Source organism: Pinus tabuliformis, chromosome 2_1 (genome assembly GCF_031772625.1).
Source record: "Pinus tabuliformis cultivar Carrire ecotype Pingquan chromosome 2_1, CPIR1, whole genome shotgun sequence".
Taxonomy (NCBI): domain Eukaryota; kingdom Viridiplantae; phylum Streptophyta; class Pinopsida; order Pinales; family Pinaceae; genus Pinus; species Pinus tabuliformis.
The window spans coordinates 357,742,065-357,814,153 of record NC_142299.1 but is presented as its reverse complement, the minus strand read 5'-3'; the positions used below and the strand labels follow the sequence as shown (position 1 = coordinate 357,814,153).

The window sequence follows — 72,089 nt, the reverse complement described above, 5'->3', positions numbered from 1 at the left end:
CATCAATTTGGGGATGGAAGGCTATGGACTTAGTGAGTTTGGTGTCCAGCATCGACTAGAGACTGGACCAAAATGTATTGAGTAACTTGCTATCTCGATTTGAGATGATAGACTGTGGGATCCCAAAGTGTACCCACACTCGTTCAAAGAAGAGTTTAGCAGTGGCTTCTGTTGTGATATTCTGCTTGCAGACCGCCATAATGGCCATCTTTGAGAACTTGTCGACGACCACAAAAGCACGGTCATTTCCATGCTTAGTCAAAGGAAGGCCCAACATGTAATCCATGGAGATGGATTCCCAAGGTCGACTAGGGGTAGGTAGCAAAGTATAGAGGCCTTGCTTCTTAATGGTCAGTTTGGCAATGGCATAGGCAGTGCAGGATCTGATGTAATTCTCGACATCCTATCGAAGATTCAGTGAATAAAAATAATTATGCAGTACTACCACCATTTTCTTGACCCTGAAATGCCTAGCAGCCCGACTGTAGTGTGCTTCCCAAATCATCTTGACATGTTCGCTTGAAGGAAACAAAGGTGACCCAGGTGGCATAACAGGGATCCTAGAGGTGAAAATCTGGAACATTCTGGCCCTCCAAGATTGTCTGGTATGTGTGGCCAAATTTTGGGTCACTTTTGTAGAGAAGTGGCCAATCAGAAGTCTCGTGCCCACAAGAGTTGAGCACGGTGGTTAACGCCATGATCGGTGGTCGACTGAGGCAATCTACAACATTATTGGTTTTGCCCTTTTTATACTTGATTTTCAAATGGAACTGTTGCAGGTATGTGGACCACTTCTGATGGCGATCATTCTGCAACTTCCCTTGTGTCTGTATGAACTGCAGGGGCCAGTGGTCTGTGTGGATGACCGTTTCCTTCCCCAAAATGTAATGCTTCCATTTTCGGTAGGCCTACAGAATGGAATGCATCTCTTTGTCATAAGTGGGATACTTTCGGACTGTGTCTGAAAGTGTCTCACTATGATATGCCACTGAATGCCCGTGATGAGTAAGGACTACCCCAATAGCATAGTCAAAGGCATCTATCTCGATCTCAAATGGTTGTTGCAATTCTGGTAATGCGAGCACTGGTGTCGAGCAGAGGCGATGTTTCAACTATGTGGATGCCTTCTATTGAGATTTAGACCAAAAGAATTTTGCTTTCGCTCCTCCCTTGGTGACTTGACTCAAGGGCCATTTGATATGAGAAAATCCCAACACGAACCTATGGTAGAAGTTGGCAAGACCCAGCAAGTTACAGAGCTTTGTCAGAGTGGTTGGAGATGGCCAATCCCGAATGACTTGGATCTTGGCTAGATCCACATGCACCCCCTGTTCATCAATAATGTATCCCAGATACTGAACTTTGGTCATGCCACAAGTGCATTTCTCAAAATTGGCACATAACTTGTGTTGTCGCAGTGTTTGGAGAACCTATCGGATGTGGTGGAGGTGCTCTTCCCAACTCTGGCTGAAGATCATGTTGTCATCCAGGTAACTACAAATGAGTTCGTGAATGGCTGCAAGATGTCATCCATTAGCCTCATGAAGGTTGCAGGAGCATTCATCAACCCGAAAGGCATAACCAACTATTCGAAAATTCCCTCCTTGGTTTTGAAGGCAATCTTCTACCCATCGGAGGGTTCGATTGGTACCTGGTGATATCCTGACTTCACATCGATCTTGATGAAATATTTTTCCCCCTTTAGTTGGTCTAGAAGGTCATCAATCCGTGGGATCGGGTACCCATTATGGACAGTGATCTTGTTCAGCGCCCGATAGTCAATACAAAGTCTCCAAGTCCCATCCTTCTTCTGCACCAACACGATCAGGCTCCCACAGGGTGATGAACTTGGTCAAATGTGACCTTTCTGCAGCAACTCCTGAATCTACCTCTTGATTTCTTAGTTCTCCATAATGGAGCGCCGATAGAGTGTTCCATTGGGCAGTGGCACACCCGGGGTCAGATCGATGGAGTGCTTGACCTGACAGTGCAGAGGAATCCCTGCGGTGGAGGTGAAGATGTCCTCGTGCTCCTCCACAACCTTGTCCAACTGTATTTGTGGTGTGGAGGGGCCTTGTCTGGAGGTCGTGACCACCATCTTCTTCTTTCCTTGAGGGAATATCATCAGGAAAATAAAATTCCTGGTTTTGGAAATGAGCTTACCACATTATTTTGCAGTAACCAAAGAGATGGCAATAGGCGGTGCTACCTCCGATATCCTGTATAACTTATTTCCCAAAGTAACAATAACAGCACGAGGCCTTGACTCATATACAGCATGTCACTTCCACAAGTATGGTTGGCCTAATAATACCTCACAAACATCAAGGGGAGCAACGTCACACAATACCTCAACCGTGAAGGGCTTGATGTTGTATGGAAGGCGACACTGTTGGCTCACGTGAAGATCCCGTCATTGGTGAAGCCACCCGATGGTGTACGTTGTGGATGTGTTGTGGTCGGTAAGCCTAGCCACTTCAAGACCTCTACTGAAATGAGGTTCTTTGGGCTCCCGTTGTCAACAATGAACTGTAACAAGGAGCCTTTTACCCACATCTGGGAGTGGAAGAGGCGCTCCTCCTCCTTTGGATCTTCGGGTTCCTCCTTCTAGATCTTCGTTGTGGAAATGATAGCATTGGGCTCCGCATCGATAATCTGCTTCCCTTTGTCATTCCCCTTATCGGGTTCTGACTCAGAGTCTGAACATGCATCTGATTCCGAAAATTTTAGCTCGGCCACCAATGATTGCTTGGCCCGACACTCACTTGTGTTGTGAGTGGAGCTCTTGTGGAACTCACACCACTTTCCCGTGTCCTTCTTCGGCTTTGTGGTGTTGTCCTTTGCTTTCGGCTTTGGTGGGTTGTCCTAGGCCACCCCACCTTGGCTTTGTCCTTTGTTCAGTGGTTTGGGGGTGCCTTTCCCTTGCTTCAGATTTGAAAATCCAAATTCTTGCTTCTTCTGTTTAAACTTTTGCGCGATCTTGACAACATATCGATACGCCGTGCTAAGCGAGGAGATGTCCAGGAACTCCATATCGTCCTGGATGTACCTATGTAGGCAGCCGTTGTATTTGAGTACCAAATGCAACTCAAAATCCTTGATACCCAACTTTGTGCGAAGGGTATGAAAAATATTGGTAAACTCTGGCATGTCTTGGTCCTTTCCCTGCCGCAGCACGGTCCACTTTATGTATTTATCCCCATAGCTTTTGACAGGGTAGTACTCCTCCTTGATGGCATTCTGGAATGAATTTCAAGTGGGTGCGGTTGAAAAAAGTGAGGTCATACTTTCATCCTTCTGCTCTCAGTAGGTTTCCCACCAATCCTTCACGTGGGGGCCGACTTTGAGAAGAGCGAAAGTAATCTTTTCCTAGCCGGAAAAATCATGAACAGAAAAATACCCTTCCAGCAGATTTAACCATTTATCTACAACGCCTGCATCTATCTGACCCTCAAATATGGGAATGTCAAAGTTAAATTGTACCTTAAAGGGTGTGGTGCTTCCATAGTAGTTGTTGGAAGTAGATGTCGCCCCTGGGTAGCCGCTGAAGGATCTGGGCAAAGTTGTCCATCATTGCGTTCCTTTGTCGCTCGAGGGCTTCTTCAAGCAAGATTTTGATTGGATCTCCTGCCCCCTCATCTTTCTTTTCATCCGCCATGGTAGGCCGTCAGGATTTGTGAGGCTGGTCTTGCAAAGGTTCGGCCAGTTCAAGCCCTAACTCCTTATATCCCGACCTCGTTGGGGACATGCAAATAAAAACAGAGAAAGAGCAAACCCCTTTGATACCACTGATTCATATTTAAATAGGAATGCAAAAAATTACAGAGATGCAACAGAAATAATACTTAATTTCATTAATGAAAACATTGAAATATGCTTACAAACAGAAATGGAAATGAACTAGCTCGGGCGATGGTAGCTTATCTCTGAGGAGAGATGGCTGCTACATGCCTCTGAATTTCTGAATTGTCTTACAATGAGGCTCGAAGGTCTATTTATTGTTGAGAAACAATGGAAAACCCTAAACATCCAAAACCCTAACCCTAGGAGATGAAGCGCCAAACTATGGGCCTCGTTTTGGGTAAATTAGTACATCAACTTCCTGAGGTCGTAACTTTGGCATACGATCTCTGTTTGACACACACAATACCCCGTTAGAAAGATCTATCTGAGGACTACAACTTTTCAATAAAACCAATAGTACATGGATCCATGTTGCTCCCAGTTTTCCCAAAAAATGTCGTTCAGGGCCTCAAAACGGCTCCAGAAGTTCAGGACCCGAAAACTACCAAAAATGGTAAATTGTGCTACAAAGAAGGAAACTGAAAAACTGAAAGAAACAATGGTGGGGGTTGAAGTGGAATTAGCAGGTGGCCACTAATATCCACCTAGACCGCACAGAAAATTAGGGTGTTGGACAAAGCATTCCTTAGATCTATACAACATTTGATAACAAACAAACAGATCACTAAACCTCCATTATCGAGATGGAAGGTAAGCTATGTGATCGAGTTGTTTCCATTTTGATTGACCCTAGATCTAATTATAGTTATGTTAATCTTGACCTAGTGGATAAGTGTGGTTTCAGAAAAGAAGTGCATGCAGAGTCTTGGTTGGTGCAGTTGGCTACAGGTACTAAGAAAATAGTTCATTTGATCTAGGTGGATATTGGTGGTCACCCGCCTATTCCACTTGGACCCCCAACACTGCCTCTTTTAGTTTTTCAGTTTCCTTAATTGTAGCATAGTTTACTATTTTTGGCAATTTTTTGGGTACTTGACTTCTGGAGTCGTTTTGAGGCCCTAAACGACGTTTTTAGGGAAAACGGAGAGATCAAAAACATCCCAAACTAGGTTAATTATTTATTTTAGATCTTCAAAACGAGGTATTATGATAGCCAAACGAAGATCGTATGCCAAAGTTACGACCCCGAGAAGTTGATGTACCAATTTACCCAAACTCGGCCAACAATTTTGGCGCTTCATCTCCTAGGGTTAGGTTTTTGGATGTGCTAGGGTTTTCCATTGTTTCTCAATAATAGATAGCCCTTTGAGCCTCATTGTAACACAATTCAGACGAATGTAGACACCATATCTCTTCTCAAAGATAAGCTACCATCGCCCGAGGCATCTTATTTCCATTATGTTTGTAAGCATAGTTCAATATTTTTCTATTAATGAAATAAAGTGTTTTTCGTTGCATCTCTGTATTTATGATCATATCTGTAAGTTTTTGCGTTCCTATTTAAGTTTGGATCAGTGGTATCAGAGCGGTCTGCTCTTTCTCTGATTTTCTTTGCATGTCCTCAACGAGGTCAGGGCATAAGGAGTTAGGGCTTGATCTACTTAAACCGTTGCAAGATTAGCCTCATAAAACCCGACAACTTCCCATGGCGGAAGAAAAGAAAGATGAGGGGACAGGAGATCCTTTCAAAATGTTGTTCGAGGAAGCCCTCGAGTGACAAAGGGACGTGATGATGGATAACTTTGCCCAAATCCTTCGACGGCTACCCACAGGCAATGCATCTTCATCCAACAGCCACTCTGGAGGCGCCATTCCTTTTAAGGTACAAGTTAACTTCAATATTCCTATATTTGAAGGCCTGATAGATGCAAACGTCGTAAATAAATGGTTAAATATGTTGGAAGGATATTTTTCAGTTCATGACTCTTCCAATCGGGAAAAGATTACTTTTGCACTTCTCAAAGCCGCCCCACATGTCAAGGAATGGTGGGAAATCTACTGTGAACAAAAGGACGAGAGTGAACCCTTGTTATTTTCAGTCGCACCCACTTGGCATTCTTTCCGAGATGCCATCAAGGAACAATATTATCATGTCGGGAGTTATGAAGATAAATACATAAAGTGGACCATGCTATGGCAGGGAAGGGACCAAGATGTGTCGGAGTTCACAAATATTTTCCATACCCTTCGCACGAAGTTGGGCATCAAGGATACTGAGCGACATTTGGTGCTTAAGTACTGCGGCTATCTACACTAGTACATCCAAGACGAGATGAAGTTCCTGGACATTTCCTCTCTCGACGACGTACCGATACGTGGTCAAGATTGAGCAGAAGTTTAAATAGAAGAAGCGGGACTTTGGACCTTACAATCCAAAGCAAGGAAAAGGTGCCCCCAAACTAGAGAACAAAGGACCAAGCCAAGGCGGGGCTACCCAAGACAACCCGCCGAAGCCGCAAGCAAAGAACAACACCACGAAGACAAAGGACACAGGAAAATAGTGTGAGTTCCATAAGAGCTCCACTCACAATACAAGTGAGTGTCGGGCCAAGCAGTCATTGGTCGCTGAGCTGAAGGCTTATGAATCAGACGCATGTTCTGACTCTGAATCAAAACCTAATAAGGGAATTGACAAAGGGAAGCAGATCATTGATGCGTAGCCTAGTGCCACCATGGCCACCACCAAGGTCCATAAGATTGAGCTTGAAGATCCAAATGAGGGGGAATGCCTCTTCCACTCACAGATGTGGGTGAAGGGTTCTCCGCTGCAGTTCATTGTCAATAGCAGGAGCCAAAAGAACCTCATTTCAATAGAGGTCATGAAGTGGATGGGCCTAAAGACTACAAAACATCCACAGTCGTACACCATTGGGTCGCTTCACCAAGGACGATATCTTTGTGTCAGCCAACAGTGTCGCCTTCCCTACAACATCAAGCCCTTCACGGATGAGGTATTGTGTGATTTTGCTCCTCTTAATTAATTAATTAATTAATTTTTATTTATTTATTTTTATTTATTTTTATTTTTTTATTTTTATGTATTGTTAGGACTGTTAGCCCTGAGGTGCAGTGTTGCTATTTTAACATAAATGTCCCCTGCTTTAGCTCTGATGTTCCACGTCTCCTCTTGCTCCACTTTGGCCATAAGTTGGACTTCAAAAATTATACACTTGCACTCATAAATATCGGCGGGTCACTCTTGGTTCATCTCCTTTCTGATGCGCTCTCCATTCTCCGATCCCTACCATCTATCTTCCCACTGATCTGACGGTCCACACTTCATCCGACTAACGTTATGTGCTCACCCACTCTGACCAATCATCACCGTTAGATCATTTCCGCCAGATCTAACGACTATCGTGCATATCACTCGGGAAACAAGAGAGAGGGATACCTGCCCAATAAAGCGGTTTCCTCTCTCTCCTTCGCTGCTACGTGGCACGCGATGGATGGAATCTGGCGGGCTCCGACCTTTACCAATGACTGCCCGATATAAACCATTTCCGCTTGAATAAAACCGTTCCCAAGCATTATACTTCGAGCACCTCCTCCGCCCGATAGCCGTTCGATCTACCCATCTGAGATATGACGACTTGGACTTATTCCGCTCCCGCCACGACTTGAAGCCTCCGACGATTGATCTCCTCTGTCCATTCCTCCCGATCCAACAGTCCCCGTACCTCACTTCCCACCAGTAACCCGGGGAGGAAATTTGTTGGCTTTGTCAGTGTTTTTGACAATCGTGCAGTTGAACTGAAATAACAGAATGCATGGTCGAAAGGGGAAAAAACAATAGCACGATGCAGCCAAACCAACAAAAAGGATCATGGAACATCGTTGGCATGAGTGAACCACCCGACAGCGCAGTGAAATTACCAGAATTTGATTACCATGTTTGTTAGAAACAGAGCTCTCTGAGCTCATGTTTGTCTAATTATGGCATCAAGTAGTTAGAAGACAGAGGGGATAGATTAAGACATCTCGAGCCTCAGAGAGTTCAAGAGTATTGTAAAAAGCCTATAAATGGCTGAAAGTTTGAAGTAGTAGGGGTTCAACTTTTGGAGACTATGGATACTTTGTTCCTCCCAGCGTCTCATCTTCATTCCAATGATACAAGCTTCTTTTGCTATTACATGTTCAATCGCCATCTTCTCCTCTGTTCTAAGCTTGCACTTGAATAGGTTATTCGTGTTTTCTTTTGTGTCTAATGCTAGATAACTATCATCTTATCTCTGCGTTGATAAATTAGATTTGCAAGCTTCATTTACTTTTTGTAGCTAGCCATTCATATGTGTTTATGTATGTATCTGCTGGTACAATCAGGATTCTCCATCTATTCATTGAATCTATAAACTATTGAGCATTAGTGGTCGAAAGCCTTGTCAAACTGAGGGTGTTCATGCATGTCTTGAGTGAAAATAGAGTTGAAACAATCATCTGACTTGATCCAAACCCCAATCCATTCCAATAGTTCAGAGAACGATATTGAAGATTTATATGTTACCAGGCATCTCCGAGCTACAACCTAGGAGAGTTTCCTGGAGTGCTAACAAGGACAACCATACTTATGGAAGCGACATGATGTATATGAGTCTAGACCTCGCTTTGTGATTATTACCTTGGCCAACAAGTTGTACAGGATACCAGAGGTAGCCCCTCCTAACGTCGTCTCTTTGATCACTGCAAAGCAATGAAGTAAGACCATTTGCTAGACCAGGAAGTTTGTTTTCCTTATGATTCACCCTAGGGCAAGAAGAAGGTTGTGGCCACAGCTTACAGGCAAGGCTCCTCTGCACAACAACAATAGATGGACAAGGTTGTGGAGGAGTACATGGATATTTTCGCCTCACCTATAGTGGTACCTTTGCACTGTTAGGTCAAGTACTCCATCAATCTGACTCTGGGCGCGTCACTGCCCAATGGGCTGATCTATTGGTGCTTTGTTGTGGAGAACGATGAGATCAACAGGCAGATTTAGGAACTATTGCAGAAAGGGAACATCAAGCCAAGCTCATCACCCTGTGGGAGCCCAATTATATTGGTACAGAAGCAGGATGGGACCTGGAGGCTTTGTATTGACTACCGGGCGTTGAACAAGATCACTGTGTGGAATAGGTACCCAATCCCGTGGATTGATGACTATCTTGACCAAATCAAGGGGGGGGGGAATATTTCAACAAGATTGACTTGAAGTCAGGTTATCACCAGGTGCCTATTGAACCCTCTGATGTGTGGAAGACTGCCTTCAAAACCAAGGAGGGCCTTTTCGAATGGTTGGTCATGTCGTTCAGATTGGCGAATGCCCCTGCAACCTTCATGAGACTGATGGACGACATCTTGCGCCCTTCACGAATGCATTCGTGGTGGGGTATTTAGATGGCATCTTAATTTTCAGCCAAAGTTGCGATGAGAACCTCCACAATATTCGACGGGTCCTTCAAACCTTGCGACAACACAAGTTGTGTGCTAACTCGGAGAAATGCACCTTTGACCTACTCAGGTTCAATATCTGGGGTACATAATTGATGAGCAGGGTGTACATGTGGATCCATCCAAGATACAAGTCATTCGGGATTGGCTAGCCCCAACTAATCTAACAAAGCTCCGTGGTTTTTTGGGTCTTGCCAACTTCTACAGTAGGTTCGTGTTGGGGTTCTCTCATATCACTTGGCCTTTAAGTCAAGTCACCAAGGGAGGAGCAAAAGCAAAGTTTTTTGGTCTGAAACCCAATAGCAAGCGTTCTTTGAATTGAAGAATCCCCTATGTTCTGCACTAGTGCTCACATTACCAGACCTGCAAAAACCATTTGAGATTGAGACAGATGCCTCCGACTATGCTGTTGGTGCAGTTCTTACTCAACATGGGCATCCATTGTCTTACCATAGTGAGACACTTTCAAACACTGTCCGAAAGTACCCCACTTATGACAAAGAAATTTATTCCATTGTGCAGGCCTGTCGTCAATGGAAGCATTACATTGTGGAGAAGGAAACGGTCATCCACATAGACCACTAACCTCTACAGTTCATACAGACACAAGGGAAGTCACAGAACGATCACCATCATAAATGGTCCACCTACCTACAAAAGTTCCATTTGAACATTAAGTATAAGAAGGGCAGCACCAATAATGTCGTTGATTGCCTCAGCTGACCATCGGTTATGGCGTTGATCATTGTGCTCGACTCTTGTGGGCATGAGACATAGGGGTGGCTGCATCTTTACAAGAGCGATCCAGAATTCAGCAATGCATACCAGACACTCCTAGAAGGGAAGCGAGTTCCAAATTTTCACCTTCAGGATGCACTATTATGCTACTTGAGACACATCTGTGTTCCTTCAAGCGAGCATGCCAAGATGATTTGGGAAGCGCATTACAGTTGGGTCGCTGGACATTTCGGAGTAGAGAAAATAGTGGCAGTATTGCAGAAGTATTTTTATTGGTCGAAACTTCGTCAGGATGTTGGGCAGTACAATAGATCCTACACCGCCTATGCCATTGCCAAACCAACCATCAAGAAGAAAGGCCTGTATACTCCTATACCTGCTCCTTAGTTAGCCTTGGGAATCTGTCTCCATCGATTACATGTCGGGCCTTCCTTCTATTAAGCACAACAACAATTACATTTTCATAGTCGTCAACAGATTCTCTAAGATGGTCATCATGGCGACCTGCAAGAAGAGTATCACAGCAGAGGCCACTGCTAAGCTCTTCTTTGAGCGAGTGTGGGTACACTTTGGGATCCCACAGTCCATTGTCTTAGATCGGGACAGCAGATTCCTGAGTGCATTTTGGTCAAGTCTATCGTCGATGCTGGATACAAAACTTACTAAGTCCACGGCTTTCCATCCCTAAACTGATGGCCAAACAGAGGTTGTCAACAGGATGATCGTACACATTCTACTCATGTACAACTTGAAGCATCCATGCACATGGGATGAAAACCTCCCCTATGTCCAACACAGCTATAACAGATCTCTCCACAACTCAACGGGCCATAGCCCCTTTCAGGTAGGGTTGGGATTTCATCCATTATGTCCTATTGATGTAGCCATACCATTTGTAGCGACTCAGGTAGATTTGACTCATGTCCAATCCGAAGCCGACAGGGCTAACAGCTTCATTGAGCGCATTCAATACATCCAGCAGGTCCATGATATATTGGACAGAGGCAATGCTAAGTACAAGCAACTCCGTTATCAACATCGGGTGCTGCATAAGTTCCTGGTGGGTGACAAAGTTTGGCTACATTTGCAAAAGGAGCACCTCGTTGGACCCCACCACAAGCTTTTCCCGCTTCGATATGGGCTATACACCATCACCAAGGATTTTGGGGACAATGCCTTCTAGCTTAGCATTCCACCATTCCTTGGTATGCACCTAGTGTTCATTGTAGACCGCCTCCGGTCATACTTTCCACCATTGCTAGACACATCCGACATTGTAGAACAGCTCACACCAACAGAGCTAAACCCAAACTGCATGGAACAGGCCACCAATGATCGGATCATGGACACAAAGATCAAGAACACTCGCCAGTAGAAGATCCAACTATATCGGGTTGTCAAAGATGGCCAACTCCTTCACTAAGGCATGTGGCTCACCAGGGACAAAGTTCAATAGAAGTTTCCCCACTCATGGAGGCACTCAACGCAATGGGGACCATTGCTTCCTAAGGGGCGAGGAATGATCCATGTGGATATTGGTGGCAACCCACCTATTCCACTTGGACCCCCAACACTGCCTCTTTTAGTTTTTCGGTTTCCTTAATTGTAGCACAATTTACTATTTTTGGATCCTGAACTTCCGGAGCCGTTTTGAGGCCCTAAACGACGTTTTTAGGGAAAATGGAGAGACTAAAAGCTTTCCAAAGTAGCTTGCTCTTTAAATTTTAGCCTTCTCTTTAAGATCTTCGAAAGGAGATATTATGATAGCCAAATGGAGATCGTATGCCAAAGTTACGACCCCAGGAAATTGATGTACCAATTTACCCAAATAGGGCCAATAGTTTTGGCGCTTCATCTCCTAGGGTTAGGTTTTTGGATGTTTAGGGTTTTCCATTGTTTCTAAATAATAAATAGGCCTTTGAGCCTCATTGTAACACAATTCAGAGGAATGTAGCCGCCACATCTCTTCTTAGAGATAAGCTACCATCACCCAAGCTATCTTATTTCCATTATGTTTGTAAGCATAGTCTAGTATTTTTCTATTAATGAAATGAAGTGTTTTTCTGCTGCATCTCTGTATTTATGATTATATCCGTAAGTTGTTGCATTCATGTTTAAGTTCGGATCATCATCATTGGGTAAGAGATTTTTGAAGAAGCCTACATTAGTGAGAATGGTTACAACTATATAAGTAAAGCACAAGTGTAGGAAAGGGTGTGTATTGTTTACAGTGCATGTTTCGAGTGATAAAGGTAAGGATGTTGAGGATGCATAAGTCTTGAAGAGGTACCTGGTTTTGCAACAGTTCATGATGTATTTCCAGTAGAGATTTTAGAGTTGCCTCCTCATGGGAAAGTGGATTTATCTATTAAGTTGGTACCAGGAGCAATACCAGCATCAAAGGCACCTTAAAGGATGAGCACTCCAAATATAGTAGAATTAAAGTTGCAGTTGAAAGAAATGCTTGACAAGGGATACATTAGGCCAAGTGTATTTCCTTCGGGTGCACCGATGTTGTTTGTGAATAAGAAGGATGGTACTCTTAGGTTATGTATTGATTATAGGAAGTTGAACAAGGTAACATCAAGAACAAGTATTCGTTATCGATGATCGATGATTTATTTGATCAGTTGAAGGGCACAATAGTGTTCTTGAAGATTGATTTGAGATAAATATATCATCAGGTACGCATCAAAGAAGATGACATTTACAAGACTACTTTCTGGACCATGTATGGACATTATGAGTTTGTTGTGGTTCCTATTGGTTTGACTAATGCTCCAACTACTTTCATGTGTTTGATGAATAATGTGTTGCATCCTTATCTGGACAATTTTGTAATAGTACTCATTGATGATATATTTATATATTCTAAGAATGAGGAAGAGCATGGAGAACACCTAGCAACAGTGTTGAGATTGCTAAGAGAGCATCAGTTGTATGCCAAGCTTAGTAAGTACAGTTTCTTTAAGACACAAGTTCATTACTTAGGACATGTTGTCTGCAAGGAAGGTATAACAGTGGACTCAAAAAAGATTAGAACTATCATGGAATGGGAAGATCCTAGGAATGTGGATGAGTTCAGATCATTCATGAGGTTAGCGAGTTATAATATGAAGCTCATCGGGAACTTCTCACAGATTTCCTATCCTATTACATCTTTGTAGAGGAAAGAAAAAAAGTTTGAATGGACAGAGGAATGTGTAGCTAGTTTTGAGCAATTGAAGCATTTACTACGAAAGCTCCAATTCTAAAGATTGTCGATCCAGATAAAGAGTTCATGGTGTGTACAAATGCTTGCAAGAGAGGACTTGGTGGAGTCATCATGCAAGAGGGATAGGTTGTATGTTACAAGTCAAGGAAACTAAATGAGCACGAACATAATTACGTGTCTCTTAATCTTGAGTTAGCAATGATCATTCACGCATTGAAGATGTGGAGGAATCATCTTATTGGCATGAAGTTTGTTTTGATGAGTGATCACAGTGGTATGGGATATTTGTTTGACCAACCTAATCTCAATTCTAGGTAAGCTAGACGGTTGGCCATTCTCATTAAGTTTGACTTAGAGATCAAGTACATCAAGGGAAAGGAGAACAATGTTGCAAATGTTCTCAATAGAAGAGTGCAGGTGAATCACATAACAATTAGGAGTTCATATGGGACATATTTACATGATCATATCTTACAAGCAGAACAACAAGATTACAGGTACCAACAACTTAAAGCACATGTTACAGCAGCAGAGTACAGGTAATCAAGATGTGGATTATCATCTAATGACAGATGGTTTGGTGAGATTTAGGGACAAGAACAACAAGATTGCAGGTACCAACAACTTAAAGCACATGTTACAGCAGCAGGGTACAGGTAATCACGATGTGGATTATCATATAATGACAGACGGTTTGGTGAGATTTAGGGACGAAATCTATGGGTCAGATAATAATGAACTCAACAAGCTTATCTTGAGGGAATTTCATGTTAAGCCATATTCAAGTCACCGAGATATCAAAAGCCTCTGAGAACTATGAAGAATTTTACTACTCGCTAAATCTAAAGAAAGAGGTAGTTGAGTTCGTCGCAAGATGTTTGGATTGTCAATAGGTAAAAACAAAGTGTAAGAATCCAAGTGGTCTATTGCAGCCAATTCTGATTCCATAGTGGAAATGGGAGGTCATTTCCATGGATTTCAATACAGGTTTTCTAAGGACATCTAGATAACATGATTCCATCATGGTTGTGGTTGAAAGGTTGACCAAGGTAGCTCACTTCATTCCAATGAAGTCTACTAATTTAGATAGCGGGGTAGCACAGGTCTTCATCTGGGATATAGAGAGATTGAATGGTGTTCTTAAGAGGATTGTATTCGACATAGATGCCAAGTTCACTTCCAGGTTTTGAAAGGAGTTGTTTGTAGGTTTGGGGACAAAGTTGGCTTTCAGTACAACCTATCATCCGTAGATATATGAACAAACAAAGAGGGTCAACAAGATTATAGAGGACATGTTGAGGATGTATGTTATGCACCAGTAGAGGAGGTGGGAGGAGCATCTTCCACTAGTTGAGTTTGCGTATAACAATGGCTATCAGGAATATTTGGAGATGAGTCTGTTTGAGGCACTTTATAGATGGAGTTGTAATACTCCCATTAGTTGGAGTGATCCAGTGAACATGGTATTTATTGAACCAGACATGTTCGAAGGGATGGAATAAGAAATACAAGGAATCTAAAAGCAGTACAAGACATGCAAAAGAGTTATGTAAATAAAAACAAGTTGTTTAAGGAGTTTCACGTTGGGAGCATGTGTACTTGCGCATCAAGCCCAAGAAGAGTTCCTTGAGGATTGGGTCATGTGCCAAGATGACACCTCGGTATTGCGAGCCTTTCGAGATCCTTAAGAGGATTGGACCAATGACCTATAGACTTAAACTGCCACCAAAAATGAAATTCCATGATATTTTCCATGTTTCATTACTTAAAATACATGTGAAGGATGTTGATTGAATGGTTTGTATTGTAGGTGAAGCCAAAAGGAAAATTCCAGCCAGAACCTCAGTGCATATTACAACAAAAGCAACTCATGCTTCGGAACCAAGAAATCGAGCAAGTTAAAGTGCAGTGGAAGCACTTTGGGCCCGATGAAGCTACATGAGAGATGGCAGATCATATGTGAGCTTTGCATCCTTCATTATTTCTCAGTTGAGGCAAAGGAGTTTTAGGTATATGTACATATTTATGTATAGTTGTTATTGTAAATACCACAATGAGTTGTGTTATAAAGCTCCAATAAGAAATATGGTTGTCATGTTCGTCATGTTGGTTTTTCTTTTCAGCAAGTTGTTCATTGTAAATTTTGCATCGAGCTTGTAAAGCTCCATGGGTAGTATGCTTTGGTTTTCAGTGGTTTTGCTGGTCATAGGTGTCATAGAACACCTAGGACGATATTCCCTTAAGGGAGATGGGTTTGTAACAACTCTGGGTTAAAAGTTCATGTAATAAAATTAATAAAGGCAAAACAAGACTAAGGTCATGGGACACATATTCTAAGCTGAATCTTGGGCAAAACATCCTAGTGGGTATCACTTTCAGTTTAATTATGGCTAAGGAAATTGGTAAAGGCAAAGATGCATTACTTGACATTTATTTATGAAAATAAAGGAAGCTAAGAGAAAAGGGAGATGAAAGGTCACAAATTTGCATGAGAGGCAAATTGAAGGAGAAATAGAGGAAAATGAAGAAAATAAAGGCCTCAATAATAGAAGGGCTTCTAAGGATTAGTTCAAAACTTTTTGTCAGTTTTAGCTTGCATCAAGTTAGAAAAGAGAGAGAAGAGCACCAAGAGGAGAAAGAAAGAAAGCAAGCAAGTAAGGAAAGAAAAGGAAGGACAAGCAAGGAAAGTTGGAGCAAGCAACTTCATCAGGAGGATTTGCAGGTAATAGGTTGCATATGTGACTTCCTAGCTGGTTTGTGAATGCATGGTACATGCATTTGTGTATTTGGTTCATTTGTTGTCATTGACATGAATTTTGCTAGGTGTGACAATGGTTTCAGCGTTGCTATTTCTAGATAACCATGGTGTGATGGGATTCTTTTCTAGTTGAGCTTTGGATTGTCGAAAGGTTTTGGAACAAAGTGAGGTGGTCTTAGGAAAATTCCCAAGGGTTAGAGGTGGAGGTGGTTTAATCTTCGTGAGTCCCTCAACAGGCAGTTGGAAACAGGCAAATTCCTCAAGGTATTGGTGAAGAAACTCTGAGGCATCCAAGCTTGTTTTTGACTTTGTGATCTCTTGATTGGTTTTGGCGAGATCATGGTAGCCTGAGGGTGGAGGTGGTTTAATCTATAGGAAGCCCTAGTTGTTTATGTCTTGAGATCCCACATTCATGCTTGGAATATGGCACGTGGGTGATTAGCTGAAAGACAAATTTGGTTCAACCCAATCTATGGTCGGGTGGTACATGGAAGTCCCTAAATTGGTTGGCTTTTGCATAATATAATAAGAGTTATTTTCTTACTGTAATTAATGAGCACTCATACTTGTTGTCATGTTGATTTGATGGTTGTTATGTCATGGTTAATAATATGGTTATATGCTGGTTATAAGCATGGATTTGCAAATGTACTCTAGCGATGTTTTGTTTAGGATTTGATAAGTATTTGATGGTTAATGAATGCATGGGCTAACAAATGTTGTTGCAGCTATTATGAGAGGACACTAGACCTTCTTGGTGATTCTCATATAAGTTCAGACTCCTATGATTAGATATGCATTCATGACCTGTAGTTTACAAGTTCACCATATCTTTAACGAAATGATTGTCATGTTTAGGTTTGGTTAAGTCAAGTTTTTTATTCAAGTTTGTATGTTTAGAATTTTCATTAAGTTACTTATCATTCTTGGAAGTCTTAGGAAGTTATGGGCAGTGGCCTGGAGGCTAGCTTGGAATTGTAGCTCAGATATTGGGACTACAGGCATTGAACTAAGGGTTTTGGGTCACAACTGCACTCAAGCATGCTTGTGCATGTGGTTGGAGGGTCACAACCGCACTCATGCAGGCTTATGCATGTGGTTAGGCTGTTATGTCACTGAAAAAGTATTTTAACTCAGGGTTTGGTCACCTAGGGTGGTTATTTGGCCCCTGAGTGTAGCTTTGTAGGATGTAATTTTGTGGTCAGTAAGAGTTGTTGGCCCCACTTCCATAACTAAATCTTGGAGGTTGTGTCATGTCATAGTAACTCTTCGTCTCAAATTTACCCTGGTAGACTAGTGAAATTGGGTAAATGTGGGAGGGGGCATTGCATGGGAAGTATTATATTTTGGGGATTTCTTGCTTCAATCTTTTCTACTTCTTGTTAAGGAGGGGAGGGCCGTTGTTTTCTTTTTAAAACATTTGAATATGAAGGAGAAGAGAATGAGAGATTGACTTCCTTCTCTTCCTCCAAACTGGCCTCTTTCTCCTTTTTATCTGAAGGAGGGATTTTGTCGATATCCTTTGAAGTCTCTTCCTCGATGACTAAATTGATCCTATTTGAAGGCACTTGATCCAGATCTGACCGATATTCTTCATTTACATCTTTGAACTTTGAGGACTTTGATGAGATTCATACTTGCTATAATGAGGCCCTTTAGATGGATGATTCTTATGCTTTCCTGAAACTAGTTTGAATGCTCCTTGCTCATCATTACTTTGAGAAGATTGCAGAGGGATAGGTGGAGATTGAGATGATGGAGCTTTTGGACAATTTTTTGCGAAGTGCCCATACTCATGGAAAAAATTACGTTTAAAAGGAACCTTCTCATAATATGGAACCTAAAGATGGGCCCTTGAAGTAAAGTTAAATTTCCTTAGGGATTCCTTTTGCAAAATTCATTTCAACACAAATTCTAGCATAGGAGAAGTGTAACACCGTCCTCCCACACTTACCTAAGTTAACCAGTCCACTGGGGTAAATATGCGATGAAGAGTTACTATGATATGACTCAACCTCCTAGTACAACTAAGGAAGTGGAATCGTCCAACCAAAACTTTACTCACCTCCCTCAGGTGCTACAGGAACCCCAGGAGCTAACCAACCACTATAGGTACCCAACCCCTGAGCTAACTTGCTTTTTCATTGACCTGGGTTCTCAGTCGCTCCCATGACAAGGCAAGCCAATGACTATAACCCTCTAGTCACTCCCACATGCCTGCTTCCCAGCTTCTGTAAACTAATTTACTCAGTTCTATGTCAGTGACCTTGAGATCTGAGCCAATTTTTTAGGGCTAGGACCCATAACTTAATGAAACTCTAAAAAATGATAAATAACACAAAGACAAAGCCTTTAATTCAAATCTTGATTAAGGAATTAACCTGACCCATCTTATCCATGACAAACATTTCGTCAAACACATCGTGAACACGTAATCTATAGGTCATAATTACATATCCAAACATAGGGGTCTCATACTTATCTGAGAATCACCAAGAAGGTCTGATGCCCTCTCACAATAGTTGCATTATCATCTATTAGGTCATACATTCATTAGCCATTCATTTACTAATCAAAACATGTTGAGATCCACAACTAAAGTTTGTCATAAAATCATGCTTATAACCAACATATAACTAGAATAATACCAATGATAAAATAACCATCAAGTCATTTAATAACAAGTATAAATACTCATGAAAGTACAAGAGGAAAATAAATCTTATTAACATATGCAAATCTAACCAAGTCATTGACTTCCATGTACCACCCGACCATAGATTGGGTTGAACCAAATATTTCTTTTAGCCAATCACCCCCGTGCCATATTCCAAGCATGAATGTGGGACTCACAACAAAAACAATCAGGGCTTCATCAGGATTTACTGTGTATCCTGCCATCATCGGTCAAGGGATTTCTAGGACCAAAACCCTCATGTTTCAACCAGGCTTTATCGTATATCCCACCATTACCGGTCAAGGGATTCCTAGGCCCAAACACTAGACATACACTATCAGGGTTTACCACAATCCCACCAAAACTGGTCAAGGGATCACTAGGCCCTAAACAAGCATGGATGCCTCCAGATTTATTCACCAATAACTTGAGGAATTTTCCCGTCTCCACCCTCAGGCTTTAACGTGTATCCTGCCATTATTGGTCAAGGGATTCCTTTCCCTTGGGAATTTTCCTAAGACCACCTCACATAGTTCCAAAACCATCCGACAATCCAACTAAACCAAATGAAAGAACCCGATCACACCATAGCTATTCGGAAATGGCGAGACCAGGTTGAAACCATTGTCACACCCGACAAAACCCATGCTAATGACATCAAGAGAACCAAATACACACATGCATGTACTATGCATGCCAAAACTAGTAAGGAAACCATACATGCAACTCGATACCTGCAAAGTAATCCTGTTGTAGCCGCTTGATCCAACTCTTTCTTGCTTGATCCTTGCTTCCCTTTGCTTCCTTTTCGTTCCTTTACCTTCATTTATCCAATGCTAGAGTTCTCCAAGAATGCTCTAAGTGTGCAAGAGTATGAGAGAGAGAGAGAGAGAGAGAATAAAAAGAGAGCTCCAAGGCTAAACTGACAAAACGTTAAACTAACAAAAGTTGTGAACTAGTCCTCATAAGCCTTTTTATCATAATGTCTCTATTTTTTTCAATTTCCTCTATTTTCCTTCAATTTCCTCCTCACATGCAACCTGTGGCCTTTCACCTTCCTTTTCTCCTATTTTCCTTTATTTTCATAAATAAAATGCCAATTAATACCTTTTTGCCTTTTCAAAGCCTTTGCTAATGCCTTTGCGAATTTCCTTAACCATAATAAACCAAATGAACACCCACTAGGATGTTTTCCCAATATTTAGCTTAGAACGTGTGTCCCATTACCTTGGTCTTATTTTTCCTTTAATAACTTTATTACATGAACATTTAACCCACAGTTGTTACAAGAAGTTATTGTCCTTGTCATGGGAATTGGTAATGCAGTGGTCCAAATTGTCACATATGACTTTGAAAATACCATTGTTGTAGCAAAGAAAAGGATGATACGATAATCTAATCTTGATAGGAGCATATGAGATTTCCATGGTAGGATTGAAATCTAGAGTCTAGTGGATGAGAAACACTCCCCGAGAGTCCATGAAATAGAGCCCACCAGATAAGATCCTTGTCCTATTTGCTTTAAAAAACAAAAGCAATTTTTTTTTCCCATAATATAATGAGCTCATGATCTGCTCAATTTTTAGACGTCCATTTTAAAATAGAGTTATAACTGGGCTAAAGTCTAGTAAAGTTACCAACCAACCCTCTTTCCTTAAGAGTATTAACGTTCTTATATGTAGAGGCAACAAACCCCAAGTCAAGAGAAGGAGCTCCTTTTACAAATCTACCATGCGGTAGAGAACCATGACCATCCATGCTAGGGTTGGAAAGACCACCCATTTCAAAAGCAATGAACTCAACAAAATTGACTAAGAGAATAAATCAACCAAGCCAATAATAAACAGAGGTAGTAGAAAACCAAGATTGAAACCCCAAATCAGTAACATAAATTCTTGATCTACCACAAAGATTGAAGCACTCTGCATGCATCCATTGTAAACAACCAAGTGAGCCATGATAGTTTAAAATGAAACCCCAAATCTGCAACAAAACACCAAATCCACCATGACCCATATAGCCCACTGCGCAAATCTGCAACAAAACACCAAATCCACCGCGATCCCAAATAGCCCACTGCTAAAATCTGCAACAAAACACCAAATCCACTGTGATCCCATATAGCCCATTGCGCAAATCTGCAACAAAACACCAAATCCACCGCGATCCCATATAGCCCATTGCGCAAATTTGCAACAAGTGGGAAGGGACAACGACAACAAGAAAACCCTAGCCACTCACTCCCTTGACATATTCAACTCCTCCATTTAGATCAACTCTTAATATTTTTTTTAATATATAAGTATGCATCATTGCATCTAGAGTAGTGAGGTAGAGTAGATGTTATCACAAACAAACATAAGATAATGTTACATTAAAATATTAATAAATAAATTCCTCCCCCCACCAGGAAAAATTGTACTTTTCATTAATATAAATAGTGAAATTTACATGTTGTATGTGCTATATATCATGCCAAAAAGTGACTGTTGATGTAACAACAATCGTCAGAAGGTCTTTTGACCTATAATGGAGTACATATATGTTATGTAACCAGCTCACAAAATAGAAGAAAAGATAGATCAACAACTTCAAAATCAGCCTCTTCGAGGGGGCAACCTCCTTTACATTACAAAAATGAACGATTCTTGGATGATACAAATGACAAAACCTCCTTTCTATATATAGGAGTCTAAGGGGTCAGAATATAATCAAAACCGACATAACAATATAAGGGCACAACATTAACAATAGTGGGCTTCTATGGGGCACAATAATAACAATATGGGGACAATAGGGGGACAACAATAACAATAAGGGCTACAATGACAATAGTAATGGGGGAATCACTAGTATTTTAGGGACCTTACATGCCCCTTTCCTTCAAAAAAGTGTTGTCCTCAACGCTTGAGTAATTATGGATGCTTCTGTATAAAATTCTCACCCTCCCATGTGGAATCTTCAACAAGTAAGTTCTTCCACTTGATGAGATACTTCGAAATTGATCGATTTCGTAGCTGTTGAGTGATGGTTGCAAGTGGAGGAACCATAAATTGCTCTGATACCAAATGTTATGTAACAAGCTCACAAAATAGAAGAAAAGATAGATCAACGACTTCAAAATCGACCTCTTCGAGGGGGCAACTTCCTTTACATTACACAAATGAACAATTCTTGGATGATACAAATGACAAAACTTCCTTTCTATATATAGGAGTCTAAGGGGTCACAATATAATCAAAGCCGACATAACAATAATAATATAAGGGCACAACAATAACAATAGCGGGCTTCTATGGCGCACAATAACAACAATATGGGGACAATAGGGGAACAACAATAACAATAAGGGCTACAATGAGAATAGTAATGGGGGAATCACTAGTATTACAGGGACCTAACAATATACATAACATATACAATAATATAATAAACCAAGACAAGTCCATGATGAGTCTATTTGCACTGAAATGTGTTTGTAGGTAGCCATGTACAAAAGGTATTAAGTCAGATAAAAAAAAATATAAAAAATTATGTCACTATTGAGCTGATGTATCCTGTGTTGTCTCTGAAAAGGGACAATGATAATACCGATAATGATTGTGCCCATGCTATTTGGTCACATGCCAAATACCATACGCCTGTTGGGTAGCCTGTCGGAAAGTGTGTTCCTCTCCTTGTAAATGTGTTGACAAGAAATGTAGTCAAAATGTGTTTTTAGCATCAAAACCTCATCCAGTATGCATTTGAGTGTGTGTGTGTGGCATGTAGAAAGCTGATTAAACCAATCAACAACCACCTTTGAGTCACTAAAAACCTGTAGTGGTTGGCAGTTCTTTTCAATAGGGAATAAGAGTAACTTTAGACTGAGTAATTATGCAAAATTGTTTGTGCCCTATCCCAAACTTGCTTTTAGTTCAAAGTGATGAGATTCATTTAGGTGTAGAACAACGCCCCCATCACATCTATCTTGTTGTGAATCTCCATCAAAATATTAATAAATAATTAAAATAAATAAAAAATAAAGCCATAATAAAATTGATCATAGAAATAAAATTTTAAAGAGTCTCAATTAATCTCCTATCTTAAGGTTCAATAGACCACATTGGTCTTAGTGGACGTTAAACATCATCATCATCATCATCAATAACAATAATAGTCTAATTTTAAGGTCACAACTAAGCCAAACACCAAATTGGTGTATGAAACCCCCTTGTTTGTGGGACAAGGGACCTACCTTCGTGCAACAATTTGACTACTGAAGTATACAGATGTATAAAGCTTAGTTAATAGTTCGAGTGGTTGGAGCACAATATGTTTGCCCAACCACTCAAGTACAATTCCATGGGACATGTGTTTGCCCAATATGACAAGGCTCGAAGAATCGACAGAACCACCAATGTGATGTTTTGGCTCTTGCTGAGTCACAAGTTATTGGTATATCTCGCTTGTGAGTTGTTGGACACTCATGGTGTTATAGCGGTAGTTGGAAGATTTGATCATAGGCCTCACATAGAATACTCAAAAGTGTTATTGATTTACCATTATTAAAAAGAAAAAAAAAAGGTTAAAAAACAATACCAAGATATACATAATCCTCCTCTTTCAATTTGAATTTGTAACTTCTTAAAAGAAAACAAGTATTTTTAAACATTAAATCCACTCAAATTATATTGTACATATAGATATAGGACAACATCTAAAAATAACTAAATTAACTTAAATCTAAATCTATTAAATATTTAAGACTTCAAATTTTAGATATTTTTAAATAATATAAAGGAATTAACACATTATATAGAGTTAGATAATTAAGGGCGAAGGTTTTTTTTAAGGGTGAGGCTTTGCCTCACGACACTATAGCTAGATTCGTCGGCCACCACATAAGATTCCTAGATTCCCTTTCTCCGCTTATCACTGGCCTTCAACGTGGACAAGCGGGACTTGATGTCACGCGTTTAGCTTGCTCCACATTAACCTCCTTCGCCTGCTCCACTGCTGAGAACAACGAATTTAGGTTCGGCAACTGGAACCGAATATCCAGTCTCTGCGGACGTTTTCTCTTTAGCTTTGGGGAAGAGCACTTGCGGGCACTCGAATCATTCTCCACCGTGACATTGACCAAGTTGTTCCCACTCTCTGTCCAAAGCAGATTCTCATCTCTATCGATTAGCACAGAGCTCAGTCCAAATCCCACAAAACTGGTTTTAATGCGGCTGGTCCTCGACTTTTGGAAACCACCATTCGAAGGGGACCCTGTCCATATGTCCATATTTCAATGTCATAATCACATATAGAAGGGAACTTGCATAAAAATACTAGTATAAAAATTACACACAAAGAAATTTGATTTTCTTCTGATATTTATTAGATTTAGGTTTAAGATAGATTTAAATAAATATTAATAAAAAAATATACACTAAAAAATTTGATTTTTTTGATTCTTTTAATATTTAAGTTTAAGATAGATTTAAATTAATATGGATAATAGTCAAAATTTTAAAATATATTTTAATAGGAAATAAATTGATAAAAATTTATAAAATAAAAATAAATGGTATAATATTAAGTATTTAAAAATATTTTAATTAATTTTTTTTAATAATAATATTATTATTTGTATAATAAATAAGGTATCTTTATATTCAAATTTGGTTGCACATGAGTTAATATGTGACTCCCCAACAATAATTTTTAGAAGTTATGAAATGCACATCAGTACACACTGTAAGATAATTGATGTTGACAGAAAAAGAAAAAGCAGCCATGGAAAAGAGGAATTTGAGTTTGTAGGGTCCATTCCAGGCCAGAGCTACACGCCCCTTCACCTCAACGCAAGGAGTTAAAAATGGAATTAATATAGATCTATAATAAAATTAATTATTTAGAAAAAACTTTCCCTGTCAAATTTTAATTAAAAAACAAATTTAGTTGAAAGTTTGGTCGGTTGTGGGGTATTAAACGTGGGAGTTGTGTCAAGGTGGTGTGGTCTGATCATTTGGCCTTTGGAGAAGAGAAGAGGGGAGAAGCAATTGCGTCCTTGCAAGTTTGAGCTAAGCTTCGCTTAGCATTTTTCAAGGGATTTTGTAAGGGCGCCCCCTCCTCAGTCTTCTCCCTGCTGAATTTCACAGGGTTTTTTCCTCCGTGTTTTATCTGATTCCACTTCAACGGCCTTTCTGGACGCTAAAGGGTGTCCGTTTCGGTGAATAGCCGGCGATTCTTTATCTGGTAAGGTATTTTTCAGTGCTTTATTTGTTCTTGACGTTTTGTTTTTGCTAGGGTTTCTTGTAGCCTGCTTATTTACTGTGTTTTATTTTTTAGACCTACAATTTTAGGGTATTCTTTTGCTATATTGAACAATTAGCAAATCAGTTTAGCGACGGGAGACTTAGGGTTGTTGAGCTCTTCACGTAGGGGTTTTCATGGCCGTTGGATTGAGGTCGTTTAAGGCGGATCTTGCAAACGCTGCGGGGTTGAGGGGAGGGATTGCCGGTTGGCCTAGTTCGTGCTGTATTTAATGGGAAACGAAAGGATTTCTTTCGGGAAAGAAAGAAGGGGACGTCCTTCTAACTCTCTGTGTTTTTTTTTAGGGGAAATGCTTTTGGCTGACAGGGGCAGGGGAATTTTTATTGGGTTTTTTTGAAAAGACTTCTGTCAATTGGCGGAAGAAATGGGTGTTTGTTGCTGAGTGTTTTTTTAATAATTGTTTGTCCTTTTTTTTTAAACTGTTGGTTTTCTAAATTTACGTTTTAAGAGCAGATGATACAGCACCATTCATCGAAGTTCAATTCCATTGGATGAACGAAAAACGATGGGGTCCGGTGCAAGTCCTTATTTTTCTCATGAAATATTGTATCCCATCCTACCCTCTTTTTACGATGGCCTTACGACAGTGCTTATGTTTAGTGATTTGCTACTTTAGGGCCATTTTTCGTGACAGTTCTTTTTGGGTAAGGTTTTATTCTTCCTACTCAAGTGGGTGGCTGGTTTGGTGGCACTCCTCTGTGGAGTGGGTGTATTTCTTCTCTTTGATCTTAAAAGAAAGCGCTTTCAAAAAGAAAAACTTAAGCCAGGACAAGAAAGGCAGTCTGGATTCTTTGTTATGGGAAGGAGATTATGATGTTGCATATTTATTTTACGAAACTGATGTTAATTTTTTCGGGGGGGGGGGGGGGGGGGTGGGGGTTGTGCTGATAAGAGTATTTCTCTGTTAATTGACGGAATTTGAATTTTGGGCCATTTTGAAAGGCGGTTTGGATTCTTTGTTATGGTAAGGAGATTGTGATTTTTTTTGGTTGGTGGGGGGTGTGGTCGGGTTGTGGTGATAAGAGTATTTTTCTGTTAATTGACGGAATTTGAATTTTGGGCCATTTTGAAAGGCAGTTTGGATTCTTTGTTATGGTAAGGAGATTGTGATTTTTTTTTTGGTTGGTGGGGGGTGTGGTCGAGTTGCGGTGATAAGAGTATTTTTCTGTTAATTGACGGAATTTGATTTTTGGGCCATTTTTGGTTTGGAATGATTCTAGTAAATTTTGTGGTAAGTGTGTCCTTTTCCTTTGTGGAAATATTATAATGGATTGTAGTGAAAGAGGTCCCTTGGCTGAAAAGCTTCCACGGCCGGGATTCTACTCTACCACGTGGTCTTATCCACAAAAGGCCTGTCTGTTCTATAGGGGTGAAGTATGTATCCGGTGAACATGAACTTTAGTCGGGTGTAAGAAATAACCTCGTTTTACCGTTGAACCAAGACTTGTTGCTGAACCAATGGATTTTAAATTTAGAGTCAAGTGGTTAGATAGTGAGATCAAGTTTAATTTGAGAGCGAGAAGTCTTAGGCAGACAGAAATGCAAGCAGAGCGGGCTTGGCTTTTTGAAGCTCAGTGATGGTGGGAGCGGGAACAGCGGAGTACCAAGTAGTTGCAGACAGCTTGAGGAGCGAAGCATCCTCTGATCTTTTTAACATTTTTTTTTATAAAATGTTTGGACGTATATATATTCAAAAAACATGCAGATTGTCAATTTGGTTGCAGAAAATATGGAAACATGGATGCCCTGTTTCTTGGAAAATATGGAGACATGGATGCCATGTTTCTTGGAAAACCTTGCGGGAAACTTCAGTGCGGCTTCACTGAATTCATGGCAAACGTGTCACCACTGATTATGGTGTTGACCTGGTTGGATATTGAGTGAGGCATGCAAAAGAGGCAGCTAGCCCAAAGAATTGACCCTTAGACCTCCTCGTTCAAAAACACTCAATCACGTGAGCTAGCCCACCAGCCTGGTGCTGTGCTACTTATAGGCAACTACTACAATTTTAAGAAGCTAGAAATGTAATCAATATTTGATTAATTGTTCAAAAACACTCAATCACGTGAGCTAGCCCACCAGCCTGGTGCTGTGCTACTTATAGGCAACTACTACAATTTTAAGAAGCTAGAAATGTAATCAATATTTGATTAATTGTTTGAGCATCAACTATTAAGTACAGTTTTCCTTGGGGGCTAAATCTGAAGCGGGTTGTATGGTATGTACACCTCCCTAAACTAACCAGTCAAATTGCTTTGTGGAGGGGTCCTTTGTCTTACACTGAAGTCTTATATGTCTGTCTTGTTTGTCTAGCTAGACTATGACCTTAAATTCAATAGCTATTATTATTATTTTTAACATAAACCATATTGTTAAATCTTAGACTTTTGTGATCCATATTGATAATGAGATTGTCTTTTCGAATAAACACATCATTAGATTTGGTTGATGTTTTGAACCAACTAATGTGGTTCATCCTCAAGGCAAAGGTTGACCTTTGTCCCGAGGCTGAACCACATTAGTTGATTAGAAATGTCGACCAAATCTCAATGATGTGACGTTTGTCCTGAGGATGAACCACATTAGTTGGTTTGAAAGTCGTCCAAATTTCAATGATGTGATTATGCCGAAAGACAATCTCATTATAAACCATATACTCAAGTTTCATCAGATAATTGTTAATCTCTGCCATTGACATCTAAATCAGCCATGAAATGTAATAGGCCATTTAAAATCATGGCCAAATCAATATCATGAAATGAAAAGGCTAGTAAGTATGCTAGAAACGGGAAAACATATCAATTATATATCTTGCATAAATTGCTGTGTGGCACTGGTTCATGAACCCAAGCGTGGGGTTCTTGAACCTGTCCCAGGTTCCCGTACCCAAGAACTGGGTGCTGGAACGGGTACCTCTCAAATGAACCCGAAAGAACCCAGTGTGGCTTGTAAGAATCTGGTACTTTGTAAACATTAAATGGGTTTGTTCCATGTAATTGGTGCGCCGAACCCCGAAAATGGGTGCTTGGCGGGTTTGTCGGAGGCGGGAGGGCAATAATAAAATATTTTTTTTATTAAATATAAACCCACTTATAAGTCAACCCCACCTGTATGTCATTGTTTTCATTGTTCGCAGCATTTGCCATTGAAATATTGCAGCATGGATACCACTGTTATTGTACAGTGCATACAAAACCCACCATAACCACTGCTCAGTGCACATAGATTCTGAACATGGAAGTAAGAATACTTAAAAATCTAAAATTAAACATATCATTTTGATGTTTGGACAGGCATACAAAACTACTATTATGGTTTACCCATTTTCCCAACATAAGCACAGAGATTTATCATTTTGCAAATGGGCTGTAGCCTGTAGGAATACACAGAGTTAAACATAAAATTTTGTTGTTTTGGTCCTTGGACAACACTGCATATAAATTTAGAAGCAATGGCAGACCCAAGTTTCCAAACAAAGGAAAGGTAGATTTAGTCCACAGATTGAAAAGCACTCTTGATTTCTTGATTTTTGAGACAGTATGCGATCTGATTTTTGAGACAATATGTGATAGGTACTCAGTGCTCACCTAAGTTACATGACACAAGGACACGAGACACGGAGGACATGTAAATACGAGTATTCGACACGAGACGCAGTGACCTCGGAAACAGGACACGAGGGACACATTTTATATATATATATATATATATATATATATATTAAAAATTACTGAAATATAGTGCTTGATCTATATAGATGAATCATGATGATATCTATTTAGTATTTAGTATACACTATCTACTATTTAGTAATTTTCTAGTTAGTTTATTAATTTTACTACATCAATGATGTCCAGAGTTCAATGTTCATTGTTCATGTTATAATTTTTGTTATCAACTTCAAAGTTCAAACAAGTTTGATTATGTCCAAACTTCACTTAAATTTATGAACTATAAATTTATGTGAACTATAAATTTATGTGTTCAAACTTCATTGTTGACCAGAGCGTTAATCGAGCTTTCCCTCCCTTTAGACCTCGAGGTGTAGTGAGCAATGAGCACATGACGGGGAGCTGGGATTTTATTTCAACACATGATCTATATGTGGTCACTCGTGTATAATTAAGTTAAGTTCTGTAGGCTATAACACAACTTACAAGAAATTTAAGTGCTTCAAACTCTCGGCAAAGCATGCGAATGCTCGTCTCCTACATCTCTAGGTCTAGGTCAATGTGAAGTTGTGAGCATTGCGCTCGAATCTGATGGAATTCCTCACACTGCACAACAAATTGGATTCCAGCGACGAGCAAACTCAACTTCGGTGGCAAACAATGACAAAAAAACCCAAAAATAAACCATGTTGCAGGTTTTAAATGGCACTTTTCATGGGACACATTTCCTAAGAACCAAAAATGTTAGTGCACGTTTTCGACACGTCCAAAACATGTGTCTCGATTGGAGGACACGAAGAAAAACGTTTTCGACACGTTTTAGGGCAGTTTTCGTGTCCGACATGTGAAATACGGGACACGAGACCCTAAGGGACATGTCCTGTGACTTAGGTGCTCACTGACTCAGTTACAAAGTTTAAATCATAATTTTTTTTGTTTTGTTTTTTTGTTTGTTTAAAGTTGGAAAATATACAAATTCATATATATATATATATATATATATAACGTACCCGCCCCAACATAGGTAAATTGTTTTCTCTAGAGGGTTGGTAAGCTCTCTGAATGCTCCTGTGTACTGGGCGTGTTCTCTCTGGAGCATGTTTTGGCAATGGTTGCAGCGGAGGGGGCATCAAGTTACTGGCGGACACTGACTGCATAAAGAGCAAAATGCTGAGAGTTAGTGTATACATATTTGCTTTTTGTCAACTGCTTTTTCAAGTTTTTATGGTTGTTCACATGAGAAATGGGCTTCTGTCAGTGGATAAAACATAGTTGTTATCTACATCTTGTTTCAGAGGAACCTCCCATAGTCTGATAGCGGATTTTCAGGACACAGTTTCAAGACTTTGAAGTGGTGGCATCTTTGCGAATATCTTTTTGCCTAAGCAGACAATTCTTGATGTATGAACATTTTTATAAAAGCAAGCCTGGTGTTTTAGCAGAACATCTCTGTCGGTGTTGGAAATAGCAATCCACCCTCCTCAACAGGAAGACTCATTAAAACTTGCATGAGCTCAGTGGTAGATTGTGTCTACTGCCTGGGATTACGTCCCGGCCCCAAGCTTCGGTCCTAGCTAGAGCCACTTAAAATGGTTAGAAATTCCTGAAGCCTGTAAGTGTGCCTTGAAGTGTTTGTTGGAAATAATAATATTTATTAACTTATTATGATATAAGAAGTGCCTATCATGAAAAGGGTGTGTTGCTCAGTAGCAGTGTGTGTCATCGTCTGTGATACTGATTCTGTCTGGTTGGCATGCTGGAAATACAGATTCCTTGATATGATCCAGACCTGCCATGGATATGCCTGGAAACATCTGAAATTTTGGATTTGTCCTGATCTATTAGTGGAAATGCCTACGTATCCTGCAGACCTGGAAACTTCCCAGGCACAGATCCGGAGAAATTTGTGCCCCAAAGCTGATAGGAAGATCCTTCTTGCCCATTGTAAAACACACAAGATTTCTTCTCTAGTAGTTTGTGCTCAGTCAGTGTTTGTGTGTTGAGGTCTGTTTTACTGTTTTTGCCTGGTTGGCATGTTGGAAACACGGATACCTCGGTATGATCCCGATCTGCCATGAAGATGCTTAGAAATGTCTGAAATTTTGGATCTGTCCAGGATCTATCAGTGGAACTGGGAACCTATCTGCAGACCTAGAAACTTCCCAGCACACAGATCCAGATAGAAAACATTTTATTTTTGGGAAAAAAGGTTAATGCCTTAAAACCTATGTTACCAGATCCGGCACTCCATGGTCTAGGATCCACGGATCATCCGGATCCGCCTAGATCCGTCCAAGAACCGGCAACGTGGCGGATCACTGTTGGCCGGAAACGCATCCCTGAATTTGGAAACGGATCCTGCAAAATCGGAAACAGTTCCTGTGATATTTCCAGATTTCAAATTTTTGGCAGCGTGGTTTTTAGTTTGTAGACTTCAGTTTTAAGTTTTTATTTGGCTTTATGTCGATCATTATCTTTTTCACTGTTTGTCGGCACACATTGACATTTTTATAGCAACAGAGAAGGACAACGAGACAACACCAGTTTTCGTTTCGGCAGATGGATAGCATAAATTTGTCTGCTGGCTGTGGCATTTGTTGAAAAGATAGCGCCTGGAAAGACAGCGCCCGGATAGCGAGCATGAGCACACTATTCACCAGGCAGCACACTATAGCGAGCATGAGCATTTGTCTGCCGCACACTATTCACCAGGCGAGCATGAGCACACTATTCACCGGGCAGCACACTATAACGAGCATGAGCATTTGTCTGCCACACACTATTCACCAGGCAGTGATCGCTCTTCATAGAGCGTTGAGCAACAACGATGTGCAACAGACTCAGGACTATTCACCAAGCAGCGACTAATTGTTTTAATTTTCTGAGGATGATTCACCAGGCAACAATTCACAGTTTGATAATTTTTTAATGTTAAATTAAATTTTTTAATTGGGTCTAAACTCATTCATTTTTTAATTTTTTTCATGTTAAATAAACATTGAATAGTAAATTGCACTGTTGAAAATATCGCGATATTTTCGGCAAAACGATATATTGCCGAGAAAATATCGCGATATTTTCTGTTTTGATAATATCGCGATATTTTCAAAATATCGGCAAATATCGGAAAATATCGGCAAAATATCGCGATATTTTGAAAATATCGCGATATTTTGAAAATATCGGCAAAATATCGGCTATATTTAAAAATTTGAAAAAATTATTTTTTATGCTTGCCGATATTTTGCCGATATTTTCGCCGATATTGCCAATAAGATATTTTCTGGACCCTCGCCGATATTTTCCCGATACCGATATTTTCAACACTGGTAAATTGTCTCCGCTTTGGGTCCGGAACAGACCTCTTGTTCCCCATGTCCAATCCACAGAATAGTAAATACTGGCGGTCGTGGTCCCAACTCCCAATGGCGTTAGTTAATTAAAAATTTCGATTTTTTTTTTTTTTTTTTTTTTGTCTATTCTTCAAAGTTCACATTTGACTTTGTTTTTATTCTCAATGAGGGTTTTGGGCTGTCGAATATTTTAGTGCATTTAGTGACCAAAATTTGGGATCTTTTGAAAACAAAATAAAATCCATTAGAATCCTAAACAATGAAGATTAGATATTAAAATTTTAAAAATATTATTATATTTTTTGTATGGGATCTAGTCACATAAATTAATGTGGCTATTTAAATTTTAAAAAATATCTAGCCACATTGCAATATAAATATGTGGCTTTTTTAATAAATGTCTAATCACATAAATTAGTGTGGTTATTAAAATTTAAAAAATATTATTATATTTTTTGTACTTGACGTATTAAAATTTAAAAAATATTATTATATTTTTTGTACTTGACGTATCCTTGCTGTATCCAGATCCTGGATTTTCAAAAAACTAGCAAATCTGGATCCAGATCCATATCAGTATCCGGAGATGTATCCGAATCCTGGTAACTTAGCTTAAAACTTGTTCCTGCTAAAACCCAAAAAGGTTGGGCCTTCCATCTCATTCCAAAGCCTATAAGATGATCCCTCATGCCCATTCTAAAACACACGAGATTTCTTCTACCCGCAATTTCTTGAATTTTGAGATAGTTTTAGGCCTTTGGTTATACTTATGAGTCATGGTGTTTTGGTGAGGAATTGTATTCTTAAATATAAGCATGGAACCAAGAATCGAGGCTTCTTAGAGGGCCAATAACTTTATTAAAGTTCAGTGACAGATATGTTGTTGATTTCTTTTGTGATTGGGTGGTTGCATGCATTTTTCTAACTTGTTCTTTCTGTTACCAACATATTCGTTAGCTGTTATTTTTTGTTATCAGCATTTTTGTTAGCTGTTCTTTGAGTGCGTTAATGCCTCCAAGTAGATTACTGTTTGCTTGTTTTCATGATAAGCATTCAAATGTTAGAAATACCAAGTTATATGCTTTTATGACTTAGAAATGATTATCTGTCTGTTAATTTTTGCTGGTAACTTCTGTCCGCCTGTAATTAAAATTTGGCTTCTTATGATTTTGTCTCTGTCAAGTAAACGTTGCTGGTATGTGGTAACTCAAGTTTGTTTGTTTGCATTATAATCATTTTAATGACCGAACATGCATTCAAGCATCTATGCTTTTTTACCAACTATAAATAAATGTTTATATTTATATATCTTCTGCCTTGATGCAGTATTTGGATCTTAGTTTTGAAAATCTGGTGGATCAACATTGGGATATGCTTCATTTTTTTGAAAATTGAATCTGGTGAATATATATAGTAAAAAAGAAGACTGCAGTTGGGGTCACTGCAAAGAGTACACCAGAAAAGATTTTCTGCTCTGTTGAGGCATATTGGTCTATTTTTATGAAGAGACCTAATACCACTATTTTTATGAAGCAAACTCATACTCTTAGTAAGGGCAGTTTCCAAAACATCAAAATTATGGATTTATAGACCCTATAAAAGGTTCCTAAGAAATGACAAACTCTGCAGTACATTAAAAAGTCAAAGACGAGAAAGTCACTCATTAGGAGCCTTGTTCTTGTTGAAAAATCAAAAGGGTAGTGATTATATAGATTTCTCTTTGATAACTGGCTGTGATGTACTTTTACATATTAGCTTTGTTACTTATTATTATGTGTGAATCATCAAACAACTATGAAAACAAGAAAAACAAGAACACATAATGTAGGCTGCAAGCCATGGCCAAAACCTCTCCACTTGAGAAGAAAACCCACAAATCTATTCTCTTCCTTGAAGATTCTTCAGTGGATGAATTCCAAGACCTTAAGACTAACTTCAGAAACCTTCAAGACCGAGACCAACCTTTTCGGATAATGTGCTAACCCTAATCTTGTCAAACCCAGTTAAATCTCTTCCAGTAGCACTTCTTCAACCTCCATCTATAGAAATTCTAGCCTCCGCTACAGATTTGAAATTTCGGCCCCTCAGTGGTTGCTATTGCCACACATGTGAGCTTCGATTTGCCTTCTGAGCCCTCCTTTGATCTTTGCTTCACTTTCCCTTACTTCAGGAGCATGCGAATTACCCTTGGTGATCTTCGCTTGACCTACTTGTCTCCTTTTCTCCAAGATCGAACTTGAAGATAAAAATCCCTAGGTTTTGCTGCAGAAACCATAGTTTTCCTCAGCACGTGTGAGAGAAAATCAGCCCAAACACAAATCTCCTTTGTCCTCTATCTTCTTCGTTGCCTTCTTCTTCCGCTAGAATGAGTGGTGAGTGAATGTGCTTCAAGTAGGATGAGTTCTCTTCCATTTATAAGCGCTCTTCAAGGGGGTGGACGTGGCTCTTCTTTTAGGCTGACTTGCCAGTTGCCAGGCCGACTTGGCCTTGGGGGGTATTTGGACACCTTTAAAGACAAAAATAACTTTCTTTACAAGTTACAATGTGCTTGATGGGGTCTTCAACTTATGATAATTATTGTTTTGACTTCTTAATGTAGGGCAAACCCTAGAAGCACTCAATTGGTGCTTGACCTATAAAATAAAAGACCTTGAGCATGAATTTTGAAACCATACTCCAAAAATAATAATAATAATTTTCCTTCATTTTACACTTTACAAGAATCAAAAGTACATTTCATCTAGATGAAGACTGAACCTAGTTACACATTTTTTAAAACTCCCTCTTAACTAGGGAGGTATTCATACATGGTGCATGGACATTTTCAATTTGAAGAGATCTCATAAGATCACATAATAAGAGTGAGATTGATATCCCATTTGTCTAGCATCATATCAACCAACATTGTCACTAAGCAAGGCCTTGACTAACAACTCTATCTCTCCACAAGATTAGAGCACAATGCTGGTGAGACCAATGATTTATAGACATCATCATCATTGTCTCTCAAGGTGCATACTCCACCCAGGTGTTCGTCGAGTATGAACTTCTTTGGACTATTCTTGTCTTGGATAACTAGTCCTCAAAGAATATCGGTCCACGACTACCCTTATCTTGGATGCCCTACCTCATCCTCAAAAAGTATCGAATGCTAAATGATTACCCAATCCTCCATTTTGTCTTCCCAAGTGAAAACAAGAATGATGTGTCTATCTCTCCCTCTCAACTAGGGAGGATATATCAACCAAGCTAAGCTTATCTCTTAAGTATACAAGCTTCTTGTTAGGAAGAGATTTTGTTAATATGTCAGCTACCTGCTCATCTATGGAGATATACTGTAGTTGCAACACACCATTTTGTACTAGTTCTCGAATATAGTGATACTTGTTGTTTATATGCTTTGTTTTTCCATGGAATATTGGGTCTTCAGACAATCGTATACAATTGGTGTTGTCACAATGTATCACTGCAGGGTCCATCGGTTCTTTGAATAGGTCGGATAGGAGCTTCCTTAACTAGACCGCTTCTCTGCTTATTTCACAGACTGCAACATACTCAACCTCAACACTACTCAAAGCAATTGTGTCTTGCTTTCTACTCATTCATGAGATCATAGAGGATCCCAAATTGAAACATCCTCCAGTAGTGCTTCTTCCATCCTGCTCGCTGCCTCCCCAGTTGGAATTTGTATATCCAATTAGGTGGACATCATTCCTCTTATCATATTTCAACCAGTAGTGGATAGATCTCACAAATATCTCAGTATATGTTTTGCTGCTATCCAATGATCATGCTTTGGCTCCACTTGGAATTGATTGAGAATTTTTATTGCAAAACATCTGTCTGGTTGAGTATTCACCAAGTACATCAGTGAGGCAATCAGTTGTCTATACATAGAAGGATCCATAGGGCTCAATTTGGAACTCCCTAGTCTCTTCAAGTTTGTGATCATCAGAGTGGTCATAAGTTTGCAGACCATCATGTCAAATCTCTTTAACATCTTGATCACGTACTTTCCTTGATTCAGATAGATTTCATTAGGTCCGTCCCAGACTTCTAATCCCAAATAGTAAGGCATCAGCCCTAGATCCTTCATGTCAAATTCCGCTGCTAGTTGCTTCTTACATTTTTCAATTCGACCTTCTACACCTGTCAAAAGAAGATCATTTACATATAGAAGAATGATTACATGTTCTCCATCTACAACCTTGATATAAAGGTTCGAATCATCAGAACTTTTTATGAAGCCTATTCTTTATAGGTATGCATACATTCTAGCATACCATGACCTTGGTGCTTGCTTGAGGCCATATAATGCTCTATTCAATCTGCAAACATATGCCTTCCTGTCTTTAACTTCAAATCCCAGGGGTTGCTCTATATAGACTTCCTCATCTATTATGCCATTAGAAATGCAGTGTTGACATCAATTTGGTGGATGTTTCATCCCATCGATGCTTCAAGAGAGACCAATGAACGAATCGCTGTATATCTTGATGTTGAAGCAAATGTCTCTTCGTAGTTGATGCCTTCTTGTTGAGAGAAGCCCCTAGCCACAAATATTGCCTTATACTTATCTATACTTCTGTCTGCTGCATGTTTGATCTTATAGATCCGTTTGGAAGTTACCACAGATTTGTCTTTGGGCCTAGGTATGATCTCCCAAACTCCATTCTTCATTATAGATTGATATTCTTCATTCATGGCATCCTTCCATTCTTGATGATTGACAACCTCTTCAAAAGTGGATGGCTTTGCTTCTATTAGTTTTGTCATGTATGCAACATACTCAAAATATCTCTGGGGTTTCTTGCTTTCTCTAAATGAGCCTTTCGTTGCCCCATGACCTTTTGTATCAAGTAGTGCAGATTTCAACTAGTTAGGTCCCTTTCTTGATTTGGTGAGGACCATAGGTTGAATGGGTTCACTGGGACCCTCATCTTCTTCTTCCTTGTTAACTTCTTTTTCAAATACTGGAAGTTCTTTGTTATTAAAGTCCATGGGAAGTTCCTTAGATTTCTTGAATGCAATATGCTCATCAAGTATAACATCTTGACTTACTTTTATATAACATTCTTCCTTTATGTAGACCCTATAAGCCTTAGAGGAGTCGCTGTAGCCAACAAATGTTCCTCTCATGCCTGATGGTTCTAGGTTCTTTCTTTTGTCCTTTGGTATATGGATATATACGAGACACCCAAAGATATAGAGATGTTTTATAATGGGTTTCTTCCCAGTGAATACTTCTTTGGGAGCACTGTTGTCTAGTGACTTGTGGGGACTTCGATTTTGAATATATACAACTGCCTTTGTGGCTTCACCCCATAGGAATTTTGGTAAATCTTGTTAGGTTCTTTCTTTTTTCCTTTGGTATATAAATATATACTGTACACCCAAAGGTACAAAGATGTTCTACAGTTGGTTTCTTCCCAATGAATACTTCTTTGGAAGTCTTATTGTCTAGCTCCTTGTGGGGACTTCGATTTTGAATATATGCAACTGTTTTTGTGGTTTCACCCCACAGGGATTTTGGTAAATCTTGATCATGTAACATTGCCTTTACACTTTCTTTAATGGATCCATTCTTTCATTTTGCAACTCCATTTTGTTTGGGATTATATGGGACTATCAACTCCCTTTTAATCGCAGATTCCTTACATAAAGCTATAATTTCCTTGGTTGTATACACTACTCCATTATCACATCTTAGTATCTTTATTCTTCTTTTTGTAAGGTTCTCTACTTCAACTTTGAATTCTTGAAATTTTATAAATACTTCGTCCTTGGTTTCATTAAGGTAAACCTAGGTATTTCTTGAATGATCATCTATAAATGTGACATAATATTAGATGATCTCCAAGTAATTTAGGAATCATAAGGCCACATACATCGGTGTGAATGAGGTCCAAGATTTCTTTTGACCATGAAGCACTGCTTCCAAATGGTCTCTTGGTATTCTTACCCAATGCACATCCTTACATACTCCTTCATGATCTTCTTTCAATTCAGGGATTCCATCTACTATGGAGCTTAGAGTTGGAAGGATTTTGAAATGAAGATGACCAAATCTTCTATGCCATAATTCACACGGGCTGATTTCAATGTGAACCAAAGCTTGTGCTAGAGGAGATATCAACTTGTATAGTGTAGAGTCTTCCTTCTCAGATACCGATTAATCTAACATTCTCTATTCTTGAGTTTCTACTCCATACTACAATCTTTCCATCAATGAAAGCTATTTTATCACACTTATCTTCTAGACTTGAAATGGAAAGTAAGGTCTTATGCAAACTTGGAACAAATAGGATGTTGTTGAGGTGAATGTTGCTTCCATTTTCCAGCTCTATGGAGGTTGATCCAATTCCTCTTACGGGATAGCTCTTATTATCTCCAAGTTCCATTGAGCCAGTCATGTGCCTAAATGCACTGCTATCAATTACCCAATTGTTGTCGTCCTGGAATGTGCCAGTGAGTGATCTTTTGCCTTGATTGCTTCCTCCTTTGTAGTGAATAGGAGATTCCATGCTTCCTTGAAGCTTTTCTTGATATAGCTTGCTACCTTTGAACACTTTTTGATGAGCTTCTTCAATGTAGTGGAGATCTTCATAATGCCCTTAGTCAACCTTAGCTTTGATACCATGTTGAGAAATCAAAAGGGCAGTGATTATATAGATTTCTCTTTACTTGATAACTGCTTGTGATGTCCTTTTACTTATTAGCTTTGTTACTTATTATTATATGTGTGAATCATCAAACAACTACCAAAACAAGAAGAACAAGAACACAAAATATAGGTTGCAAGCTAGGGCCAAAACCTCTCCACTTGAGAGGAAAACCCGCAAATCTCCTCTTCCTTATAGATTCTTCAATTGACAAATTCCAAGACCTTAAGATTGACTTCAAAGCCCTCCAAGACCAAGACCAACCTCTTCGGATAATGTGCTAACTCTGATCCTGTCAAACCCAGTGAAATCTCTTCCAGTGGCATTTCTTTGACCTCCAGTTGCATAAATTTCGGCCTCCACTCCGGATCTGAAATTTTGGCCCCCAGTAGTTGTTGTTGCCACACGTGTGAGCTTCAATCTGCCTTTTGAGCCCTACTTTGATCTTTGCTTGCCTTTCCCTCACTTCAGGAGCATGAGGATTACCCTTGGTGACCTTTGCTTGACCTAGTTGTCTCCTTTTCTCCAAGATCAAACTTGAAGATGGAAACCCTAGGTTTTTATGCAGAAACCCTAGTTTTTCTTATCACGCGTGAGAGAAAATTAGCCCAAACACAAATCTCTTTTGTCCTCCTCCTACTCCTTCTCTACCTTCTTCTTCCTCTTCCTTCGCTAGAATGAATGGTGAGTGAATGTGCCTCAAGTAGGATGAGTTCTTTTCTATTTATAGGGTCTTCAACGGGTGGATATGGCTCTTCTTTTAGGCCAACTTGGTCTTGGAGGGTATCTGGACACTTTTTAAGACAAATGCGTTTCTTTACAAGTTACAGTGTGTGCCCGATGGGGCCTTCAACTTATGACAATGACTCTTTTGACTTCTGACCTAGGGGAAACCCTATAAGCACTCAATGTGTGCTTGACCTATAAAATAAAAGACCTTGAGCAAGAAACCCATGCTCCAAAAATAATAATAATAATTTTCTTTCATCTATATGAAGATCGAACCTAGTTACACATTTTTCAACATTTCTCAGCTTAGTTAGCGTACAAGTCTTCTAGAGGTTGTTGAAACGCTGGGGCTTGCTTTTTTTGCCATTGCTTGTTGGGTTCATTAATAGTTTCTCCATCTGTAGTGAATAGGTTGAGTGGAAGTTCCCTGATATAGGTCAAGATGAGCACTGGATCATTTTATGGGCCATGTGAAACTGAAGTTTTCTAGAGTAGAGATTGTGACGAGTTTGCTGGACAAGAGTATCCATGCCAACTTCATTTGCCATGATTTTGTTTGTTATGAATGAAATTTTATTGCTATTGCCTTGAATTGTGCAAAGGGATCTTCCAATTGTGTACGCAATTGATTTATCCTCTCTTCATTGATTTCCGAAGCCTACGTCTTTGTTCATAGCTTAGAATAGTCCATGTTTTGATGTTAATTGGGTTCCCCTTGGTGCCTTGTGGCCAAACTTACCAAGTTTGAGCGTTGTCCTCATTGTAAAGAGGAGTGCCCATTTGATGATCAATATTGCACCACCTAGAAATCCCTGAAATCAGTGAAAATGTAGATCGTTGAGGGGTAAGAATTTGCTAACACACTGGTCGACTTTGGGATTGGAACATAGGAGTTGTCCTACCCAACTCACCCTTTTGTCATAGGGAGCTTGTGCCATGTATGTCCAACTAGCAATGAATACCTTAAGAGAGGCTAGGAATCTGCTAGCACATGTCAACTTTGGGATTGGAACATAGTTGTGCTACCCAACTTGCCCTTTTGTCATGGGGAGCTTGTGCCTTGGGGGGCCAAATGAGCAGTTGGCACCTTAAGAGGTTTGTTTGGTTGGGGGGGGGGGTAAGAAGTTGTGTGACTCATGAGGGCCAGAGAACCCCTACTTGAGACAAACAAACCGCCACACTTTTGTTGCAATTGATGTAAGACCTTTGGAGAAAGGGAGCTTGGAGACATATAGGGCAACCCTAAACTAGAAGACACATGAGCTGGAGATTGTGTAGCATGATTTGAGGAGAATGCGTGCTCAAATCTATTGGCCATATATTTTATCCTAACTACATCCCCATTAACTAGAGAAGGAGAAATCCTAAGTGAGGGTGGTGACAATTGTGAGCGTGTGAGAATGAGGGAGGGGTTTTATCAACTAGCTCCCATTGGGGTCATAATGTATGTCCACTTATTGTGACATGTGTTGACCTGTGTTCATGCTATATGTTTGTTTTGTGGGGGATTATGTAATGGGTTGAGCCTACTCCTTAGGTTGATCAATGTATCCTTCCTTTTTCTTTTGTTAGTGTAATTAGCTATGTTGCATGGGGACTCATCCCCTTGAAAATACTCGCATACTCGCTTCCCCGCGTTCTGGGTACTTCTGGACACTTAGAAAATGTCCCCAAATTGTTGGGGACTTGTTGGCCATTCCCAAGACATTCCAGACAAATGTAAGGGGCGTTACAGAGAAATTTCAAGGATGCTTTGGGTAGATTTTCAAGGATTTTTTGGGCAAATTTCAAGGATGTTTTGGGCAGATTTCAGGGATAATCCAAACATCTATGTTGCAAGGAAACATGGGTTGAGGACGGGGACGGAGATGGGGACGGGTACATCACTTTTTGAAACATGGTATATATACGAATTTGTATATTTTCCAACTTTAAACAAGAAAATAAAATATTTGTGATTTAACTTTAAAGATTTAAACATGCGCATCATTGAACATTCACATGTGATATCATGTGGTCTTACTATTTTCAATTTTGTAACTGTCATGAGCATTGAACACCTTGAACACCTATCGCATATTGTCTAAAAAATCAAGAAATCAAGAGTGCTTTTCAAGCTGTGGACTACATCTACCTTTCTTTTTTTTGGAAACTTGGCTCTACCATTGCTTATAAGTTTATATGTAGTGTTGTCCAAGGACCAAAACAACAAAATTTTATGTTTAATTCCAAGTATTCCTATAGCCCGTTTGCAAAATGATAAATCTTTGTGCTTCATTGTCGGGAAAATGTTTTGAGTATTCCTACAACTCATTTGCAAAATGATAAATTTTTGTACTTCATTGTTGGGAAAATGGGTAAACTGTAATAGTAGTTCTGTATGCCTGTCCAAACATCAAAATGATATGTTTAATTTTAAATTTTCAAGTATTCTTACTGCCCATGTTCAAAATCTATGTGCACTGTGCAGTGGTTATGGTGGGTTTTGTATGCGCTATGTAGTCACAGTGGTATCCAAAACAACAAAAAATGGTATCCATGTTTGTGATATTCCAATGGCAAATGCTGTGAACAATGAAAGAAATGACATATGAGTGGGGTTTTGACTTAAAAGTGGTTTTATTTTTAATAAAAAAACTATTTTTTTATTGCTCCCTTGCCTTCGACGAAGCCACCAAGCAACCCATTATCAGGGTTCGGTGCACCCACTACTTGGAACGAACTCATTGAATGTTTATGAAGTATTGGGTTCTTACAAGCCGCACCATGTTCTTTCGTGTTTGTTTGAGAGGTGTACCCGTTCCAACGCCTGCTTTGCTGAAGATAGCAACAAGAAATGTTAAAATTAACATCAAGAAAAAAACCTAATTTAATTTGCCCTTGAATTAAATTGGGAATAAATTGTAATACCACATCTCATGACAACTTGTAATAGTTAACTAAGTTAATTTGATTTAGTATTTCAGTTAATTCAAGTTGAGCTTTTAACTAGAGTCACGTAGAGTGTCTTCTACAATTAGGAGCACTAGTTGAGTTTATTTTGAGTTGTAATTATTTAATTTAGTTTAACTAAGTTAAATTTTTAACTGATGGAGGAATTAGTGGGAGATCCAGTAGTGGGGTGTAACTTATTGCAATGGGTTGTAACGTGTGTTAGTGGGGTGTAACCTGTAGTGATCAACCAGTAAACTCAAGGTTCACTCATAATTAACTCATGCATGTCAGATCAGAAAAAGACCCAATTGAGATTGGAGTTCAGGGACAATGTACTATCAATTATAAAATCATTTAAATTAAACTGATGGTGCATGCAGTTAGAGGAAGGCCTACGAGGATTGCACAATTCATAATTGATGAGTTTCCACATTAAATAGAGGCTAATTCCCAAGGGAACAACACAGGGAATTAGGAGCTTGGAGGCCTGGAAATTTGGCTAAGTATTGGCCAAAGGCAGTCAGTCAGCCAGAGGATAGAAAATACTTGTGTAGGTTGAGCTCAAGGTTGAGCAGATTATATTGCCTTCATCCAAGACTTGCCTAGGAAGCAGTGAGATAGATAGAGATAGTGCAGAGGTTGCTTGAGCTTGAGCAAAGCATGGTAATCTTCTCATATTTTCTGATTAATGCAATACACAAGTAGCAAGGGTTTTTTCCCAGGAAATTATTTTGTTATATGTGATTTAATTCTTTCTCTTATATGCTTCGTGATCTCATCTATAGTTTATTGTTTCCGCCGATGAGTAGAGTAGATTCAAGTCATTTGTTTTAGCATTATTACAATCTGCAGTTGAGTCTACAAGGAATTTCTACATTGTTCTTGGGGATGGGAAAAAAATCGGTAATAATCGGGAAAAAATTGTTTGGTACAAAAATATTCATTTTTTCTTCAATTTTTTTAATATCTAAACCATCTACAACATAAAATAAATACATTGACACATAAATATGATAAAAGAACTAATATATAAGATGTTTAATATCATTTCTAGTGCTAAAATCACACATAACAGTGATCATATCCTGAATAGTAAGTCCCGACTCCCAAGTCCCAACTCAACCTCAAAATATCAACAAAAAATATAATAATGTATCTCATATCATGAATCATAATGTCATATACAATGAAATGAACCAAATAACTAAAGTCTAATACCATTGATTTCCTTTGCCCCTCTATATATGTAGATGTCGGTGAAGTTGGCAGGCTGCAGTAGGCTATGGAGTCTGCTGTGCTCTAGAAGCTGAAGAACTAGGAGCTACAGGAGGTAGACCACGTCCTCTACGTGTGACAGGGGTAGCTTGGGTCACTTCCTCCTCCTCAAATATATATATATATATATATATATATATATATATATATATAATATTATTTTTCTTGTTTTGTTTCCCCCGATTTTTTCAACACTGCTAGAAACATTACAGGAAGCAACATCCATGTCAAGAAAACAGAAAATGCAACGTTTTAAAACTCTAATCCTTGAACCCCCCTTCCTCACAGCTATACTCACCTAATCCTTGAACTCCCCTTCCTCACAGCTATACTCACTTTTGGAATCTGGATCATGTTAACTAATGTTTTGGGTTTGCTTTACTACAGCTAGTCTAAGTTTTAACTTAAGTCGGAAGGTTTGTTTGATTTGAAGCACGAGGTTAGAATTTTAGGCACATCTAAAAGCTTTGGCAGGTATTCAAGGCATAAATAAAACTTGTAGGTTATCTCCAATCCCAAGTACAGTGCGGAGAGGGCGATGACATGAGTTTAGAAATCAATAAGTGGAAACAATTTGATTAAGAGCCACAACTCGTCCCTTTTTCTCATTTGAAGGGCCTTGCTATTGACAAAAACAATGGAGCCATATGATGCTTTGATGCGTGTAGGTTATGGGTCAACAAGAGTTAAGGCCAAAAATGCAGGGTAGGGTAGGTTACGAAAGTAGAGCTGAATAATGCAGGGCCGAATAATGTAATACAGAGTTTGTCTTTTCTTAGGAACATTTTATAGAGTCCATAAATTCAGAACTTAAGGCTGAGTAATGCAGGGCCGAATAACAGTGATATGGGGTTTAACGACAAGTTTCGCTGGGTGAAACACACGAGATGGAGGTTCAAATCTCATTGAGTATATGGTCCCGAATAACAGTGATATGGGGTTTAACGACAAGTTTTGCTGGGTGAAACACACGAGATGGAGGTTCAAATCTCATTGAGTATATGGCCTGTTGTGTCTTGGCTAGAAGAGTAGGCGACCCCCGAGCGGACGTCTCGGCTCTTGTTGAGGCATAAGTTAATTGTTATTATGTGTGGCTTGCAGGCCATTCTACCTAACCTAGGTTTATAATGGCAGCCAGTTGGATTTGATCCTGGGCCTGTTCAGAATAACTCTCACCAGTTACTGGTTACTGATTATCCTAGATTAAAAAAAAATGCAGGGCCGAATAAAGGAACATTATTTCAAATATTGAAGTTTATTATATTTTAAATTGTACATGAAATTTAATAAATGTTACTAATATAACATGTAATAGTGTTATAAACTATTACAAATTAATATATCTCACGTAGTTTATAATATAAATTAGTTTAACTCATATTTTTTTAGAATTATTAATATAATACATTGTTATAAATATATATAAATTAAGAATTAATATAAAAATATATATAATCATAATTTTTTTTTTTTTTTTATATATATTTTGAAAATTTAAAATATTTATGTAGTTGAACCTAATGCTGAACCTTATCTGAACTTCATTGTTAAGTTTAAATTGGAATTGAATTTCATCATTGCCCAATTCAAACCCAAACCTGAACCATTTGACATTGGTTTTAACAGAGAATAGAATGTCTACTTAGTTGGTAATAAGAAAAGTAATGAAGATGTATTTATTTTCATACGTTACTCATGAAATTAAAAAATGTTTTTTGACAATGAACAAAAATATTGGACCATCTAAAACATAATCATTGTAGATTTATCTTAAACCTGGATTAAACAAGAAATTAAAAAATGTGTTTTTTTTTTAATTATTAGTTGACAAATGAACAAAAAAAATTGGACCATCTAAAACATAATAATTGTAGATTTATTTTAAACATGGTGGATTAAACAAGGATCAAATTTATTAAGGTGTAATTTTTTTAATTGTTGAGCAGATTTTTGACATGGAATTAAATGATAAAAAAATTAGCTTAAGCAATTCGATTTCGGTACATCGTGTACATTCGTGTTTAAGATGGATCTATGCTAGTCAATAAGCCTTCTAGTGTTCAGATGGATATATGCTATTCAATAAGCCGGAGCCCAGAGTTATGATTGAGCCTTGAGCTTATGCCCCCTAACAATCAGGAACATGATGTTATATTTTTTTATCTTATTGCCCAGTGGGAAACAGAAAATATGTGAAGTTTTATTTATTAATTTTCGCCCTTCAGTGGGAAACAGAAAATAGAAAATATGTGAAGTTTTATTTATTTATTTTCTCTCTCATTGCCCAGTGGGAAACAGAAAATAGAAAATATGTGAAGTTTTATTTATTAATTTTCGCTCTTCAGTGGGAAACAGAAAAGATGTGACGTTTTATTTATTTATTTTCTCTCTCATTGCCCAGTGGGAAACAGAAAATATGTGAAGTTTTATTTATTTATTTTTTCTCTCCAGTGGGAAACAGAAAATATGTGAAGTTTTATTTATTTATTTTCTCTCTCATTGCCCAGTGGGAAACAGAAAATATGTGAAGTTTTATTTATTTATTTTCTCTTTCCAGTGGGGAGAGAGTGGCCGATTGCGAGTGTTGTGGTGCATCACACCCTACCGGGTCTTGGTTAATCTGCCTTTTAGACTTTTTGCTTAACTGGGTTATTTGTAGTGTTCACAGCTCGCTTTCTCTCTTATTTTGTTGTTTCGATTTGAAACTTTTGTTTCAGATTCTTTTCTTTTTCTGTCTGCCTTTGTGGCAACGACTTGTTCTTTCTTTTGATTTCCCCATTTTTGGGTTTTTAATGCTTTCAGTGCCGTCCTTTTGTATCCTTGAAGAATAGGGTAGCTACATAAGTGCTATTCTTTTAGCATAATGAATGACTGATTTGTTACTGTTATTATGGCAGATAACGAGAGATAAAATACATTCTGAGACTGACGGTATACCAAAAAATTGCTATCAATATGGAAGCCCGTGCAAGAAGATTCAGCGTCATGCAAGAGTTGGCTACACTTAATGGCCTAGATTGCCTTGCAGACAGGAATGTGAGAGTTAGACAAAGGAGTGGTATCCACAGAGATATGAGCCAGAAACAAGTTATCTGCCCTGAACCTCGGAGATTGCCCATTGTGCCTTCTTTAGCAGATGAAATTCACAAATCTGGCCGCAGGCTTCATAGGTAAGAAAATTCTTTTCTGGTTGCGTGATATTTGCATAAAATATTAGTAATTTGCTCGTGTGTTTATCCTGGGAAGATTGCTGTAATTTTGCTAGATTAGAAGGTTTACATATTAATCTATATTTGATCCATAGTTTGAGCCTGGAAGGGACACCTAGCCAAATGGGACACTGGAGTCTGGGACACTTGATCCATATGTCAGTTTTTTTTTATTAAGGGCTTCCAATGAGTAAAGCTTTGTCATTACATCGAGTTTCTTTGAGTATTCTTGTGCATCTACTGCTTGTCTTGCCAAAAATTATATGGGCAAAGTCGGAAGAATTTTTTTTGAAGTGGCTTATAACTTTTAAGTTGCTAAGATCTGATAGGATTACCAGATTATGTAATTGGCCATGCTTTCTGATGTGACTCCGTGTGGAATATATACATCTGACATGATACACTGGAAATAACTTAATTAAGTGTAACCTGATTGCGTTGAGAGACACTCTCCAACCTAGTATGGTAGGATGCTGTAATGTTTTGTCCTGTCCTGTCTTGTTTAACATTTTTGACTTGGTCAAATTACATAAACATAAAAATACAAAAAAAAATAATAATATAAACTAATAATTAAACTAAAATTACATAAACATAAAAATACAAAAAAATAAAAAAATAAACTAATAATTAAACTAAAATTACATAAACATAAAAATACAAAAAATTAATAAAATAAACTAATAATTAAACTAAAATTACATAAACATAAAGATACAAAAAAAATAATAAAATATATTAAACATAAAAATATAAAAAATTAATAAAATAAACTAATAATTAAACAAAAATTACATCAACATAAAAATACAAAAAAAATCATAAAATAAAGTAATAATTAACCTAAAATAGTTGATTTAATTTAACAAAAAAAATCATAAAATAAAGTAATAATTAACCTAAAATAGTTGATTTAATTTAACATTTTTGACTAGGTCAAATTACATAAACATAAAAATATAAAAATACAAAAAAATTAATAAAATAAACTAATAATTAAACTAAAATTACATAAACATAAAAATACAAAAAGTTAATAACATAAACATAAAAATACAAAAAGTTAATAAACCAATAATTAACGTTGCACTCTCCAGCCTAGTATGGTAGGATGCTGTAATGTTCTGTCCTGTCCTGTCTTGTTTAACATTTTTCACTGCCAAATATTTGACATAAGCATAAAAATAGAAAAAAAAATTTAATAATTAAACTAAAATTACATAAACATAAAAATACAAAAAATAATAATAAAATAAACTAATAATTAACGTAAAATAGTTAATTTAATTTAGCTTTGGCAGTTTCTGGACATTCTGAATATAATATTTTTATTTTAAAATATATCATAATTTCTTTTATTTATTTATTTTTAATTTTTTAATTTTTTAATAAAATTAAAATAAAGTATAGATGTGTAACATAATGTAATGTAAACATTTTAACTTGGTGAAAATAAAATAAAAATAACAAAATAAAATAACCTTGCAAAAATTAAATAATAAAAAATACAAATGGCCCATGGTATTAAGAACCCATGGTATTTATGTGGAATATAACCTATAATAAAAAATACAAATGGCCCATGGTATTAAGAACCCATGGTATTTATGTGGAATATAACCTATTTAAGGGGGAAATTAAAATAGGGTATAGATGTGTAAAATAATGTAATGTAAACATTTTAACTTGGTAAAAATAAATTAAAAATAACAAAATAAAATAACCCTGCAAAAATAAAAAAATAAAAAATTACAAATGGCCCATGGTATTCATGTGGAATATAACCTATTTAAGGTGGAAATTAAAGTAGCCTAGATATATAAAGTACCTATATTGAGATATATTATTAGTTGTACAAAATGATGGCATTGAATCCATGTAGCCGGTAAAGGTAAAACATTTTGATGGATCTGTTTATGGATTTGTTCGGTGGTCCTATGTCTTTGTAGCCTGTAAAGGTAAAATATTTTTATGGATCTGTTTGCGTTGGGAATTTGTATGGATCTGTTTGGTGGTCCTATGTCTTTTTGTATGGTTCATTTCTATTGTTGAAAAATGAATACATAATGTGTATATATGCATAGGAACTTCAGAGCTTCCTGCTTTAGTGTTATCCTTGCTGCATTTCATTTGCTGGCGAGGACCCTTAACCTAACCTCACTACTTACAGTGCTACGCTTTCCCTAATGGCATTTTGTCGTGATTTTTAAGTTTTAGGGTTACAACCTCAAGGTTCTTTGCTGGATTCATTATTTAAAGATATGTAAAGTCCTGAGAAGCAGATCAGGCCCGATTCTTTGATTCCTTGCAAGGGTTGTCCTTCCTTTGGCTGAGAGCAGCACGTGAGCAGTTCAAAACCAGAGTTCGAATTGTTGTATTGTTGGGGTTTTCGTTCAAGGTGATTCAGATGTTTTTAATAAAATAATCTACCTCCAATTTTACAGAGTTGATTCACTGGCAAGACCAGGAATATGGTAAGAGAATGTTATATAATTTTTGAGATTTGGATTTATGCTATATTGTGTATCCCTACATTGTCCAGGAGAATGTGAGTAGGACAGCATAAAAAAGGCGCAGGGTATAACAAACAATCTATTTCCTTTATGGTTTGCACTCATATCCTCTTGACCTACTGTGGATCAACGAGGGTATGGATACTTGCAGCAGTAAGATCATTGTAAAAATCGTCCACACTCTGTTATTAATCTGGAAACCTTAATAACAATAGCTACCACTTCAAACCATAACAGAGTATTGTACAAATATCATGCCATATTGCGATAAAAACTGTAATGGTAAAGCATGGCAGGCATCGGTGGCAAAAATACCCATTTCGCGTAATTAAATATTGTCCAATCTAAAATAAATATCCGACAACGAGGATATATTTTATAAATAAAAAATAATAGTGAAGCCATTAAAAATCTTTTTGCAATACCGTAAACTAAGGTTTTGACCTTGCACGGCAACAAAAGTATTTATAGAAAACATTTTTATATTAGTGAGTCATGATAAAGTTGTATTTATATTTGATAAAACTATCTAAGAAAAATATATGCAAGTCGAATTTCAATTTCAGTGCAGATTACCCATGGGGTGAATTTGGGAAAATTCGGAATTGAAACTATAAGTTCAACCAAATTACAAGTTAAAAAAGCACAAAATCCTGTCCATCCACAGTTTGCTTTTGCTTCAAATCAAATAAGGCAACCCCACTAAGCAGTCCGACACTAAAGAATAGGAGTGTGGACTAGTCTACGTTTGAGTGGTTTCTGTTAAAACTGTCAAAACATTCTCGACTTCCTTATTCATGTTTTCTTTGCACGGTCTAGATTTCTTAATACTCACTTTGCTTCTTGGCTTTTGTTTTGGCCATCGATTTCTTTATTTTTCAGGTGGCAGTTATTTTCTTCTAACTAGTTGGGGTTTCATTTGGTTATTATTATGATAATAATATTTATTTAATTGTTAAAAGTGTTAAAATAATCAGATTTATCTTATTGATTTGATTTATCTATATTGTTATCAATGTTTTACAACTCCGACTCCGACTCCGACTCCGACTCCGACTCCGACTCGGCCGAGGATCGACTCCGACTCCGACTCCGACTCGGTAATGACTCGGCCGGTTCGATTTCAATGACTCGGTCGTTGTAAAAAATACATTAAATATTTTTTTTTTTTTATAAAAAAACATAATTTTAAAGATTTTCATTCATGTTTCCAAACACAGCATTATAATATAGATGGAAGACAACATATGATCAAAGTAGGCTCATGAACCAATCCATTATATCAAAATGGTACCCAATGGCAATACATAGTCAACTGTCATACATGATCAAAGACTCAAAACAAAATACAAATAACCAAGGAGGCTAGAAATGGCCTCTACAACAAAAGTAAACTGTGATGGTGACCAGACTCCAATACTAGTACTACTGGCTAGTAGCTACTGCCAGAGGAGCCAAGGTCATCTATTGCCGAAACGGAAGACAAGTTAAATTCAGTAGCCTTTGGTAAAGTTAAAGAACTTTGATTATTGTGGTGCTATTTGTTTTATTGAAACTTGGGTGTAATTTTGTTTTTGAACATTAGGCTAGCTCTTTGTCTGCTTTCAGTTTTGTAAGGAATGATGCAGTTTGTCATTAGTTGTTGGAAAAAGGAGCTTTGTTGATCAAAGATGCCCAATTTTTGGATAGGATAAAGTACTCTACTTTTAGTTCTGCTTTAGTGGCTCTTCAGAGGAAGCTATCAAGCTCATTGTATATACCTTATAACTTTTGGTTCTCTGATTGTAAATATTTTTGTGTGTATATATAAGACGTATTTTTTGAATTTTAAACAAACAAAGATATGTGTGTGTGACAGGGAAACCTTCCTAATATAATATAAATGTATTTCTGTTAAGAAAAAAAGGACATCTGACTATCATTTCTATTCTTGATAATAAAGTTTCATTAAATTTATCCTTGACCCCAAACATTTTATGTACAGACTTTAAGCTTCTTTCAAATCTGAGGTGTAATTTATCAAGATCTTATGTCTCAACTCTCATAATCCTGAAATATTGTCTCAAAAAGAACTTGTAGTTCTTTAACTTTACCAAAAATCACAAAAAAATGAATAAATTTCATGTTTTACGCTGCCCAGCTGTAGTTTCATTGACTCGGCCGAGTCAATACTGACCCGGCCGGGTTAACCGAGTCAACTATGACTCGGCTGAGTCATTGGATGACTCGGCCGAGTCATAGTTGACTCGGTCAACCGAGCCGGGTTGCTGGCCGGGTCAAAGATTTTGGTAATGGCTCGGTTCGAAACGGCCGTTTCGGAGTTGACTCGGCCGGGTTGTAAAACTATGATTGTTATAGATAAATATATATTATATTATCGTGTATATGAATAAAGTATATTTTATATAAATATATATTATACCAGCCTAGATCTATCTATCTATAACTCCAGATCTATCAAGCACTGAGAGGGATCAAATTCCTTGGGTTCAAATTTTTTCTCAAGTTTTGCACCAAAAAATAGGTTTGCACTTCGAGAAATTTGATCCCTCTTGGCGCTCGGCGCTTAATAGATCCAGAGTTAAGATGGATCTAGGCGGGTTATTAAAAGTATTACAAGTGAGAGGCTCACACATGTTTGCTTTTTGTAATGATTTGATGGTGATGATATTCTGTAATGACCACTGCTTCAGCAATTCAATCATTTTCCTTGCAATTCATTTCTGTACTTGGGCGTGTCTTTGTTTTTGGTCATGGTTTCTGGTAAGTGTGACCTGGTTATTAAATTTTTTACAGGTGAGCGCTTCACAGATGTTTGCTTTGTGCAATGATTTGATGGACTTTGCTATTTGGATAATATTCTGGAATGCCCGATGCTGTAGCCATTCAATCATTTTCCCATTCAATTTTTTTCCTATTCAATCATTTTCCTCGCAATTCATGTCTGTACTCGAGTGTCTATGCATTCTCTAATATGAAGTTGATTTTCACGCCCTCCGATAGGGGACAGTATAGCTGAGCTGATATATAATTTAGCATTGGTTCTGTAAGGTTTCTGATGAAGTTATGGAGTGGTATGGACTGTGACTGAATGAACTGGTTTTCTTGCTTCAAAGAAGAATATACTTGAGTTCCGCTGACATTTGAATTGTTCATATATCTATATATATATTTAATTTGAAAATATATCTATATATATATATATATTTTTCAAATAGAGCGATCTATTGCTGATTTGAGTTTTTATTGACAGTAGATTTTTTTTTGGAGTGGAGGATGTTGTCAGTATGTCACCAGGATGTAAACTCATTGCTTGCCTCTTCTTTATCATCCTTTCTCTGCAATGAAAATTTAAATATTTATATTTAAATATAGTAAATGGATTGAATTCTTGTTATTCAGTCTCTAACCGAGATTTTGGTGACAGTCATTCAGGAATGCAATCTGAAGGAGAAGCATGCCGCGAGATTCTAGATATTTTTTTCAGCAAGGTAAACCATTCTTTTATCTTCTATCTGCATAGGCTTTACTCTCCTTGTCTTAATAAAATGTGCCTGTATCTTTGATTCTAGATTTTTTAGATGATGCTCCTTTTTCTCTGGAATAATCCTATGCTATTAGGGTTAAAATAATGGTATTATAGTTCTTTTGCATTATAAATCTTTTGGTCAAGACAATTTTGAATGATTTGTTTACCTATCACGTTAATGTGTTTACCTTTCTTTGCATATATTCAAGCTAATTTTGTTTTGTTCTCCATCTTTCAGAGTTCGTATGGAGATCAAGCAAATCTTAACAGCTCTCTTCCGTACTTCTGTGGATCACCTCCTAGTCGATCTCACAATCCATTAATTCATGATGTAAAGTTCATAAAAAAGGAGCTGGTACCTCCACCTGTCAATGTCTCACAGAAGTCTTCTTGTAGTGCATCATTTGGAGCAAATCCGTCTGTCAGAGTGGAAGGCTTTTCTTGTTCAAGCCCAGAAAAGCACTGCATTGTGTCAGCTCTTGCTTGATTCCTCTGCCCCCTTTTCGAGGGGCAGCTCCAAAACTTTTGATTCTGTACAGTGCTAAGAGTGTTGAGTGCAGTGCTTGTTCTGGCAAGTGCACCAACTTGTATTTTTCTAGGTTTGAGAGGAGGGAAGCTCGCCAAATGCGACCGATTTTTGCACGTGCCAATGAGGAGGCTTTCATACACTTGCTGGAGAGTATTCTTGTACACAGGATTTCGTTTGTGAGCACTGGGAGTAGTGTAGGGATAGATATTTCTTGAGAGTGATTTTTGTCAGAACTTGAAAGTGAGAACAGCATTCAGTTCAAATTTACGGTGGTAATTGTACAGTTGGGAATCTTGTAATTATGTAATTAAAACATTCAGCTAGACTGCCTGTCCTTGAGCAGCTGTACCTTGTAACAAAATACTTGAGAGGCAGGAACTAGTGATGATGCGTTTTGTGAATGTAATTGGATCCTGCTGAAGAGTGGAGCATGGTAAATTTTGTTATTTCAAGAAAAGGCCTTAAGGCTCTCTTTCCCATTATTGATTATGTCCTGTGCACAGCTGTAAAGGACATGAATGCTTGTGAGTCGGTATTGCAAAGCAATTGTTGTCGTTTTGTTTTATGCATAATGGACGAATTCAATTAACAATCATATTATGCACATATCAGATATGTTATTTTGACGTGGTGTTTTTTTTTTGACTTTTTTTTTAATACTCCTGTTACTGAGTTTTATTTTTTTTACATCGCCCATTCGAGGATGTGGCTTAAAATCTTGAGCGCAAGATTGAGTATCTTGGACGTGGGAAGTGGTTGCCTTAATTTGTTGGTGCCGATCATTTGTAGGCTCTCTGATAGCCCACTCGATCCTTCAGTAGTCAGCATTTCACTTGGATGTTTGTTTCTTTTTCCACCATAGTTGGTAGTTCAGGTGTCATGCTCTGTGGGTTTTCTTTGGCTTCTTGTATTTGTACTTACTATAGTGAGATATTAATTAGTTTTACTTTATATTTTAAATATATACTGAGATGCGTTCAATGGTTTTTGTCTCTCCGTGGCTCGAAGGTGCTCAATTTCCTCCTGTTTTATCGCCATGATATGCTAAACAGTTCTCATGTTCAGTCCTTTGTTCCAAAGTCCAAAAGCCGGTTTCCCCTGCGTGGGCGGCATTTTTCGGGCAATATGTTTTGGTCTCGAATTCAGTCACAGCTGTTTTTCAGGTCTGACTTCAATTTTGATTTGGGCAGCGCCTCTCTGTTTTCTTGCCTGAGCCCAGTCATCTTGTTTTGGTTGCTGAATTTCCTCGGGTCAGTCTTCAGTTTCAGTTACGATAATGGTGTTTTTCTGTTTCTATGTACTAGTCTTGGTCATGTTCCTAGAAGCCCTTCTGGTCGGTCTTCAGCGGGTTTTTTTGGATAGTGTTTGGCTTTGCAATGTTAATGGTGTTTTTCTGTTTTTATGTACTAGTCTTGGTCATGTTCCTAGAAGCCTTTCTGGTCGGTCTTCAGCAGGTTTTTTTTGATAGTGTTTGGCTTTGCAATGTGAGCATGCCGCTTCTCTGGGCTAGACTTTTCAAGACTGTGGCCTCTCTGTAAATTTATTTTGTATCAATATAAAAGTAGACAAATTCAGGAAAAAAATATATATATACTAAGATATTAATTAGTTTTACTTTGTATTTCACTTAAAAGTCTTTTTTGGTTAGGCTAGTCAGAGATTTGTATTAATTTGTTTTCAAAATACAGAATATCCTGTTTCTAGCTACTGGCCTATCATAAAGGAAACCAAACCAGATCAGTCCGTCTTTGGTGATGAAACTGGTCCAAAATTTATAACACAGTTATACAAATTTAATTCTGATGAAGTTTGGAAATTGACTATGAAACTTGACTTAATAACCATTCTGATGAAGTTTGGAAATTGACTATGAAACTTGACTCAATAACTATACTGGGCAGTGGCTTTATTCTTCGTTAAAGGACAATACAAAACTAATTATCTAAACAAACCAGTAGGACAGTCCACCTGAATGGGCTCAAGAGTTTGTGTCTTCCTCATGAATGGGTCAAGAGCTTCTGTCCCTCAAAATTGGAGAATTACAGGTCCGCCAATTTCTTTTCCATTAGAGAGTTTCGTGTTCAATTCTTTTTACTTGGAGTTGCACATCTTTGAAGCGAGGAAAAATTCTTTCTTTAACTACATAGTATTCCACTAACACTTCTCATAATTGTTTTGATTGGAATATATATATATATAAAGTGTTTTGATTTGAATATATATATATATATAGTTTGACAGGGCTACATTTTTATGTTTTGATTTGAATATATATATATATATATATATATATATAAATATAAAGCTTGACAGGACTACATTTTTATGATTTATATATATTGTAAGTTTGGCAGGAATACATTTTTATCATGTTCAATATATCAAGCCCGGAATTGAACTAGTGACTTCACATCAAAGAGTGTTTTAACAGAGCACTTAATCACCATTTATCCAAAACCACAACCATATAAACATATTTTAGATATATTTTAATCCCTTTATCAAAATTAGTACCTTTATCAGAATTCAGTGCAACACTTTATCTCTACATGGAGGAGAAAACTCCTCCACTTGAAGCCTCTTGTTATATATTTCCCTGCAAATTGTAAGTGGTGTATTCTCCCTTTTCTACACTCGGTCTCTCGTACTCTTGTTATATATTTCCCTGCAAATTGTAAGTGGTGTATTCTCCCTTTTCTGCACTCGGTCTCTCGTACTCTTGTTATATATTTCCCTGCAAATTGAAAGTGGTGTATTTTCCCAGGAAGCGGCGATAGACTTTTCTGCACTCGGTCTCTCATACGAGGAGGATGCCTGTGGCCACGATGGCCCTGCGACCTGAGAAAGGTAGTGGCTCTCAGCATGAGTAACATGGGAAAAAATACCAACTGCACTTGGTCTCTCATACGAGGGCTCTCAGCATGAGTAACATGGGAAAAAATACCAACTGCACTCGGTCTCTCATACGAGGAGGATGCCTGCGGCCACGATGGCCCTGCGACCTGAGGAAGGTAGTGGTTCTCAGCAGGAGTAACATGGGAAAAAATACCCAAAGTGCATGAGACCCAAAAAGCAGAGGCCGGGGTTGTTGAAATTTGGTACCGGAGGACAGGTGGTTCCCTAAGGCTTTGATCTTTGGCCTAGGGAAAAGTGTCCAAAAGAATTTAATTTTTCTCCTAAAGTAACTTTATAATTTTTATAAAGTTAAATCTAATTTGAAAGTGACTTTAAGTGATAAAGTTACTAAGTCTAATTTTAAAGTGACTTTATAAAGTCAATGAAAAATTAGAAAGGAAAAGTGACTTTGGAAATAAATGACTAAGTGGGTCTTTATTAAAGTGGGGTGAATTAAAAAATAGAAAGTGAGATTTAAATGAGCATTTAATCTCAGCCATTGATCTAAATCTATTTCAGCCATTGGATTTAGGGATCACCCAAAAGTCATTTAGGGTTGGGTTAAGGGAGGAAAAGGAGAAAGAGATCATTCATTCTTTCATGAGCAGATTGGGAGAAGGAGAGCAAGAGCGCAAGGGAGATTTCTGGACAAGGAGGAGAAAGAGGCAGCAGTTTGGCACACACACCAAGGCAGCATTTCAGCAAATCTGAACAGCATAAAGAACAAGCAGAAAAAGGCAGATTTAGTGAGCAAAACAGTGAAAAAATTATTTTTCAGCACGAATATCGAGGAGGCGATTTTTTGCACTTTTCCCGAGGGCTGTCCGTACAAGTCCGTACGGCCGTCCGTACAGTCCGTACGGTCCGTACATCCGTACGTCCGTACAGTCCGTACAGCTCTTCCAGCAGTTTTCAGATTGTCGTTTGGGCCGAAAACAGATAAGTTTTGCTTGCTGGAAAAATTTCTGTTTTGCTGATTTTTTGCTGAAAATATTTTCTCTGTAAAAGGCATTTTCCAGAAATAAAGAAGAGCTCTCAAACTGGTTTTCCCCAAGAGTTGTAGGGGGTTTTTCCAGGGTCAAGTTGACCAAAAATCACTGAGTTTAAATGTGTTTTTATGGCTGTTTTAATTGCTGATTTTTTATTTCTGCAATTTCCAGCACTCTGAAAAATTTCCAGAATTTGTGTTTTCAGCAATATTTATTTTTTCAGTCTGTTAAATGTATGGCTATGGGAATGGGCATTTAACTATATGGGAGAAATAAGGTGAAACTGAAAACCGGGGTGGGAAAAAGAAAATTTTACATGGTATCAGAGCTTGAGTGCTGAAGGGCAGTTTGGGACAGCAAAAGGAAAAAAATACAGCTGCTGATTTTTTCACTCAGAAAATTCCAGCAAGCTGATTTTTCATAAACAACAGTTTTATCTTTACCACAGCAGTGCTATTTTTCAGTTTTAGGACAGCAAGATGTCATTGGGATTGAGGGTGGAGGATAGGTTGGATGGGCATACAAATTACAGCGTTTGGAAGGAGAGAATGCAGAGTATCTTTGAGGAGGCAGAAGTCTGGGATATCATGGTGCATACAGCACAGCACCCTGTTGTTGTGCCTACTGATGCTACTCAGTTGGCAGCTTATAATAGAAAGAACAACAAGGGTAAGAGGCTGATTCTAGACGGAATCAAAGACCATTGCATTCCTCATGTGAGAGGAAAGAGCAATGCCCATGAGATGTGGACAGCATTGTCCAATCTCTACCAGAGTACCAATGAGAACCGGAAGATGGTCCTGAAGGAGAAGCTGAAGAACATTAAGATGGGGAATGATAGTGCAGCTGGATATCTCACAAAGATTACCAATGTGAGAGATGAGTTGGCAGCGATTGGAGAGGCCATTCCATCCACTGAGTTGGTGCGTATTGCAGTGAATGGCCTCCCCCGTTCATGGTTGAACTTTGCTGATGGGGTTTGTGCACGTGAGACCCTTCCCACATGGGAGAGGTTTTGGGATGATTGTATACAGACAGAGATCAGGAAAGGACAGCTTGGGGCAGCCAAGCCAGTTGAGCAGGATGAGGACGTAGCACTGATGGCAGGAGGCAAGAAAGGCAAAGGGAAGAAGCAGGCTTCCACAAGCGGTGGTGGAGGCAAAGGCAAAGGTAAAGGTAAACAGGGTAACTCACAAAAGGACTATTCCAAAGTGAAGTGTTGGAATTGTCAGAAGATGGGACACTATGCAGTTGTGTGTCCGGAGAAGAAGAAGAAGAAGGGGAAGACCCAGGATGTGGCAGCGTCAGCTGAGATTGAGGACTTTGCAGGTCGTTTTGACCGGGAGTTTGCGTTCACTACATGTGAGTCCTCTAGTGCAGGATCACCTGCCACACAGGTTCAGAGGGAGCATGCTTTTCCCTCGATTAGCGGAGCATCTACAGGTATCTGGTATGTGGACAGTGGGGCTTCACGTCACATGACAGGAGTCCGGGAGTACTTCTCAGAGCTTTCAGAGAGTGGCACTGATATTGAGGTAGTACTCGGTGATGACAGAGTTGTTAGAGCAGTCGGGGTGGGGACAGTGACATTTCAGAGGGAGTCCAAACCTCCCTTGAAGGTGTCAGAGGTTCTTTATGTGCCAGGGATGAGGAAGAACCTCATATCCGTCTCAGCGTTGGAGGACAGAGGATATGAGGTACTGTTCAGGGAAGGACAGGTGTTGATGTATCCCAGGGGCTCTCCAGCTGATTCAGCTAGAGTGATAGGTGTACGCCATGCAAAGGTGTACAAGTTTGCATTCCAGCCCCCTTTGGCATTGAGCTGTAGTACCGACAGCAGAGCTAGCAGTTCTGAGCTATGTGAGATTTGGCACCGCAGGATGGGGCACATGTCTCATGGAGCCTTGAGGACATTGCGGGAGATCACTACAGGTGTGCCAGATTTCAGTACTGATCACCATGATACTTGCAGAGGTTGTGCGATGGGCAAGTTTGCCAAATCCCCTTTTCCCAGCGGTGACAGCAGAGCGACGGGGATACTTGATTTGATTCATTCCGATGTGAGCGGTCGGATGTCTCATGTTTCCTTGAGTGGATATGAGTACTATGTCTTATTCATTGATGATCACTCCAGGAGGACCTGGATTTATTTCTTGAAGACCAAGAGTGAGGTCTTCAAGCGGTTTCAGGAGTTCAGAGCTCTTGGGGAGACTCAGACAGGTCGAAAGATCAAGTCCCTGAGGTCGGACAATGGAGGAGAGTACACCCTTGGAGAGTTTGTTGACTATTGTGCAGAGGCAGGCATTAGGAGGGAGTTCACTGTTCCTTACAACCCCCAGCAGAACGGGGTTGCGGAGAGGAAGAACAGATCCATCATAGGGGCTGCCAAAGCCATGTTATATGATCAGGGGTTGCCATTGTTCTTGTGGGCAGAGGCCTGCAACACAGCTGTTTACTTGCAGAACAAGAGTCCGCATCGTGCCTTGGGGCACATGACTCCGGAGGAGGCTTTCTTTGGGAAGAAGCCTGATCTTGGTCATCTTCATATCCTTGGATGCATTACATACTCCTATATACCCAAGGAGGAGAGGACCAAACTAGAGCCCACCGCAGAGAAGGGTATCTTTGTGGGCTACAGTGAGACCTCAAAGGCCTTTCGGATTTACATTCCTGCACAAAGGAAAGTTGTTGTCAGACGGGATGTGAAGTTCGAGGAGGACAGGGCCTTTAGGAGGTCACGGGAGTTAGAGTATCTGGATCAGCCAGACCCTCAGCAGCAGTTGAGTCAGTCGCAGGGATCCAGTGGGCAGGGATCAGGAGGATCCGGAGGTACATCTATGAGGATGTCAGGTCCATCAGTGAGCAGTGGCTCGCCGAGCCAGAGGGGTGGTGCTCCGGGCAGCATGCAGAGCAGTTCACAGAGCAGTTCACTAGGGAGTCCACTGATGGACAGTTCACACGGTACCTCAGCTTCTACAGGTTCAGGTGCAGGCAGGAGGACAGCAGACAGACAGTCAGGAGTTCAGACTACTGATGGGGATGAGGAGAAGGAGTTTCATTCTCCTATGGGAGAAGCATGCTCAGGGAAGAGGAAGCCCAAGTGGCTTCAGGACACCTTGAGAGATGCCACATCTGTTGCTGAGCCGAAGAGGCCGGTCAGAGAGAGTAGACCACCTGAGAGGTTTTGTAGCTATATGGCGATGGTTACCAGCATCCTTGACTCTGAGCCTTCTAGCTATGAGGAGGCAGCTAGCCAGCAGGTCTGGAGAGAGGCCATGCAGGAGGAGTATTCTTCTATCATGAAGAATGATGTTTGGGAGGTGGTGCCGAGGCCTGAGGGCAAATCCGTGGTTACTTCCAGATGGCTTTACAAGGTAAAGCATGCTGCAGATGGCAGCATTGAGAAATTCAAAGCAAGGTTTGTGGCTAGAGGGTTCTCACAGGTAGAGGGAGTTGATTATGAGGAGACCTTCGCTCCCGTGGCTCGATATACTTCGATCCGCTCCATTATATCGATAGCAGCAGAGATGGGTTGGAAGATCCACCAGATGGATGTGAAGACCGCATTTCTCAATGGCTTCATACAGGAGGAGGTGTACATTGAGCAGCCACAAGGCTTTGAGGTGCATGGGAAGGAGTCCCATGTGTGCAGATTGAAGAAGGCCCTTTATGGCTTGAAGCAAGCTCCCAGAGCTTGGTACTCCAGGATAGATGCATACTTGCAGGGGATGGGTTTCACAAAGAGTGAGGCAGATCCGAACCTTTACTTTATTGTGATTGGTGAGGAGCCTCTCATTCTGGTGCTGTATGTGGATGACTTGATCATTACAGGTGCAGAGAGACTCATAGAGCACTGCAAGAGAGATCTTGCAGCGGAGTTTGAGATGAAGGACATCGGCTTGATGCATTACTTTTTGGGTTTGGAGGTGTGGCAGGAGGAGGGGCATTTCTTCCTGGGGCAGGGGAAGTATATTGTGGACATCCTTAGCAGATTCCACATGGAGGATTGTAGACCCATGTCGACACCGATGATCACCAACTGGAAGAAGCTTCATGCTTCGGATTCCGAGTTGGTGGATCCCACATTGTACAAGCAGCTGATTGGTTCCTTGATGTATTTGGTCAACACCAGACCAGATATCTGTTTTGCAGTCAACACGATGAGTCAGTTTATGTGTGAGCCTAGGAAGGTTCACTGGGTGGCTGCAAAACACATTTTGCGGTACTTGCAGGGGACAGTGGATTATGGTCTGGACTACAGGCAGGGAGATGGAGTGAGATTGGCAGGATACACTGATTCTGATTGGGCAGGTTGTGCTTCTGATAGGAAGAGCACTTCAGGGTGTTGTTTTGGGTTGGGTTCAGCAGTAGTGTCATGGTTCAGCCGGAAGCAGCAGTCAGTAGCACTGAGTTCAGCGGAAGCAGAGTATATGGCAGCCAGTCTAGCTAGTTGTGAGGCCATCTGGCTTCGCAAGATGTTGTTTGGCTTATTTGGTCAGCCGTTGAGACCTTCAGTGATTTACTGTGATAATCAGAGTTGCATTAAACTCACGGAGAATCCAGTATTTCATGATAGGTCAAAGCATATCGGGATCAGATATCATTTCATCAGAGACCATGTTCAGAAGGGAGCTGTAAAGCTTGAGTATATTTCCACTGATGAGCAGGTTGCAGATATTCTTACCAAAGCCTTACCACGGGGCAAGCATGTCTACTTCAGAGACAAGATGGGTGTGGTGAGGAACACCTTCCTCGGTAAGAGGGAGTGTTGAAATTTGGTACCGGAGGACAGGTGGTTCCCTAAGGCTTTGATCTTTAGCCTAGGAAAAAGTGTCCAAAAGAATTTAATTTTTCTCCTAAAGTAACTTTATAATTTTTATAAAGTTAAATCTAATTTGAAAGTGACTTTAAGTGATAAAGTTACTAAGTCTAATTTTAAAGTGACTTTATAAAGTCAATGAAAAATTAGAAAGGAAAAGTGACTTTGGAAATAAATGACTAAGTGGGTCTTTATTAAAGTGGGGTGAATTAAAAAATAGAAAGTGAGATTTAAATGAGCATTTAATCTCAGCCATTGATCTAAATCTATTTCAGCCATTGGATTTAGGGATCACCCAAAAGTCATTTAGGGTTGGGTTAAGGGAGGAAAAGGAGAAAGAGATCATTCATTCTTTCATGAGCAGATTGGGAGAAGGAGAGCAAGAGAGCAAGGGAGATTTCTGGACAAGGAGGAGAAAGAGGCAGCAGTTTGGCACACACACCAAGGCAGCATTTCAGCAAATCTGAACAGCATAAAGAACAAGCAGAAAAAGGCAGATTTAGTGAGCAAAACAGTGAAAAAATTATTTTTCAGCACGAATATCGAGGAGGCGATTTTCTGCACTTTTCCCGAGGGCTGTCCATACAAGTCCGTACGGCCGTCCGTACAGTCCGTACGGTCCGTACATCCGTACGTCCGTACAGTCCGTACATCCGTACGGTCCGTACAGCTCTTCCAGCAGTTTTCAGATTGTCGTTTGGGCTGAAAACAGATAAGTTTTGCTTGCTGGAAAAATTTCTGTTTTGCTGATTTTTTGCTGAAAATATTTTCTCTGTAAAAGGCATTTTCCAGAAATAAAGAAGAGCTCTCAAACTGGTTTTCCCCAAGAGTTGTAGGGGGTTTTTCCAGGGTCAAGTTGACCAAAAATCACTGAGTTTAAATGTGTTTTTATGGCTGTTTTAATTGCTGATTTTTTATTTCTGCAATTTCCAGCACTCTGAAAAATTTCCAGAATTTGTGTTTTCAGCAATATTTATTTTTTCAGTCTGTTAAATGTATGGCTATGGGAATGGGCATTTAACTATATGGGAGAAATAAGGTGAAACTGAAAACCGGGGTGGGAAACAGAAAATTTTACAGGGGTCGGGGATGTTGGAGGAGGCGCAAGTAAATAAAACAACGAAGATTTTGAAAGTAGAAGAAACTAGGAGAACCTGGGCAGGGGCGGGGAGACCACTCGGAAATCTGACGGTGCTGACATCATATATTGAGGGTGCTGACATCATAGATAAAGGAGATTCGAAAATCTGAGGGTGCTGATATCATAGATTCTGAGGGTGCTGACATCATAGATAAAGGAGATTCGAAAATCTGAGGGTGCTGACATCATAGATAAAGGAGATTGTTGACGAAAAAAGATCCCACCCATCTATTTTTGGGAGGTTTCACAGGTAGAAGAAACTATAGAAGAATCTGGGTGAGGAGACCACTCGAAAATCAGAGGGTGCTGACATCATAGATAAAGGAGATTGATGGGAAAAAAATATCCCACCCACCTATTTTTGGGAGGTTTGACAGGTAGAAGAAACGAGTAGAATATGGGTAGGAGTGAGGAGACCACTCGAAAATCAGAGGTTGCTGACATCATAGATAGAGGAGATTGTTGAGGAAAAAGGATCCCACCCGCCTATTTTTGTGAGGTTTGACAGGTAGAAGAAACTAGTAGAATCTGGGTAGGAGTGAGGAGACCACTGGAAAATCAGAGGGTGCTGACATCATAGATAAAGGAGATTATCGAGGAAAAAAGATCCCAGCCACCTGTTTTTGGGAGGTTTGACAGGAGAAGAAACTAGTAGAATCTGGCTAGGAGTGAGGAAACTACTCGAAAATCAGAGGGTGCTGACATCATAGATAAACGAGATTGAAGTGAAAGGATCCAACCACCTATTTGATTTTTTTGGACAGGGCCTGTGTAGAGAAAGATGATTTTGCTTAGGAAATAAATGTTTTCCTAAATAAAGAGTAAAGGAAGGAAAGGTTTTCCAAAGTTTTCCTAAGTAAGGAGTAATGATGCTGAGCCGAAATTAAATTATATTTAAGAGAACAATCAAATTTGAAACCTTTCTAATCAGGTTTTCCCAAGGAAAGAAATGTTTTCCTAAGTTTTCCAAAGGACTAAAGATGCCGAGCCGAAATGAAAGCATATCTGACAGCCTGACTGCTTCCATGATTGAAGGGCTGCCCAGCGTAATCAAAGTGCATTTATCCTTTATAGTGGGAGGAAACAACATTATATTGGCCACGAACCAGCATATTTACGAGGAAACGACATCATCTTTGCCACAAACCAGCCTAAATTATGATAATACCCAGACCCGATTTGGACGCCAAAGTGTGAAAGGCATTAACTTGAGGGGTTGGCTGCGGGCGTACCTTTTATCTGCTACGCGTGGCTTGGGTTATCAAGAGTGTACACCTAGCGTCGGGGATTATTCATCCAAAAGATAAGATTAGTTAGGAATCAAGTATCTGTAGGAAATCAAATATAAAACCAATTATTTTTTCCCGAAGTATTTAAGCCATATATTCCTTTGAATAACTTTTCCTTGGAAACACGTTAAAACAACTTTTGGTCAAGGGGAATTCCCAAACGACTTTTCAATTGAATTGCAAACGACGGACAAAAATAAATGGGTAAGAGTAAATTAATGCATGGATACTGGATTGTATCACTGTGGCGTTTGAATTCAAAGAATCCATTAAAATCAAAATTCATCAATGTTGAATGAGAGAGTGGTTTGAGGTGAATTTTAGGCATGATGGTCTGAGTTAAATAATCCATTGAATTGATGAGTAAAGAATCCATTAAATTCAAAATTCATCAATGTTGAATGAGGGTGGTTTGAGGTGAATTTTAGGTATGATAGTCTGAGTTAAAGAATTCATTAAATTCAAAATTCATCAATGTTGAAATTTGAGAGAGTGGTTTGAGGTGAATTAGGGCATGATAATCTGAGTTGGACCAACCCACTAAATTTCTGTGGGTGGGTGTAAGATAAGTTCTTTACACTAAATTTCTGTGGGTGGGTGGGTGTAAGATAAGTTCTTTACCAAATGTATTTGAAGCATGCGTTGTGATAATAATGTATTTTTGAAGAAGTAGAAATAATTTGTTGAAATTGATGGTTTTTGTTGAGGTAGAATTTTATGATGAATTTTGTGATATAATCTTGGTTGTTTGTGGATTTTCTTATCTGATTTTTTAGTTGTTTGTGACAATTTGGGTTGTTATCAATATTTTGTGATCTAATGATAATTTGGGTTGTTGATTATGTGATCTAATTTTGATTGTATGTGATCTGTAGCTGTTGGGTTGTTGATTATGTGATCTAATCTTGATTGTATGCGATCTTTAGCTGTTTGTGACAATTTGGGTTGTTGATGAAGATTCTGTGATTTAATCTTGGTGGTTTGTGGCCATAACAATTGATGGCTATACCATTGAATTTTTGTCTTTTTTGATGTGAAATTTGATGAGTTTTATCTCAATGCAAAATTTGAACTCCATTAATCTTGGTGGTCTGTGCCAATAACAATTGATGGCCATGCCATTGAATTGCCACAATTTATGGCCATACCACTGAATTTTTGTCTTTTTTGATGTGAAATTTAATGAGTTTTATCTCACTACAAAATTTGAATTCCATTGCTGACAAATTCAAAGATTTTGTTATCACCATAAATTCCATTTTGCCATCTGTCTAGATTTACTATAGAAGCGAATTATTGCATTTTTTTCAACAACTTTTATAGACTTCTAATTGATAGGTTTTTTTTGAACAATCTGTAATTTTTTTTGCAGTCAACTTTTAACATATACAACCACAATGTTGACTTTTGTAACTTTGCATATCTATTCACAGTAAAAATAAGTTGGATTCATTCACAAAATTAATTCATTTATCAAGTATATGTTTTTCTCAATCTTAAGTGGATTTTTATTTTTTAATCTATATATCGAAAATGTTTTCTGCAAATTGCATTTTGGTAATTCTTATTGAACATGTTATTTGCAAATTGCATTTTGGTAAGATTCAAAAAATTGTTTCGTTTATGCTTCATGACCTGCTTGACTACTGACTATTCTGAACCTTAAAAAGCCGAAAAATGTGTATAAGAAACATAAAAATGGAGTGAATTCTTGAACTCACTCTAAATTCAAGATTTTTTTTTCCATTTACACCTGTTCCACTATTCAAATATCCAAACAGTTTGATGACCCTAAAACTGTTACAAGACCAAATACGTCAATGATTATAATGGCTGTAGATTTTGAAAAGTCTGGGGAGAGATTTGGACAAGTTGCTGTAAAGTTAAAAACAGTTAAAAGTCATCGATGATTAATATAAAGGCAGTAGATTTTGAAAAGTCTTGGAGAGATTTGGAGAGATAAGGAGAAGTTGCTTTAAAGTTAAAAACTTTTAAACGCCATCAAGCTTATGGTGGATCCAAGATGGTATAATGCTGGATTATGAACAAGATCATTTGTCTAGAGATTGTATTCAAATATCCAAACAGTTTGATGAACCTAAAACTGTTACCTTAGAATTAGAAAGACCAAATAGCTCAATGATTAATATAAAGGTAGTAGATTTTGAAAAGTTTTGGAGAGAAAGGAGAAGGTTCTTTAAAGTTAAAAACTGTTAAAAAGTCATCAGGTTTATGGTGGATCCAAGATGACATAAGAGATAAGGAGAAGTTTCTTTAAAGTTGAAAACTTTTAAACGTCATCAAGGTTATGGTGGATCCAAGATGGCATAACGCTGGACTTGTGTAGGAGATCATTTGTCTAGCGATTGTCCTCATAGGGAAGAGAGAATGAGAGTTGTGCACAACATTTAAGAAATAATTATCTTAAACATGTGGTTAGAAATATTTTAAAAATGTATGTAGTTGAAGGTAAGATTGCTAATTAGCCTATTGTTAACTGATTCAAGGGAAGTAAGCATAATTATCATAGTTTTTTCAGTTTTCTAGGAGTAAAAGGAAGATTAATGAGTTAAGAAAAGGTTGTCTAATAGAAATGAATAGAGTTTATATTTTTGAAACAATAAATATAATACCACTTGACTTATATGATGTCTTCATTAGAATGCATTGAATAGTTGCACATTACATTGTTTTAGATTACCATAACAAGACTTTTAACTTTGTCTTAATGAAGGAGAGTAGAGAAAAATGAAAGGAAATCCAGACACGATTTCTATAAAATCTTGTCTTTGTAGTTGAAATGATGTTTTAGAAAATAATATAATTGTATGTAATGCATGTGGAAGAGCTAATGGACAGAAATCTTGTCTTTGTAGTTGAAATGATGTTTTAGAAAATAATATAATTGTATGTAATTCATGTGGAAGAGCTAATGGACATAGGCCTTAAGCCTTGAAGAGTTTCTAGTGCAACAATAAACATAATACCATTTGACTCATATGATGTATTCATTGAAATGCATTGGATAGTTAAACATTACATTGTTTTAGCTTTCCATAATAAGTCTTGCACATTACATTGTTTTAGATTTCCATAACAATACTTGTTTTAATGAAGGGGAGTTGAAAATGAAAGGAATTCCAAACACTATTTCTCTAAGGAGATTTTATCTTTGTAGTTGAAATGATGTTTACAAAGGGTGTCATTTGTATGTAGTTCATGTAGAAGAGAAGTCTGTTAGAGTTTCTACTACTACTATCTAAAAAAGTGATTGATTTTCCAATTGATTTGGTTCTTAGAGCCACATGAATGTCTAGTATCCCTATAATATCAGCACAATAAATTTGGAAGAGGTAAATATAATTGGAAGAATTGTTAAAAAAATGACACATACATCCAAGAGTATTTTCTTGGGGATCCCTTCTCTGTATTTTATTGGGTAGCCCCAATCCTTTTTGTAAGGAAGACAAATGGAACTTTGAGAGTATGCATTGATTTTAGAGTGAAACAAAGTCATTGTGAGGAATAAATATCCTCCATCAAAGTTGATGACTTATTTGATCAGTGAAAAAAAGCAAAGATATTTTCAAAGATATATTTGAAATTGGGTTACCATCGAGTAAGGATAAAAGAAAACAACAATGAGACAACATTTAAAATTAGATATGGACACTATGATATTGTGGTGGTACCATTTGGTTTGACACAAGGTTAAGATTACTTTTGTAAACATAATTTCTTAAGAAAATATTTAATAAGAACCTAGTAGGAAAAAATAAAAGTTATGTGGAAATCTCAAATGCCACTCCACCAACCCACACACACACATGTATATATTCTCTTTTATGTGGTTCACGAATCTCAGAGATCGATGGTTGTTATGTTTACGAAATATTTGTATTAGGCAGATTCATTCGAAGGGATCACTTCTTTCCGGCTCAACTACAAAACCCGACGCTCTCTTTTATGTGGTTCATGGATCTCAGAGATTGATGACTGTTATGTTTATGAAATATTTGTATTAGACAGATTCATTCGAAGGGATCACTTCTTGTTGGCTCAACTACAAATCTTGATGTTGAGAGTGTCGAGAGAATTGAACCCATGACCTCTCAATAGAAAATATGCTTTAACGATGGGGACTCCATCAATTGAGCTAACTGTGAAAGCTTCTTAAAAAAATATTTAATAAAAACATAGTAGAAAACAAGTGTAATATGCAACGTTGCTGCTTAGTACTTGCTTTCATGTAAAAAGTAATTGATAACTACTTTAGATTAATTTAAATGGTTATAGAGTTAAAAACCTTCAAAACAATTTAGATATAAAATATGATACATGGTACTCATAAACCCCAATTTCAGGTAGCCTTGGATTTATAACTTTTCTTATAGTTAAATTGTTATACATTAATTGTACAAAATATGTTACAGGGTAACCATTAACCCCAATTTAAGGCAGCCTTGGGATTTATAACTTTTCTTATGGTTAAATTGTTATATATTAACTGTGCACCATTTATTACACGATAATCATAAACCCTAGTTTAAGGTAGACTTGGAATTTATAAATTTCCTAATTAATGCTGAATAAAACAATAATATAAGGTTTTTAATTCATTGATTAAGACATATATTAATATAAGGTTTTTAATTCATTGATTAAGACATATTAATTTATATTTTTTTAGAATTAAAGCTCTCCAAAACGATGTAAAAGTGGAAGTCTATTCACATCACCCTTGTATATGTTATGAAAAGTTTAAGTTGAATAATGTGAGATTTGGACTAGCTAAAGTACCATAAGGGTGAGACTCTTCAAACCACATGTGATATCATCTAATTTGGTAGAGAGATATAGAGTTGTATGGGGACAATGTCCATATACGTAATTTTATGCATTTTTGTTTAGTTTTTACCCAAAAACATATCCATAAGGTATTTTCCTTTGACGTGATAAATTATTTTACATGTAATATTATTTATGTTGTGAGAGTAAATTGTTGTTAATGTTTGGTTTAATGGTAGCTTTAAAATCAAATTATTATCATTATTAAATAAAAAATTGTATTAAAAATTAAAATGATATAAATTTCTAAATGAAACATCAATATTTTTTATATAAAAAACATAAAAAAACATAAAAATATTAACTATATTTTAAAGGAAATTCAAATAAATTAATCTAAACAAATATGGTAACAAATTGATATGTTATTATTTATTCTATATTAAATTCATTGTCTTAATTATTAATTAAAACAAGAAAATAAAATATGTAAGTTAGAATTAAAATGAATGGATGTGTGTGCGCGTCAACTGGTCAAATAATTTTTTCATTCATGTTTTTTAATATATAATTATCATTTTTTATATTTAATTTTTTTTTTTTTTAATAGTGTAAATATAAATGAATTATCTTTTTTTATTAAAAGTATATGTGTTGTATTATATTAGATATCAATGCACTGCCAAAATCTCTTAATACTTAAATTCAAAAGAGTGAAGGGAACTTTACTTGAATGGTTCATGAGGCACAATACTTGCTAAGGTTTTGCATATGGGGTAGCAAGCTAAGTGGGCTTGATTGTGGGGATAACTCCACAGTTAAGTACACTTGAGCAAGAGGCGATATGGGATGGGTGACTTGGTTACCGGGTACAAGCCTCGGAAGTGATGATTGACGCTATGCGATTCATTTCATTAGTTTCAATCCCACTTCTTCACCCCTGTGAGCATCACTCGATGCAATGAGTGCTACGTGGACTATTCAAAAATCATGAGAAATTAGTCAGTTACGACTACCTCTCATGGAAATGGTCATACATGAATGACTTACTTAATGTAGTTGGCTCTTCAAAATAGATGTAGAGAGGTAGAGTTATGGGATTGGAAAACAATTAAAGTGCTTTTCGGACTCCTATTTTGTCTAGTGAAATTGTATGGGTGTGAATTGTGGGCTGTCAACACCCTCGTCTCAAAATGGAAACAAATTGAGAAAATCCAAAAACATTTGATCATGAACAAGTTCAAAAATAAGAAGTTTAGTCCCTCCTGGGATAATGTTGAGTGAAAATTGCTATGGTGCATCTCATAAGATATCTAAAAATAATTGAGCAAATGAGGGTGGGTAGATGGCCTAAAGTTATCTTCAATAGAGGCATGAATGAGAGAAAGAAAACATGGATGAGACATTGACAACAAATGGATGCAAAAATAGAATATCTACCTCAATACTTGTCCCACAAATAGAAAGGAGTTCAAGAAATCTGTTATTGAGAAGTTTCATAAGCGTATATGGGGAAAAGAGTTGGGTAGAAAGAGGAAGTATTATGTTGAGAAATTCAAACTCACTTGTGATCTCAATAAAAAAGAGCACATTGGAGCTAACATTCTGTGGAAAATAAATATTCTTATTACTTAATTAAGAGCTAAATCACATCAACTTCGGTGTGAAACGAGATGGTGGACAATATCTAAAGAAGCTTAGGAAGAACCAACATGTACTTTTTGCACTTCTGGGGTAGTGGAATAAAAAAAATAATTTCATTTTGGAATGTGATGCTTTCAGAGACATCAAAGACAATTATGACAATATGTTAGCATCAGTCCCTTGACAGTGTACTCATCATCAATTTGAATAAGAAAATGATTGAATTGCAAAAAGTGAAAAACATGGAGGCTAGTGGTCCCATAGGTTATTTTTAGTTTGAAAATATCATTCATTTATAGAATATTTTTTTTAATAGTCATGGATTGAGGATTGAGATTTATTGCAAAAGTAGTTGCGCCCTTTTCAGTTATCAATTTAATTAAAAAATAGTTATAAAATGAAATTAAAATAAACTATCTATAAAATATTTTTTGAAATGGTATTGTTAAGCCATGATATTAGCCCATGGTATTCTAATAAAACCTTTGTACATGTTAAAAATCTTCATGCTAAATTGAGGTGAATCTCCATGATTAAGAATTTTGTTACACGTTTTTAAAATGTATATATGTTAAGTTATATATTAATTCTTATTATAATTAATAATAATAATGAAGCTTTAGTTTAGTTAATTTTTATGAAGCTATAGTTTAGTTATTTTTATGAAGCTATAGTTTAGTTATTTTTATGAAGCTATAGTTTAGTTATTTTTTATGATTTTTTAGGATTGATGCTTATCGACATTTATTAACTATTTAAATTATATGGTTCTGCTATAGTTTTGAAAATTTTGTCCATAAGGCTTATAAGATGATTGGATGTACTGCTAAAGTATTTTTTTGATGTAATGGTCACTGGTTTAAAGACAAACACTTCTTTTTTTTTTCCCGGGGAAAATAGAGTTCGTAATTTCTATTAAGAAGTAGATAATAGAGATTACATGCTGTTGATGCCAAGGCATATGCTGTAGTGTGGCGATGCCACTGTTCAGTAAATATATACATAAAGCTGTCCTGTAGGTGTCACTATGGATACGATGGGGCTGTATCCATAACAAAAATAATAAACAATTATACATAATAAGTTTCAAACTAAAGCAGAGTTTTGAGGTGTATAAGCCTCAAGCCAAGTACTAACAAAATAGCATCGATCAGAGCCATGCAGATATATACAAAAATTGACAGGTGGATCAAAATTTTCAGATGGGGGGGATGTCCCTAAAGACAAACACTTCTTAATGTTAAGGTCAGTTC

General features: G+C 38.1%; 1 protein-coding gene across 2 annotated transcripts; it reads left to right on the top strand.

The window, feature by feature from the left end:
* Nucleotides 1–24,536: 24,536 nt before the first annotated feature.
* LOC149200347 (uncharacterized) lies at nucleotides 24,537–53,760 on the top strand. 2 transcript variants are annotated; one of them, XM_089402679.1, is made up of 4 exons: nucleotides 24,537–24,794; nucleotides 46,389–46,661; nucleotides 52,641–52,704; nucleotides 52,981–53,760. In XM_089402679.1, the coding sequence occupies exons 2-4, from the start codon at nucleotides 46,447–46,449 to the stop codon at nucleotides 53,227–53,229; spliced, it is 528 nt and encodes a 175-aa protein (XP_089258805.1). In that variant the 5' UTR covers nucleotides 24,537–24,794; nucleotides 46,389–46,446; the 3' UTR covers nucleotides 53,230–53,760. The 2 variants fall into 2 exon arrangements, with proteins under 2 accessions (XP_089258805.1, XP_089258804.1); XM_089402678.1 differs by having other exon boundaries at nucleotides 24,538–24,789.
* The last annotated feature ends 18,329 nt before the right edge of the window (nucleotides 53,761–72,089 follow it).

Excerpts from the sequence above, each read along its gene's own strand:
- LOC149200347 (XM_089402679.1), top strand. The coding sequence starts at position 46,447 with ATGGAAGCCCGTGCAAGAAGATTCAGCGTCATGCAAGAGTTGGCTACA. Across the intron at positions 46,662-52,640 it reads TCTGGCCGCAGGCTTCATAG|TCATTCAGGAATGCAATCTG; the intron begins GTAAGAAAATTC and ends TTTTGGTGACAG. Across the intron at positions 52,705-52,980 it reads TAGATATTTTTTTCAGCAAG|AGTTCGTATGGAGATCAAGC; the intron begins GTAAACCATTCT and ends TCCATCTTTCAG.